This window comes from Melanostigma gelatinosum (genome assembly GCF_949748355.1).
Source record: "Melanostigma gelatinosum genome assembly, chromosome: 23".
In the NCBI taxonomy this organism is placed as follows: domain Eukaryota; kingdom Metazoa; phylum Chordata; class Actinopteri; order Perciformes; family Zoarcidae; genus Melanostigma; species Melanostigma gelatinosum.
The window spans coordinates 13,851,534-13,923,622 of NC_136656.1; the positions used below are offsets into that span (position 1 = coordinate 13,851,534).

A 72,089-nucleotide genomic window follows, 5' to 3' on the forward strand; every position below is an offset into this window, starting at 1 on the left:
AAGGAGGCTGTTGACAGCCTGGTTATCTGCACAGGAGGTAAGTCAGAAAATGCATAAACATCTTATACAACTTTGGCAAAAGCTGAAATGAGATCAGATCCATTTCCATTCAAATACAACAATCCTGAGTCAGGATGTATGCTCATGGGAAATTATTGTTGATATTTCACTTAAAACCTCAAATGTCAACCGGCTGGTGGTGCTCGAGGAAAAGTCAGAGACTTAACAATGTCATTAGGGTTCATCCTTTGAGGACTATGAAAATCTGTTCTAATTTTCAGTCCATACAATAGTTGTTGAGACATTTCAATCTGGTCCAAAATTGGCTAAAAAGACTGTGATTATCATCAAACGTGATAAAAACATGCTGTATATACTGTACACAAGGCAAAGTCATTTTTTATCCTCTGAATTTTCAGAATGTCCTAACTTCAACACCACCGCTCCACCCACAGTGAATACAACGGAGGCTGATTTGGGATGTCAGTATCACCTCAACTCAACGTGTGTGTGTGTGTGTGTGTGTGTGTGTGTGTGTGTGTGTGTGTGTGTGTGTGTGTGTGTGCGTGCGTGCGTACGTGCGTGCGTGTGTGTGTATTGATGTGTAAAGAATGCAATTAGTATACACTTTGTCAAAAAGTATTCTGTTTAATGTTTTTATAGGTACTTTTCGTTTATTCAGGTTTTTGTATATATTTAGCTTTATTGTATGTCATAAATATCATATTGCATTCCATGATTCTGCGATGCTGCTTGTGATATTTGTGTTTACAGCACTCACCAGTGAGCTGTATTGACACTGGAAGTATTACGAGTTACACAGACTGTACCTTTAAATTAAATTGTCAACCCTTCAAATTATTTTACAACACATTAATACTTTTTTTACTATTTTTACCACTGGCCTCCTTCTCCCAAACCCCTTTTGGCTGATCAGGTTTTTGCTTAACGACTTGTTGAGCTGTACCACTGAATATTTATTAATGATTAAACTGGAAGTAACAGCTAAATGAACACGTATTTAACTCTCAGTTTATTTGTTTATCTTCCTTCCCCCTGTCATGCACCAGTGGTCTGTGACCAGTTCGTCAACGATCTGGATGTCAGTAGATACTACCAGCTCGTGCACATTGATGGAACGATAACATGTGTGACCGTGTGCCACAGTCGACATTCACGTCATAAAAGATGCTACAACAGGGGAATCTGCAGAGTGTCCAAAGTCGCTGGACAGCGTTGCCAGTAAGTTGGCTATGTGCTGCTGGTAAACATCTCGTGATGTACTTGCTTTCAACAGTGTGCACGCGTAGACAGTCAGGGCTATTCACACATCAGTCACCTGCTTTTTATGTAAAATCCTATTCCTGTTCCGCTCACCTTTAAAGTTTCGGGCTGAAATTCTTACTAACATCTCCAAACATACAGCGTAATTCTTGTCAATTTACAGTTCAAACTAAATCCTCCAAAAGACCAACAGAGTTGATGTACCGTTACGCATCTGAAGGTTTAATTACCCTCATAACTGAAACTTTAAATGCTTGAAGAGGTAGGGCTTTAAATGATTGAATCTTACTGAAAAGCTGCCAACATTGGGTTTAGCCTATTCTACATCACTAATTCCAGACTTTGATCTGAAGATATGTTGCTTTTTGCTGCCTCATAGTCTCTGTGAGTTAACTGTGTATTCTTTGTCCTGTTTTCAGTTGTCACAATGTGGATGAGACGTGGTACTTGAATGATGACTGCAGCCTCCCCATACACATGACTGCTCTCTATGCAGGGCTAAGTGTGACCCTTGCTTGTATTCTAGTGATAGTGGGAGTCTTGACTGCATTCTTACTGAGGAACAAGCAAAAGCAAAATAGGTGATATTACCAGCTGCTATATCAATACTTTACTTATTATGTATCATATGACATATAACATCAACTTTATCGCTAGACAAGATTGTGATAATGGATCATTTTGCAAAACCCCAGATCATGTTCAATGACAGTGATTTTTTACAAATACAAAAATATTAAGTTATGGTTAAGCTTACTCAACAAAAGCTTTAACGTTAGGTTTGTCTCCAACTGTAACTGATTTATAAAGGGCAGATTGTTATTAGATATTAAGATATTTATAATATTATCGATAAATATTCCATCATACTATGAGGTTAACCATGTTTGGAATGGGAATTCCCTTTAATTTAGCCTTTTAACACCACCAGACAAATGTTTCTTCTGTATTGAGCTGATATGATAGAATCCAATCTGCTGTGTGTGCAGGAGAAGGGACATTAAAGAACAGCTGGTGAATCAGTGGCTGGATGAGGAATTTGAGTGGAAAAGACCCAACACTGACATTCACAATCCTGGTAATGTATTTACTGCACAGACACACACTCTTCTTCTTGTTCTACCAAGATCTTTAAAGTAAAGCAATGAAATGTATCAGGATGCTTTTTAAAAAGTTATTACAAGGAACTTTCATGTTGTGTTGATTTTGCCGGCTCCAGTGGACAAAAGTGGTCGTGTTTTAATGAGCACCATTGCCACATGTTGCAAAGATCTGCGGCAACCAGAATCCCTTTGGAAAACCTTGCATTTTACTGCAGCAAGGTCTGGCAGTCTGCCATTCTCAGTACTGGTTGTGGTCCTCCTGCACCCCCCTTTCCTCCAGCGGGTCGAGCAATATGGCCTTTGTTTAATACATGTATGTGCCTTTAATTGTTTTGTCTGCTGTCGCGGGGAATCAGACCCAGAGGCATTAGGAATGATGAAGAATAACTATATAGTAAAAGGCAATATTCTCGCTGATGGTCTTGTTTTCTTATGTAGGTCATATACGTAGAGTCATCAGTATTACATTGAGAGAACCTGTAAAAAGTTCCTTGTAGTAACCTTACACAGCAAACTGAAAAATGCAGAGGGAGGACTGAAGTTCATTGGGAAAGTTGTCATCCGATGAAGCTGACAAGCTGGTATAAAGGTCTTCCTTTTGTATTTGACCAATTATTAACTGTTGCTATCCGAAAGGCTTTCTCCAGGTTATGATAAAATACAGTGAAGTGGGAGAACATACCAGTCATTTCAGCGTAGGCATAGCATGATATTTTAAATCAGCATTCAAAACTTTTAGCTTATTTGCTGTGGTTTGGTCTCCACCAACCATGAGAAAAATTGCTAAATGCTGTGTCTGCTGTTTGAGGCTGAGCAAGTAGTAGTAGTGTACAGCACTCGGCTGTGTCCGCATATGCATGTCCGCTCACTGCGACGGCTGTATTTCATGGTCAAAGGAGCGTCTGTGAAACAGTGTGTAATCACATTTCATTTGCTATGAATTCGTCACAATAAAAGTCCCGTGTTATTTTGTGATTTAAAACATTTTGTGTGGGGCAAAGACGATGGTGTACTTTTGATTAATTGTCTATATTGTGTCCACAAGCTGGTTGTGGGTGTGGTTGCAGCAATTGTGTATTTGCACTTGTTACATTACTCATGGCCATTTGATCTGCTGTTAATATAAAGACACTATCGTTAGTGCAGCTTTAGGAGAACGCCCAAGGCAAACATGTTGTTTAATCTGCTTTACACATCTGTGTGATGGCCATTCTTGCATTGTTGTACAGGCATAATATGGCCTTCAGTCGTCATGTGATCGTCCAATGACCCCCTTACTGTTGTACACCTTTAGGAGATTTCAACAACCTCGCTTACACACACGAAGAGTCAGTCGGCCACAGAGTGGACCGAGGTGTTTACGGACAACCTGTCACTGGACCATCTTTGGATACCGACGACGGACAGTTGGGCTCAGCGACGAGTATTTACAGGTTGGACACTGAGTACCACCTGTCAGATACACATACAGACACAATAGTCTAACTACTGTAGAAATATGCTAACGGTATTTACAGGCATTAAACGTATAAGTATTATGTGTGTGCTCATTTGCAATAGTGTTGCGTGTGTCATAGAGTAAAGGTTTGAATCTCCGGGTGAGGCACTCACGCGCTTCCCGTACAAAGAAGACGCTCTGACACACAGGTGGTTTAGCTTCAACTCATCACTAGATGTGTTGTGAAGCGGGCTAGGTCGTGAGATATTGTGTAGCAACCTGCAGGAACAGCACCTTCGCTGTCCCTGAGAACGACTGGACTCCCACACACAGTGGCCCCAACCCTGGTGTGTGTGAAGATAACTCGTCCCTGTGCAGGACGAGGTCGACTCCTCATGAGAATGAATAAAGAAACAGTGAACAGATAGAACGGGGCTCACAAAACACTGAGAGGAGAGATGCGTGGACCGAGCCCTGACTTTCTGTCTGTTGCTCGGGATACTTCATCAATTCTTGTGTTTTGTGAAACAATAGATCTGTTTTTTATGCTTTGATGCTTGACTTATTAAATTGTTAATACTTATAGATTGTCTGCCGTCTTCTGTTCATCGAATGTAATTCCAATCAAACGATCTGCGCTTTTGGAGTCAGATTATAAGGTGGGCTTTTTGCCCGAGGGTAAATCCCCAACACTACTGATACATTTCTAATGTTGGACCCCCGCAATCTTCCAACCTGGCTCAACCTCAGACAGATTTCTCATCCAACTAGCCGGTCAGTGTACGTCGAGAAAATCGGAAGATAATCTATTATTAATAACCTTACTCCCATTCATTGACTCAACTTTTGTTCTTTCTGTGAATCCTTAATTGATGTTTGCATTGATTTATTGATTTCTTTCTGTCCCCAGATAAGGATCAGCAGGCCTCAGAGTATAACATCCACGGACGCCTGACCAGTGCAATGAATACTGAGCCTTAACTCTGCATCACTATGGACAAAGCCTCAGCTCTTTTGTCAAACTGACTTTGACACTTGCTTGTGCATCTTTCTGTTTTTAAATATTTAAATATATAAATATTTATACCTGTTGCTTTCAGGAGTTAACAACAGTTTTTCACTTCTTTTTAAATGGCAGCAGTTAATGTTAATAGTCAAAATGCAATACATCTGTTTATGATTCCTTGATTATGATGTGAAAAGAATATCTCTCTTTTTACATAACAGAAATTACTGTAAGGACTGAAATTGCAAATATCCTCATTTAAGTGTTTCTTGCCGTCCTAAAATATTGTCAAGTTATTGTTTTACTGTCGGAATAATGCTCGAGCAGTAGTAACAAGAGGAGGAGTACCATACATGTTGTAATCATCTGTCCTTGGACCCTACTGAACTAGGGATTCGTTTTTATTTATGATATGATTTTGCACTGTCAATGCTGTTTTGTCCCTAATATTTTATGCATGAGGTAAATAAAAAGTTCCTTGTATAAAAAGGCTCCTCGAGTTTCTTCCCATCATTGGTCTTGATAATGATTAATGAAATGTCACATGACAAGATAAATCAGCAATGACTTTTAGTTTCATATAGAACATGAACTGCAGTCTCCTGGGTGCAAGTCCTGAGTTTGTTTGACCCACCCGCCATAAGTGGAATATGGCACCCAACATACTACATCAGGTGCTCTTACCGTCTATGAAATGGATGGGTTTACGCTGGAGTTAGTTCCAAGCCTGGTGCGTCTATTACATATGCCAAAGGGTGCCTCAAAGCATCTGTGTCAAACACTGAGGCTCACTGACCAAGCCTCAGTATTTGACCAGCTGGAAGGGGAGTCAAATCTGAATGGCTTGTTGAATCACGTGCTCTGAAAAAGCTGACTGGGTTGTCTTATTTCACCGTTTGTGGGTTGGTAGGCACTCCAGACACAAACGTATGTGCACAAGCACTGAAAAAGTGAGTTGTCATGATTTGACCCTTTAAGCCAACGTGGACTAAATGTCTTAACCATTCTAGACTATCTGAACAGTGACAGATGAAACGTGCAGTATATAGAGTGTGTACTGTCAGTGTGAAGCCACTGAGGGTCACTGTAGCCTTGTTTCAATGGAGCTTCCCATCACTGCTGCAGTGAGGAAAGGCTTCTCAAAGAGGGCAACTTATAAAACAAAGAATACTTGTCCACCTTTTGGCAATTGCATCATTTTATCTCAAATTATGATGTAACTACATGTGAAATTGATTGACTACAAATTAAGTATAGAATAAAATATAAATTGGAATAGTCTTGCAGAGGCTTGAAACTCACTTTGTGTGAAGTCATCCATCACAGGGAATATGATGTATTTTGTTGAAGTTATGTTATCACAACATGGTGCAAGCCTCGTGTAAAAATATATTTATTATATGAGAGGCCAACAAGTACATGCAATGGTCCTTTAACAACAGGCCACTTACTACATGGTGAAATGCAGTTAGTAAGAGCAGAAGATGACATCAATCAAACAACATGTGGGAAAGTAACGGTAACAGTAAATGCCATTTGTTACTTCCAGCCCTGCACAGCGCTGTAAACGCACTGAGAATGTTTCTATTGTTGCAAAGATGCACTCAGTGAGCCTCGCAGCCAGGCCACAGACGCTGTCTGTCCACATGGCTGAAGAACTACAATAAAGAGACTCTGAAACACTCTGAATGCAGGGGGAGAAGAAGAAGAAAAACAGCACATTTCTCTCTGGTGGTTTGAATGGGTGCTAAAAATGTCTGTGTGACTGAAAGGTGAAGTGGATATATTTAGACGATTCATATATTTTTAATACCACTGTATTATTTTGCTGCTTTATGTTGTTGCTTTTGAAAAGATATTGACAGATCGTACAGAGATTTTAGCCTTATGCTCCATTCAACTTTAAACATGTTTGCATCAGCTACTTTATTACATAAAAGTATTTTACTTCCTATCTCAAATAAATGAGCAGAATTCCTTCCACAGTCTTTAATTTAACAGATCTTTCTGCAGTACACTTCTGAGCCACATGGGGGACACTGAATGTTTGTATTGTTCTGATAATTGTAGCCTACTTCTAACGTTGAATCTAATATGAAAGGCATTCATACAGTATTAAATACATGTCTATGTTTTCATCAATCAGCTTTTCCCATTTAATGTCCTCACATATGTAGGCATTTACTCTTCCCTCCTCGCTGTGTTTTAACCTCTTTAAATGTGCACGTGGCACCTATTTACCTCAATGATGGATGCATTGATTTGAATTGATTTATGACCCCCACCTGAATTTAATAGCTCATATGTGTTTCAGCAAGACTCCTGCTCATGTTTAAAACTGTGTGCACATTGAAAGCATATCCCACATCTCTGTGTTCTCTGAGAGGTCCTAATATTCTGAGAAAAAGTCATATCATGAGAATAAAGTCATAATTCAATGACAATAAATCAATCAACCCGTCTTCTGCTGTGCAGAGTCGAGAAACTGCTTTCATTGGAGTACGGCAACACCACATGGACAAACCACATGCAGAACTGCGGTACTCCACCAGAACCGGGAGCAAATGTCATGGCAATTTATTCAGGTTAATTTATGAAATCGAATAACATTTGCTGATGATTATTTTGGAAGGCGGTGCGTGGTTGCCTGTCAAAGCATAGCAAAAACAATTCATATTTTATGTATCTTAACTAATGCATTGGGGAGAAGGTGAAACAAGTTATCTGGGGTCTGATTTATCAAATTATGGAAGCATTCTGAAAATATTAACGTGTAAAATAGAAAAGAAAGAAATAAAATAGCGATAGGACGAAAAGTGACATAAATCTTAACCCTGGTAATGTGCACAAAGCCAACATTGTGTGTACGGGGAGTCTTAGTAAGCAGAGAGTGATGGACAGAGCAAAAAAAAAGTAATTACACAGCAGATATGGGAGGGAGACAGAGAGAGGAGGAGGGAGGGGGAGATTGATGGGTTGTGGCCAGTCGGTGTTGCTGCAGTAGCAATTAGCTAATAGGTTTGATTCAGCAGCACACACAGCCTGGTTAACGCTATCAGAGATTAGCCTGAGAAAGCTCTTTCACTGCCCTCTGGATGTAGACCTGTTCTGTCTTTATGGATCTCATCTGCACCTGTCTAACCCATTGAGATGTCTCTGGCATACTGGATAAAAACCTCTCTTCATATTCCTATATTCACTGATCCGTCTATGCTATTGACTTTTTATTTCTATTAAAAATAGGTGTCTCTAAGATGCAGCCTTTTGTACTCTGGGACACATCATCAGTGATGTAACCTGAGCTCATCACAGGTTGCAAGTCTTTCAACAACCTCGACAGGCGACCGAGGCAGAGTCATCGCTTTCCGCAGCCTCCTATGTGGATCTAACCCGTTTTCATTCCCTACTTGTCCCACACTGAATGGATGCTTGCTGTCACGTTTTAACACACTGGGTAGCCTCATCGCTCAAACAATGGAGCTCCATAACGGCCACAGTTTAAAACACGTGGTCATCGTTCAAACAAAATAAAAAGTTATGTTTAGGCAACAGGAGTACTTGGTTAGGTTGACGCAACACAACTACTTGCTTAGGTTGAGGCAACAAAACCAGTTGCATCACCATTTTTCAGAAGTGATCCTTGCTCACATAATAAAGATATAGAAGAAATTATTATTATTATTAGAAATGATGTCATATTGCAAACTGCAGTTATTCATTGAAACAGGTCCCAATTTTGATAAGATCCTGCCTGGTTTGACAGCACTACCTAATGGATCATTCCTTCTGATCCACAGCCATCTGGAGTCTCTGTCAGCCGCCTCTTTGCCACCCCCTCGATGTGCAGCTGCCTGACTGCTCTGCAGAGGAGTGGCAAGCAAGGCCTCTGCTTACCGTCTCTGTGAGTATGTAGCAAGCTCTTCATCACTGCCTCTAGCACTGCTCTACAACATCTGGCATTTAACTCTCTTGCCTCTCCCATGGGGCTCCTCGATCTGATCTTCCCAGGGCACAGTAAGCTCAAACATGAACACCTAGTCCTTGCTCCCTGCTTCATACTTACCATCCTGGTGGTCAAGACATTCCTGCTCCCAACTTATCAAATACCTACACTCTAGGTGCCCGTCTTGCGTCAGTTTTGAACATGTCAAGGACGCCGTGTGAGTCGAGTAAAATCCAGTGTCTTTTCAAAATGAACTTCCGTGGTCACATGAAACGTGCAGTTTTTTCTTGTTACATGCATATGAGTCTGAATCAGCAGATGTAAACTGCGAGTATAAGTCTGGCATTGGCCGCATATCTCATGCGCAATCCTACTCCGCTTCTGCTGTCTGTTTTTGCATGGGCTTCGATTGGTTTAAGGAAAAACAAACAAGCCAGATCGTTTTTTCCCCTGTAACTCAATGATAATGGGTGCAGCTAGACCTCTTTTCAAAATAAACTTCCAATGTAGCTTTACTTAGTTTCAGGGTTTACAAATGCAACAAAACTGGTTAGGCTGAGAATAAGATTGTGGTTTGGGTTAAAATAAGTATATTTGTTACTGGCGTTACTTGAGTACATAAGTTACAAAACAAAACAAAGATAAAATAAGTCAAAGTTGACTTGGTTTCAAAAAGGACACAATCAACAGTCTCCTGGGTGAAAGTCACGTGTTTATCTGACCAATCCAACATCCCCACCACCCACCAGACTTTCTTGCTCTGTTTACCACGTCAGATACTCCCGTGGAAACGTGGAAAGATGTATGTTGGAGTTCGTTGAAATTCCGGTGCGTCTCATACAGAAGCTAATAGGTGCCTCGGTGCGGCGGGATCAGACGCCAAAGGGCACTCACCAAGTGCCGGTATTTAATGAGTTAGGAGGGAAAACGGGTTGTGGTGTTACATACCTCATCTGTCTTTTCAGTGGTATTAGTGTCTGGTCTTTAATGTCATGGTAATGTCGCAAAGGGATATATAGTTATAGGACACTAAGGAGCACACTGTCCTTGGTATATTTCACATCACACCGCTGGTAACAGGGTGGTGTAGCGGGGACACATTAACGATGGACATTGTGGGGGCTGACATCAATCATGGCCGATAAAATGAAATGTTCTCATTGCCTTTAAAAGCAGTGCACCCTCGACCGTGGTGCGTCATCAAGGCATAACTAAGGCTCTTGTGTAAGAGCAGACGTATACATGGCATGTTTCTAGAGAGCCCGGGCACTTAGGTGGCGATGATTTTGAAAAAGAATCGAGAAAATGACACAGAGTATAATTAAGTGTGTTACAATTACAAGCTGGATTGCCTCAGACTCTCTGATTATCTCTGCGTTTCAGCTCCTCCATCAGCACATTAAGATTGCATATTTTGATAAACGGTATGGAGGTTTGGGAATGAGGTTGACACACAGTCTGCCTGAGGAGAAGGAGTAGCTACTGTACCAAACCTCCCTATAACTGATTCAACTGTATCATGTATTGAGAGTTACCAATATTGTGCAGAGCTTTATAGCTCATTGTTTTGGGTTTTTTGCCACATACGCATGGTTCAATCAGTCTCAAATCAACCCTGTGTGCAGCAGTACCACTTGCACTCCAGCTACATGAACCTTCTTCAAAACGGAAGTGGCAACAAGGCTGTAAAGCTTAGCACAGATGTACCAACAGGTAAAGAGACACGTTAGATCATGTGAGCGTGCCCCACTAACTAGCTAATGGGTCGCCCGTATCCAGCTGATAACAGCTGATAACGTTGCCCCGACCAAAGGCACGTGGAAGCATAGTGCCCACCCTCCAGTTCCCCCTCAACTAAACACTGTTGCGCTGTTTGTGCTGTTAGCATCGTTAGCTACTAGCTGCCAGCTTAGCCATCTCCAATGCTGAGCAGCTTTAAGTCCTGACGGCACATCTGGGCTAGCCTCATGATTAAGAATGTGGACATCATCTTCCTAATTTAGCTGGTTTGATGACACAAACATTCTGTAAAATCACCACAAAGATGACAACTTTTATGTCAATATTCTTCAAGTGCAAAGAACATTTACAGTAACTGCTCCTACCAACCCCTACCATGGCGTCACTGTCGCTACTTATTGCAAACAAAACAAAATAACCCCAGAAAAAAATATATATTTTCAAAGCTTCGTTTTCATATTTAAGTGAATGTGAGCACTGCCAGGTGATGGGTTTACAGTGTGTCTTCACAGCAATTAAAAGTAAAGACATAAAACAGATGGATCCAGTTTCTACTCCACTATCAACAGCTAGATAAATGTATGGTTCAGATGGATGGATTGTTGCGTGCAGCAGCGTGGATGACAGTGGACAGTGTCTGCAGTTTTTGGGCAGACCATATCGATTATGTAATATACAACCAGTGGCGCTGCAATGACTCCTTCTTAATTCTCTGAGAGCTGTTTGCCATTATGCTGAGACAGACACTGTAATGGAGAGAACGAGGGAGAGAGAGGGATGGGGATGGGGATAAAGAAGAAGAAGAAGAAGAAGAAGAAGAAGAAGAAGAAGAAGAAGAAGAAGAAGAAGAAGAAGAAGAAGAAGAAGAAGAAGAAGAAGAAGAAGAAGAAGAAGAAGAAGAAGAAGAAGAGAAGGACAGAATGAGATTAATTCGACAGGGGAGGAGGAGCCGGCTGCAAATTCATATGTGTGTGTGTGTTCACAATGACACATCTTGGTACTGCTGGCTTCAGTTCTAACAGCCTTAATCAGAGAGGAGCAGCTACTCAGTGAAATCGTACTTTATGTCCATTGGGAAATAGCCACACTGTGCACTTTTTGATGGTTCTTCATTGCCAACTTATGCACACTTGTCGTTGGCCACTTCACAGGGTTGACCGTATGTGGCAGCAATGCATTTAGTCAAGGGTAATAACTCAGTTATTGGCAGATGTCACGTCTAAATCGTTAGACTGCAGGTAGTTGGACTGATTTTTCTGCTAAATGGAAAAAAAAGTAAGTGTTGTATAATAGTGGAAGGTGTTTCTAATGTGTTATGACAATTGTAGAATATAACGGCAAGTATGAAACTATGGAAAGATTCATTTTATTTATTTATTTTACCTTTATTTTACCAGCAAGTCCTATTTAGATTAAGAGACCTTTCAAACAGCCACACAAAACCACAACACATTAAAACATATAAAAACGTACAATAAAACAGAAGAACAGCTGTAACACTGAATTTCAAGAAAAACAACCATAAATCTATCTAAGATATTTTTGTTGATTATTCTGTGCCAAGAATGAGAATGCAGTGTTTTTTTTTACCAGATCTGTCAAAAAGCAACTACTTGGAGGAGGGTAGCTGGTAACTCGAGCTAAGATACAAAAGGGCAGAGGTAGTTTACCTATTGCTTTACATAAACATTCAAAAAAATGTACTGCTGTTGTCTGCCAGTGGTCAATGATGTCCAACCCACCGAATCATATGAGTAAGAGACTTTGCATTTGTAGTGAAACATAGCGATGCATGGTGCACTGAGTCAAGCCTCATTAGATGGAGGAGGCTCCAGCATATATTGGGAAATTGAGAAAGAATAAAACGGGTGTGGAAGATCAGTCATCTGTTGGAGTCGAGAAAACGTTTGTCCTATTTCGCCTTTGTAACATATCCCCTACCCGCATGACAGCATGAGGTGTGTGTGTGTGTGTGTGTGTGTGTGTGTGTGTGTGTGTGTGTGTGTGTGTGTGTGTGTGTTTTAATGTACTCTGAGAAGAGAAGAAAGGTTGGACAGATTTGAGGCACTTAAATTGATTACAATTTCTCTCTCTCTCTCTCTCTCTCTGCTGCAGTACCTCCTCTCCTCCATGTCTTATCTCCCCTCTTCTCCTCATCGACTCTTTCCTTCCCTCTCCTCTTCCCTCCTCCTTTCCAGAGAATGATGCAATACACCAATCTTGTTGAAGGCAAAGGGGAGAACAGCCAGACTCCTTCAAGCTCACAAACGAAAGCGTTATTGTTATGGTGCGCCTCCGCCACGCGGTTACGAGGCTACCCAAAGAACTGATTCGTGTTCGCAAGCATTTCTGTCAAACGTTGATCAATCGAGCTGAAGAATATTTGAAGGGTGATTCCAGTTTGCACTTTTAACTCATAATTATTTCTTAGATTAACAATGGGTCCAGATGACATGTAATTGGAAAGGCGCACTTATAGTGATGAACTCAGAGAATCAGCTAACTTTGCAATTCGCCTCACCTTGGTCAGTACAGAAAGTGATCCGACAAACTAAATCTGCATGTTTTTTGTGAAATATTTGGTTCTGGAAGCTCAGCGACATAATTAATATCGTTGTAGGGCTACTTGGTGACAGCTGGTGAGCTAACCGCTAACTAACAAGTCTCAATAGCTCTGGGAGTGGGGTGAGTGTGGGAGTGGGGTGGGGGTGGGGTGAGTGTGGTGAGTGGGGTGAGTGTGGGAGTGGGGTGAGTGTGGGAGTGGGGTGAGTGTGGTGAGTGGGGTGAGTGTGGTGAGTGGGGTGAGTGTGGGAGTGGGGTGAGTGTGGGAGTGGGGTGAGTGTGGGAGTGGGGTGAGTGTGGTGAGTGGGGTGAGTGTGGGAGTGGGGTGAGTGTGGGAGTGGGGTGAGTGTGGTGAGTGGGGTGAGTGTGGGAGTGGGGTGAGTGTGGGGGTGGGGTGAGTGTGGGAGTGGGGTGAGTGTGGGGGTGGGGTGAGTGTGGGAGTGGGGTGAGTGTGGTGAGTGGGGTGAGTGTGGGAGTGGGGTGAGTGTGGGAGTGGGGTGAGTGTGGGAGTGGGGTGAGTGTGGGAGTGGGGTGAGTGTGGGAGTGGGGTGAGTGTGGGAGTGGGGTGAGTGTGGTGAGTGGGGTGAGTGTGGGAGTGGGGTGAGTGTGGGAGTGGGGTGAGTGTGGTGAGTGGGGTGAGTGTGGGAGTGGGGTGAGTGTGGGGGTGGGGTGAGTGTGGGAGTGGGGTGAGTGTGGGGGTGGGGTGAGTGTGGGAGTGGGGTGAGTGTGGTGAGTGGGGTGAGTGTGGGAGTGGGGTGAGTGTGGTGAGTGGGGTGAGTGTGGGAGTGGGGTGAGTGTGGGGGTGGGGTGAGTGTGGGAGTGGGGTGAGTGTGGGGGTGGGGTGAGTGTGGGAGTGGGGTGAGTGGGGTGAGTGGGGTGAGTGTGGGAGTGGGGTGAGTGTGGGAGTGGGGTGAGTGGGGTGAGTGTGGGAGTGGGGTGAGTGGGGTGAGTGTGGGAGTGGGGTGAGTGGGGTGAGTGTGGGAGTGGGGTGAGTGGGGTGAGTGTGGGAGTGGGGTGAGTGTGGGAGTGGGGTGAGTGGCGTGAGTGTGGGAGTGGGGTGAGTGGGGTGAGTGGGGTGCCCATATTGCATCGTATTGCATGCGCCCAATGCCTGCACGTATGCACTCATCGTAGGTGTGCTATCGTATATTGCTATCTGACCATTTTAACATTCTCTTGCCGCGTGTGCAGAATGCTGCATTTTCATAAGCCTACTGGGCTCTGTAGAAAAGACTGACTTTCTCTTCGGCATGACAGGCAACCGCTAGCATACTGACACAAGGGTCACAGCAACAGCCTTGACAAGGACACATCGATTGATTGACACACATGCAGACCAATCGGTGTTGAAGTCAGACGCGCGGTGCATTGTTCATGTTTTTATAATGGGTAAGGTAAGAAAGAGTGGGACAGAACATGTTTAACGTCAGTTAATTATTGTAAACTGGGAACATTTGGTAATGGCTGTTGAAAACAGGGCATTTTAGTGTTTTATATACATTTGTCGGGACTTGGGACACACAGCTTGAATTCGGGACAATTCCGGACAAACCGAGACACCTCTCTACTGTTCTGGTCACTTTCCCCTGGCTTTTTGTTTACTGAAGTTGTTAAAAATAATAAAACTCTCCACGCTAACAAGTTTTCTAACTTTCCTAGCTGTTGGGAAAAAGTCCCTTTGGGCCAAATAGCGTAACATGTTGGACCCGGAAATTGTAATTCCACCAATTTCACCACTAGGATTGACAATGTGCTGCATTTGTGCAATGTATTATTCATGTATTAAGCTACTGTTTCTGAGTAAATTTAAGAATTAGATTAATTTAAACTGCTGCAGTGTTTCAACTGTTATCCAATACTGTCCATGCAGATGATGAACAAGACATTTAATTTCCTGCACAACTGAAATGACTGTTCCCTACTTTATTTGGGATGCAAATATTTCACCATGATAATTACAAGAGGATTGGCTTTTTATTATTTATTTATTTTTCTCATTATGTGTTGTAACTATTTGTGATTTGACAATGTCTGTGTGTCGGAGTGTGAATTCCGTCCCAAAAAGCCTGAGGGGTTTGCAGAACAGTTGTGGTCTCCAGTGCCAATAAAAGGCAACAGTTGTCCTTTTGGAAGTATGGCCATGGCTGTGTATGAGTGTGTGAGTGTGTGTGTTATTATTCATTACTGTGTACAACCCATTAAATATAACCTGCCTAGCCCTGATAGTCTTTCCCTGAGATAAACCTTATACAGTGCACACTCCCAAGGATATCCAGTAAACTCTACCAAGCCGATGCTTTATATTTGATGTCAGGGCTCAGGGCCATGGTTGGAGTTAGGGTATGTCAACACTACTGAAGCAGTTGGGCTATATTTATTATTGTATCGATATGAGAACTGCAAATGTAATCTCATTGTGCAATGACAATATAGGTAACATCTATGTGACAAGGGTATTATGCAGGGGGGAAGCTCTAAAAAATGACTACTGCGTTGCATTGTGGGAAATGCAGGATGCAGAGTTTTTGGAGTCCGTAAAGGGACTAATAGTCTATCTGCTGCGTCAATCTTGACCATTCTTTTCTGCACCTGTCTTTTGTGAGGTCTCCCAACTGTCACAGTAGAGCCCACAAATCAGTAGCCACACTTTATGTCTGATTTATTGTTATTTATGAATGGGTACAGCTATGATACCGGAAGAAAAAAACACCCAATTCTTAAAAAATGAGAATATTATCTGAATTGACATTACCCTGCCCAAATATACCAAATAGTCTGTGGGCTGGGGAAATCACATTTTCGAATGCCAGAGTTTCCTAACACATGATGTGAACAAATCAAGGCATTGACGATTCTAAAGTGGCATTATCAGAGCCTGTACACCCACATATTAACATTACTGACTGGGTTGTATTGTTTTCATAACCTGCTTGCACATCATAATTGTGATTATTAAGTGAATTCATTAATAGAAAACTGTTTCATGGGGGATAATTGTGGTGGCAGTTGTTATGCATTTGTTTTTTCAGAACTGCACGTGAAACACGCAGCATTTATTTCATTTTGATTTCATTGACTGACCTTTTGAGCTGTTTTGTGGTCTGCCAGCTGACATTTGTACTTCATGCCTTATAACTATTCTACGGGGGACACAATGTGTCTTTCTTTATGTATCACACTCAGTGGATAACAGTGGAGACACTGGCTGTCACGCCCCATAGCTTGGGGTTATTTGGCACCACCGGCATGTTACAGTAGATCCTCGCGTTCTCGCGAGAGGAGCCGTCCCTGCTATGTTTACTAGCAGTATTTATTAGCAGCAGTCTCCCCCTGCCGTCACTGCTTTACGGTCAGACCGAGCGAATGTTCAGTAAACGCTCTGCTGCTGGGAGGAGGTATTACCGACATTTCGTCTTTGACAGCCGGCCGGAGACTCCTCTCCCACGGAAACATTTCCATACGGCTGCAGACCACGGTCCGGTGTCGCTGTTCGCTGCCCAAGCAGAGCAATAAAGGGAAGAAATAATCGAGCAAGCCGTCGGCTCGGGTCCGCTCCCCAGTGGTAGTCAGGTAGGACAGAGACTATACTGCCTGCCCTTCATTGCATTTCAGCTGTCAGTCTGTATTTGCTTTCATCCATGTCTTACACCGCGAGAGCTGCAAACCAATGTAGCTCGTGCAGAAAGGTTTACCTCGTGCATGACTGATGTGATGCCCTTTAATCGTTGCTACATCATCGGTAGCCATGGCTACTAGTCATTTATCCTGCTCCACAGAACCAGTAGCAGGTCCAGTAGCAGGTCCAGTAGCAGGACCATGTCCAGTTCCAGGTCCAGTACCAGGTCCAGTACCAGGTCCAGTACCAGGTCCAGTACCAGGTCCGACTGTGTACGTGCGCTTCTCTCGACATGGGCAGAGCGCCACGCCAAATCCTATTTAATACTGTATACCCCCATTTAAATGCCCCCTTGCTTATCAGCAAATCTACGTAGCTAATGGAATATAGCGGGACATCAACTCCGAATCAACAGGAGTGGTGCGTCCTGTCTGCGCACAGACACACTCTCTTGACGCGGCGCTCTTCATGCTGTACAGCCCACGAGCCTGTAGGAATAGCCGGTGAACGTCTTGCAAAATTGCATTTAGTTACACCTACACGCGCAGGTGTTTCCCGACAAATGGACATTTATTTATTTGTCGATATAATATTTGTTAATAGAGTGGACGAGGCAAGAGAAATCGACGTGCGACGCGCCACAATGGCGAGACGCGTGCGGCTGCTGTGTGTTGTGTTGGTGTCTTCTCTCGTTCACTCTGTCTGTCTCACACGCGCGCACACACGCAGTATCAGATATGCTCATGTTGTGGGTTTGCAGAGGGCTCAGACTGAACCCACCCTAGAGATGCTGTAACCACAGATGTTTATAATACTGGGGCCTTTCTAATACATTTCTTGCAATATTTTGTATTTCTAAAGGGTTCACATTGTCTAACTCAACATCATCTCCCGGTATTTGACATTATAAAATGTGTACGTGTCTTTAATTCAACCAAAGGCAATACTGTTACTTGATAACTGTAATATCTACTGACAGAGGCGTTTGTTGGACAGCCTGTACACATTGCATATAGTGACAGCAATTATCCCATTACCTGTATTCGGTTTGAACTCTCAGACACTCAAACAGCTCAGTTTTCGGTGGCCGATCAGATCTCCACCTGTGCTGCATATTGCATAACAGTCGGGGCTTTCGGGGATGCTGCACATTGGCTGGAGTCGACGGATAGGTGAGCCAAAGATAAGCTAAGTTGATGATGTGCTTGTGTGGTTGAAACAAAGTGGTCCTCCTCTCCTCCCTCTCTGCCGCTGCGGTTCACTGTAGCCTGAAATTTATCGCCTCTGTAAGTCATAACAGTTAATGCAGTCTTGGCAGCTGGCAGTGCACATTTCCTCATCTGCATTCTTCAGTTGAGCGACTGCCAAAGTGTAATCAATGCTGCAGGTTTTACTCATTTATTAAAAGTTGCATCTGCAACTTCTGTACAGGGGATAAGTGAATTCTGACTCAGCGTTTTTTTGCTCTCTGGGGATAGTGCTTGGTTCTGTGTTGCGCTGCTTTGCTAGTTTGACAAGCTTAGATTATTAAAGGATGAGGCTGGTGGGGTTCTAAATATTTCTTATTCCCAAGAAAGCCTAAAAAATGCCAAAAGCCAACAATGCGTTAGTCCGTCTCTCAATACTTTCTGACTTCCCTACCATATATGTGACCCTCAGACCCAAGCCCATTGGTTCCCTACTGAAGATGTTAATCTTAAAGAAGTGTCAGTCATTTCCAAAAACAGATGGCAACTCTAATTTTCAGCAAATTGGACTCAAACAAGAGGAAAAAGTGAATTTTTTGAGGACTATTTTAAGCAGAGGATGAATCCACAATCTATGCTCTAGTGAGTATTTCTGGCAGCAGGATATGTTGTCCATTTGTCAATCATTTTATTTTAGACAGATGGAGAGTAAATGCGTAGTATTGCTGCTTTTATCGATGGGTCATCAAATCTCTCTTATTTTGGTCTGTTCGGATCTACCGTGTTTCGCATCACGTCTCTTCCTTTCTGAAAATGTATTCTTGAACTTATGTGTGTTTTGGAATGAGTCTAAAATTCGAAAACCCGTGGAGACGCAAAAAAACAGATTCACCCCACTCCAGTAACTAGTTTTCTTATCACCCTTTAAAGGGACAGTGTTACGGTTTTGACGCTAGGGGTGAGGTTGCAGATTGCAACCAACAGAATGACCCGGCGCTCACTCCTCCCTTTCCAAGACTGCAGTAATGTGAGCCGCCAAGTGCAAAAACCGTGGTAAAGCCGTTCGCCTCACTCAGAGGCCATACTTACCCCTAGTATAAAAGAAGTGGACGCAGTCGTTGTGACGGCAACCATTGGTTTGTGGACTGCTGTTTTGAAGCCTTGAGTTTGGAGAATTGGCCGTTGACATCTTGGCTTTTTGCAACCAGTTAACGTAAGTAACCATATTTGGACGGCAAAGGAGTGATGTAGAGAAAACGCTAAAGGCTGTCACTAGAGCCAGTGTTTGGTTTGTCCGCTCTGGGCTACTGTAGGAACATGGCGGTGAAACATGGTAGACTTTGTGAATAGAGGACCCGCTCCCCATTTAGATATGATGGGCTAATTCTAAGCTAACGAAAACACATTGATTCTTAGTGTCAGATGATTACACACAAAGGAAAGCATAGTTATGAATATAATATTCCATTTCTGCTAGTAGGTCCCATGAAATGCTACAGCTACATGGACAAGATGTCAAAGTTAAGTCTCAACACTGTTCAGTGTGTGGATGATGTTTATATGGTAGCTGGTGGAAAAACTTGGCATACGAGCATTCGATAGTTTCCACACTGTGCTGCTGCAGGGGCTGTGTTTGATGTGCAGCTTGACTTGTAACCTGCACAGCCTGTGGGCGGGTTAAGTGTCAGGACAGAAAGCAGTGAACAGTTTCATGTTGGAGTGGGTAGAGAAAAGATACGTTTCTACTGTAGCTGTACGTTAACGATCGGCCTTCATCTGGAGCCAGACGGCCTTTAAATCATAAAAAGGGTGTGAAGTTTCTTCCGTCAGCCTGTGATGACAACGCACTTATTTTAGTTTATTCTGATTAAATCCCACAAACACCGTCCTGCTGCCACAAATACTCACCAGAGCACCAAATGTGGATTAATCCGCTGCTGAAAATAGTCCCCAACAAATGCCCTACTTCCTCCTGTTGGAGTAACGTTTGTTAAAAAACTACAGCGACCAGCTGTTTAATGATACTACGGTGTTTTTTATTTTTTTTAATTAAATTATATATTTATGATCTGGCATATATATCTATGAGCCTCAGACAGGGAGGGGAAGTTGTTGAGTATTTCTTTTTTTTCATGGAATTGACATTAAGAAAATGATATTCCAGACATTTGCTTTATGAGAGGTTTGCGCATAAGGAATAAAATAAATAATTAAGTTTAGTCTTGTGAAATAAAGATAAATACTTCCACTTTTATTCTATTAAAATTGGATAAATAACTCACTCAAGAACCAAAATATTGAAAATGAGTAACTTTGGGTTTACTGTGTGTGTGTGTGTGTGTGTGTGTGTGTGTGTGTGTGTGTGTGTGTGTGTGTGTGTGTGTGTGTGTGTGTGTGTGTGTGTGTGTGTGTGTGTGTGTGTGTTGGTAAGTGGCAGGGCTTATAAATTGCCTGATCAATAATGGAAGAAGTTAGCTTAGCTGTCATGGTTTTGGCTCCTGGATTCGTGAAAGATGATTACACTAGAAATGCTCCAGAAAGGAGCCAAGTGTTCTGTTTACTGTCCTCTGACATTTTGCAGACCATTGTACACACTGTTGATAGTTATTGACGAGGACAAATAAAGCTTGGTCTAACGGTCAGTTCCCAAACAGATTTTTAGCTTAGCTTGTTTGCTAATGGGACCATAGCATCACACAGTTAATCAAAAATGCGTTTCTACACAATCAACCCCGACCTCAGTCATAACCGTTGAGTCGTAACTTTGTGGACCAGTTTTCACTCTGAAAGAATAAATAAGGTGAAAGTTAAAATATTTTTTCTCCATTTTGGATTCGGGCTCACAGTCCTGTCATAGTCCAGCACTGTCAAGATGGCTCGGACACAGACACGCAGGTCAAAGTTCACCAAAGTTGAACTTTACGCCAAAAAATTTGATTTCTTTGGTCCCTGTGTGCGGATACAATTTATGACAAGATACCATTGGAATGAATCGAAATCACAGAAAAATGTTTCCATTATCAATGCCAGTGTGACCAGGTCTTTACTGTGAAACGCCCAACAGTTGAGTTAACAGGATTTAGGTTTACACTATTCCTTGAGGCTGCAGCAATTCATTTTTCTCCCCTGGGGGGCAGAACACCTGTAAAACAGGCTGACAAGCCACATTATCGGGTCGTGAAGTTGTTGTAGCTAATGTGTTTGCATTCATAACAATAACTTTGACATAAGATGCATAGTTTAAGATGATGAAGCCGTGTTCCAGTCTGGTGATAAAGATAGGGCCATGTTGCAATGCAGATAATTAAAGCACATAAGGGCGGGCAGTGTGAATAATAATATCTTAAATCTTCTATCACGGCATATGACATTTTATATTGAAATATTGATACCAGGGCTGTGTATTGGCAACAATCTGGCGATACGATACATATCATTATCATGATTGTAAATTCAATATAGTGCGATAATGTAAGCAACGCTGTACATTACAATTTTTTACATTTTAGGAAAACTCACCACCATATGCATAAAATCTGATTTCTCTTAAAAATTTTAAATTTAAAAACTTTTTTGTGCATATCAGTACAGTGTGTTAGATCCTGGGGTACTTCTGGCCCGATACGGGGCTACTTACTGACTCAGCTCTCTATTAAAAGATTGTCGAGCTGGTGTTCTTGCGAGGGAACTCGCCTGGCTCTTCTAACTGCCGTTACTCCCGACATCTACCCTGCTTCCTCCGGTCTGAGTGCACTCGGTCGAGGGGCCACCCTGACCCCGGGCGCTCCCACCAGTCGCGTCGGTTATGGCAGCTTCCCTCTTCTGGATCCGTGCTCTGGATCCGGCTAGGATCTCTTCTTTCTAAAACCGTAAGGGATTGTTAAGTGGATTCGGTCTTCTAGGATAACCTTACAGAACTCAGTTGTTAGACATACAATGGATTTAACTTTTTACTGCCACGAGGAACGTTTACTACCTAAGCAAATAAATACACTTGAGAATTTTACTTTAAATGCAGATTAGATATTTATTGCAGGTTATATTTAGTTAGTTAGCAAGGGTTAAGCTACAGCTCACATAAAATATTACTACACTTGATTCGTTACTTTAATTTTCTTCTTAGATTATACTCATTAGTTTTAGATGCCGAGACGGTTCGGTGGAACTGGATTGTCGATGTGATAAAAAATCCTTTTGGGGTTTTTAGGAGCGAAGGTTCGACCAGACCCCCCAGGCTCCTCCTGCGCGGCAAACAAAGTCCGTTCAGCGATCCTCAAGGCTCAGTACAAAGTCTTTAAGGCGGCTGTGTCCATCCGTTGTCCAGTTGTTAAAGTCAAGCAGCGGGGAGAGGTGATTCTCCGTCTTTCAATTTTTGTCCACGAACGGCGGTCTTCTTTCCGTGAACAGAGACGAAGTCCTCCGACGCTGCTGTCCAACAAGGTCCAGTGTTTCTCCATGGATGGCTCGGTCGGCGTCCCATCGTGAAATCCCGTCTTGCTGTTTGCAAGTTACTTCTTTTATAACACTTTTGGGCTGCCTCTCGCGTCTCTCCCCCCTCTTCCTCAACACGGCCTCCCTCAGCCCGTGATTAACATGACATCATTGATTTGGTGCCTGTGCTTCGAAAAGTACCTACATTTTGTGTGTGTATGCATGAGGAAATCTACCCAACTTCCCTGTCTGGGCGCTTACTTAATCAAGCTCTGCGCGTGTCTGGGTGTTCAACATCTGTTGCACTTCCCCTTTTCCTACACTCACACATTTCTATCACAGATTAGTTATCATAATCACAGTTACAGTTGTTATAATCAGTTACAGTTGTTATAATCAGTTTACTTAGTACACATTTGCTTATAAAATGATTATTGATCTCATCCTTCATCATTATTGTGCCTTGTGTCTTTTCTTCTCAACCACCATTATTTCCCCATCCCTTGAAGCCAACACGCTGCTTACTTCCTCTTTCTCCGTACTTTCTACACTCAGACTGCACTATACTCAGATACACATGTTATTATTATCAGGTTTACATTTGTTAAATCACTCTACATTTGTTATGTAATACACGCTTGCTTTAAAATGATTATTAGATTTCATCCGTTAAACTATAATTATAAGCTCTATGTCCCTTTAGCCTAATTTACATACCGAACATGTATTCCCTCATTTAAAGCAGCTTCCCTGGGATCTCAACTATTTTGACAAGTGGAATCTATGTTTGCATTATATCATAGTCCCTAAATTATTTAGCTGAAAGGTGAACTAAATACCTGTCAAATCAAGGAACTTTATAAAATCAACAATCCTGAAACTGCTTTAACGCTGCCATAAAACAATCCTTCTTATTTGATATTATATATTTAAATGTATATCTTATCCCATATAAACCCAAATAGTACATGATCTATATTCTTTGGCATGTTTATGGGAGACAGAGAGAGGCCTTTGATACAATGACGTGTGTGTTTGATGATTGTACGTCAATTGCATAACAATACCGTTGTGAAACATTTCCTGATTTTTATGATATAATGCAGCCGCGTACAACGCCAGCAACTATGGTCAGTGCTAAAACATGTCATCTTTATGAGTGTCAAAAAGCTGAACATTATGGGCATCGTTAAAGTAGACTTGATGGCACAGTCACTGATCACCTGAGCCGTTCATCTTTCCCATTTTGTTCTTGGAGTTTTGCCTTTTGTCTGTTCCCTGTGATTTGAATGCTGTTTCTATATATAGATGTATAGTTTGTACGACACACTCTTCTTCAGTGGACCTCTAGAATGAAGCTGGCTGATCAACAATCCGTGCTGCGTTCACACGTCTTCTAATAAAACCTGACATTAAACCGACACATTGTCAGTCAGTGTGCTATTTCTAGAAACGGGCTGATTTTCAAATTCATTGATAAATATTTTATGTCTTCCACACACTGACATTGACTTATCTGTCTAGTGTTTGAGACACACAGTCCCCAGTGAAACCAATCCTCCTATGAACTTCATACAGAAATTCCTCGGTCTAATTTGAGGAGTGACACACTTTCTCCCACCCTGGTCCCCTCCACTCAGTGTCTCCCTCTGCCCCCCTCTCTTATTTCCTCACCATCTGGGACTCCTCCCCTTCATCTGCTCCCTCCTCTTTTCTCAAGGATCACCGTCAGACGGTAACACAAATTAAAGTAGGGCTGGTGACATCGGCGCATTTAAAGGAGTCGTTTAAAGGAGAAATACCCTTATTAGCTTTCCTCAGCTATGTCCGAAATCACTCCCTATTAACAACATAGTGCGCTGTATTTAATTTCTGCCATTTTATTTGAGTGTCCGGGTGATATATCCACGATCCTTTTGAAAATTCCACAATGGAATGAAGAAAGTGGTGTACATGGCATGCTCACTACAGAGTACAGAGCTGGAGTCAGGATGGGGTTAGCCTAGCTTAGCATAAAGACTGGAAGCAGTAGGAAACGGCCAATCTGGCTCTAACCAAAGTTCAACAGTACACCTCTAAGGTCCTGTCTAGGTTTTTGCAAAAAAACGTAGGTACCAAAACTCTTTCCATATGGACTCACGGACACTTCGGAGACAATCACACCATCGCCTCATTCCAAGCGTGCCCACAACAACAATGGCAGACTACCGGTTTGTTTACTTACCCTCAAAACATGTGAGTCACATTTCGGTTGCTCCGTACCACCTTGGGCACGCTCAGAATCTTCTTCGCTGGTATTTTGACGTATCAACGTCGTAGCCTTTAGTGTGCACGGACATAGATTGTACCACTGAGGTCATGTGGACAGATTTTATTTTAAAACGGAGGGGAAAAGTATCCGTTTGCACAAATATCTATATGTGTAAACGGGGCCTGAAGCTCATTAATTATTAAGACGTATCTCGTTTGTGCACAAACACAAATGTAAATGCAGCATTTAGTAGTTTTGAGGGGAGGTTATGTGCTTCATGTTGAAGAAACTGTGAGGTGCAATGACATGCAGCCTCCTGAAGTCTTGTCGTCACAGAACACTTTTGTTCGTCATGAAATAGTCCCAGTGTGTATTTCACCCCTAACACCACACATGATCGTCTATTTACACATCCAGCAGACAGAGCAACATTAGCAGTGTCGGCCTGTCTGTCTGTTTCTACTTAAAACAGCCGCCTGCTGGAAATAACGTTGATGAGAGTGGAGTTTGCAGGCTGTTAAACCGCAATAAATGAACTTACAGATGATCTAGAGTAGAGCTGAGAGAAACTGCAGAGCGGGTGATAATCCTCTGTGGGTTCTGCTCACACATACACGTTTGATCCGTTAATTCAAATATTGATTGGGGGTGTTTGTGAACATTAGACAATCCTGTGGAGCTTCATTCCACAGGAGACTTGACTCATACATTGTGATGCAGTGCCAGTTGACTATTGCCAAAGTGTTGTTGATTCAACTTAAAGTTTAATGTCTCATGTTTGTAGAACACATGAATGAAACAGCTGGATATAATCATCCAGACATCCCGAGCTTGAGGAAGTGCTCACTGTTAGACGTCAACGTCTGTATGCTCCCACCTTAAAACTTTTCACTATTTGGCATAAAGGACCTTGTCACGCCAAACAAACTGTGCTGAGCCGCAGGTACGGCATGAAGGTGCTCTAAATAAGAAGAACTTCACTGGCTCATCACCAGGTCCATCCCTCCCTCTCCAGCATCCTTATTCTCTACTTCCCAGCAGCCTCACGCTCCCTCCTCTCTTTTGCCTCCTCCCTGTTGTTCCCGCCACGCAGCTGTCACTGCTATAAATAATTGCGATGCGTATAACCCTCCCCCCCCTCAACCCCCCCATAAACATCTTTCCTTCTTCCATTCCTGCATTCCCTCCCCCTCTCTTACATGTGGCCTCCGTTGATTTCCAGCAACATCGACCCAGTGTCTGTGATGTCACCCATTGGCTTTTAAAGATGATTTAGGAATAATTAATCTTGGAAAAATCCAAGATGGCGATTGAAAAACCGGCGAACTCGAGGCTGACATCACAACGACTACGTCCACTTCTTATATTCAGTCTATGGGTTGTAGCAGCGTGTATGAACTCTGCCATTCATTGTGCGCACGGCCATTAAAAAGGCTGTGTGCACAATGAATCCAACGTAAGTCCTTGCGTAACACAACGGGGCGTGTTTCTGTTCAAATAAATGTTTTGCTACGTTGTGTGGGTGCTGAACTTGCCCCAGTTTTCACTCCTATTAAACAGCAGCATGATTATAAATACAGCCACCAAGGGTTGATGATGCCAATTACTAGAAGTCAGGACTTATGTGATGCAGTGCCAGTTGTGAAAAGCTTTTAATGTGAGCAGCAGTAACAGTGAAACAAATGAGAAAAACAAAACGTAAGGCTGCTGTCTATTCGATGAACAGGAACTCGGGATTTGAAACAAACCTCCAAACCACTAATGTTGTGCTCCGATGCACTCCCCCCCCCTTGTAGTGAAATGCATACGATGGTGCCCACAGCTAAAGTGTGTTGGACTGAAAACCAGTGGCAAAGGGCATCTGAGTCCACATAACCAGTTTGTCCAGTTCTACAGCATACGTGTGTCCTCTAGCAGTGTTTGTGTCACTGTGAGCATTTGCAGCTGCATGGGTAAAGTATAGTGTAGTAGTTGTTCACTGTGTCATGCACATACAGTACTAGTGCATAGACTTACACAAAACCACATTTCCGCCACGCACCAGAAGTGTAATCTGAAAAAGGATGCACACAAGCCTTTTACAGTTCACATTACACGTCTGCAGCGTTCTGCCTCAATACTGGACCAATTTCAGAAACTGTTGTCCCCTCTTACCAAAGTTACTTAAGATGAACTCATGTGTTCATGGTCCTGGCTCAGAGTTAGCTTTAAATGATATACATCAGCTCTGCTGGGTTTGAATCTGACCACCACACACCACCATCCTGCAATCAACTCTCACAAACACACTGTCGGCCCTCGTTTGCTCAACAATGCCCGGAGACAGTTGTCTCCCACCTGTCAGGTTGGAGGCTCCTGTTTATGTTTGGCAATGTATGGTCGTCATCGTGACGGGATTAGCTTGGAGGTGCTGTAAGGGATACGGGGCAGCTGTGTGTGTATCAATACTATTTCTGAACACACTCCCTCTCGGTTGTATAGAGAATCTATTCTGGTGATGTCACCTTTCTCTGTTCCTCACACACATTCAAACAAACACACGGGGTGATAGTATTGTGAATGGACAGAGTAAGTACAGCTAAAGAGGAGGTTGTCTTTGCTGAGTTACACAGGGAAGCTCTCACTGCTCATGTAAAAATGAAATCAGGCCTGGCCACTCCATCATGTTCTCTTACCTAAACAAATGTCTCACAATATTAACATCACTGTGCGTCCACAGCAAACATTATACGGATAATGTATTCACTCCATCATCTAACTAGGCATCTGTGTTGTCAAAGTCTAGCTTGTATAGAGTTAGATGAAGACCAGAACTTATTTTTGAATTTTTTGAATTTTTAGCTGGGATCCAATTTTGTTATTTGGGAGGATACCACCAACTAACTACAGATGGTTATTTTCATATCTCAAGGACAATTGACATTGACAGATTATTGACCCAATACATTCGAATCGGATTCAAGTGTGAGGTCTTCATGATGGTTCAGACTTAGCAACAATGTGGATATTTGTAGAAATGTCGCTGCAGATGAATTGTATCCTCTTGAGTAATTAATGAGGGCATATAGAAACCTCAGTGAGGATTAGCGGAAAGCATAATACTCAACAGCATAGATGTCAGTCCATCATTGACCCCAGGAGGAAACTGGAGCCCACGGCTGTTTCTTTAATTACTTTTTATTAGGTGCAAGGACAGCAGAGCGCTGTAGTCTACTCCTGGGCGCAACAACCCTGTCATCTACACTGATTTGTGCTTCTATCTATGAAGCTATCATTGTAAACTGAATATCCTGCATCACTTTTTATTATGGGACTGGAGGAATCTTCTTTTTGGTTAAAGTTCTTGATAACTTTGTCTGTTTTGAACATTCTATTTGAGAAACTTACCCAATGTGAGGTACTGATTTGACATGTTCCCTTTGACTAAATATGTATGGGATAATGCCCAATTTATTTGCTGGAGTTAAGCGTCCTTTGGCTGGACGGGTTGGCCTCCCCGTCATCCATTATTATCGACTATTGACAGCTCAAAGTGCTTTATTCCTCTTATACCATGGTCACCTGCTAAGGAAAATAAGAATCTCCAACATTATTTACTATTTTCTTACGTTTTGCATTCTAAATTCTAAAGTTTTTCACAAGCCATACTCCATTTACCTGGTAAAACCGCAGGGTTTGTGAATACCTGGAACAATCATACGATCCCATAAGGTTCTTATGCAATGGTAACGTTGTGCACTACTTCAGTAATAAGGACGAACCTTAGATACGACTTATTTGTACTCCATTCAGCTCATAGAACCCTTTGGCTCAGCTACAAGCGAGAAAAGCTAACCTCACGCTAGCTAGCATGAAGCTCACGTTATGCTAGCAAGATTCCATTTGACAGTAAGTTTCACAACAAGACTAGCTAGCTAACCGGTTATCCAGCCATGTGATTGTACCCACATCAATAACAAGAGCTTCGTGAATAATCGAGAGGTCATCTATACTGCAGCCAATCAGAATTGAGTATTTAACCAAAATAGGAATGAACAAAGTTGAAGACAAAGCCAATAAAATAAAACATCTCTCAGCATCGTCAAACTGTAATTTTGATACAGTCTGGTTATTAAGTTTCTTACTAGGAGGAGATTCATATCTGGTAAGGGCCCCGTTAATCCATCAGACGGTATGGCATTTACTAGGGTTTTACTCTGATGCCTTTTTATAGTCCCCTCATGACCACACACCTGTCTCAGCCTTTGTTGTTGAGTACTGAGGGGCTTTTAACACGTCGGCCTGCTGAAAGAAAATAACTTTCCCTCCTTCACAGTGGAAACTTGGTAATAGATATTTCAGCAGTATATGGGTACATGGGATTCATTACTGCATATAGCTGCTTCTCCAAAAGTGGACACAAAGTGGTAAACCCAGCAAGACTCTTATCATATGCTTTTAATGTGACAAACATATTTCTAGACAACATGGGCTCTCCAGTAAATCCTGCAAATACAGTTACGAATTCTTAACCATAAACTTGGAAAGCTGTTCAATCCAAAATGTGAGTAAACCGTTTTTGGAATCTGTGGAGTCGATTTAGAACAGTAAAAGATACGAATCACAACTCTGCAGCTGCTCTTTATTCTCAAATGATATGAGAAAAAAGGGCATTTGTACTAGTGGTGTAACGATATAGCATAGCAAGTGTTTTGAAATACACACTGTGCAATGGAGATGAAAATTACATCACGATATCAAATAATCTGATCATCCAGGGCTATGTGAGCAGAGGGAGCAGAGCAACATTCTCAACATTGGTGTGCTCATTACTCCAAGGTAGCTCCACATTTCACTGAGCAAACTGCATTCAGATACAACATCACAAGGTTTGTTTCAATTTGACGGTTGGAGTGGTTGAGCAGTCGTTGTTTTGTGAAAATTAGAAGTCCTTATAGAAAGCTATAAAGTGGTTCTTCTTAGTGAAGACGTTTAGCTTATGGTGTTGCCCCACCACAGTAAGGACAAGTGGCTTTTACAGTCTTTTATGGAGGACCTTTACAACATTTAAAAATAATTTAGGAACAGAAACCAATTGGAGATTGGTGTGAGTGGAGCTGATTGAAATGACAATGACTCAGTAATCTCAGACTACATTTCAATCAATGCGTTTTTTGCCTCTTTTGCGCTCCACTCGGACTGTTTGCCTGCATGCAACCAAAGCCCGCTCAAACGTGATTGGTCAATACAAGTCGGACTGCAAATACAAAAATAGAACACTTAAATATAACCCAAAATCTGCATTTATATGCCAGTACCTGAACGTAAACAGAAGCACTGGGATTCTACTGTAGCACTGACGTGGTCATCTGTGCTGTAGAGCAGCTGCTGTGTTGTGTTGAATATTTAATGAGTCTCTTCTGGGAAGCCACAGCCCACCTACACAGCTACGCTCACTGATAACCTGCATCAGGGTGTGTTGAGATTTGACTTATATTGAGAGTCTGAGCTGTTGTATTATTATATATATAATACTGTTTTGAGTGTGAACATTCCCTCTTGAACTTAGAAATAGTTGTGTTACAAAATCATCTTAACTCCAGGTCCACCACACATATGGTCTTCATCAGCAGTTGGAGGTAGCTGATTCTTTATCACCTGTACTTGATGGAACTTCTAGGACTTTGTTTCAAGACATGTGAACACCTAGTATCGGGTTTCCTGCAGCGTTTTATCGTGGAGGCCCCACATCACCTGAAATTAAATGTTGCAAGGTCAGAAAAAGAGTCTTTACAAAGTGGGACAAGCTGGTTTGATTCGGAGCAAAGATGATGTGATTCCATGTTGGGTTTAAGAGATCTTGGAGACCTTGATGACTCGTCCTACTTCCTCTGTCCTATCATCTCTTTCCTCATCTGATTTCTACCTCCCTCTGTTCTCCATCACTCTCCTTTACAGTAATCACATTACTCTCTCTCTCTCTTTCTTTGTGTGTCTGTAGAGCTGAGGGGAAATAGAGCAGAACCAGCCTTCCCTGATTGGAGAGGGAATCACAACCACAGCTCCAGCCGCGCAGACTATCTTCGCCTTCGTCATGCAGACCTCCATCCTTCTCCTCCTCTCCCAAATCCTCCTCCTGTCTCTCCTCATCCCCACCTGCTCCTCCCAGAGCGAGGCAGACCTCATCGTTCAGACGCGTATGGGTCGAGTCCGAGGCACCCGCATGCCGGTGCCAGACCGAAGCTTCGTCACCTCCTTCCTGGGCATCCCCTTTGCAGAGCCGCCGGTAGGGAAGCGGCGTTTCCGTCGCGCTGAGCCCAAGCGTCCGTGGACAGGGGTGTACGAGGCCAACTCCTACCCCAACGCCTGCTACCAGGCCGTGGACACGACGTTCCCCGGCTTCCAGGGCAGCGAGATGTGGAACCCCAACAGAGAGATGAGCGAGGACTGCCTGTACCTCAATGTCTGGGTGCCCTCCTCGCCCAGACCACACAATCTCACCGTCATGGTGTGGATCTACGGCGGAGGTATTTGGTCACGACTTATTCAGAATGAGACACAATATAAATTAGGCTAGACATGAGTCATTCTTCCTGTGGAGACATTAGGGCAGCAGTACACCAGGTATTCAAAGAAGTCATTTTCACTCTATGCAGAGTGGAGTCACATGACCTCTTTAGATTGCTGAACTCTTTGGAGTTTGACCCAATGTGGAACCAGACTAGGCTGCTCTCTAGCCACTGTTCATAATGAGATCTGTAGTGTGTGTGTGCACATGAGTGAGTTTGTGCGTATGCATCTCTGTCTGTCCACGTCTAATCTTGCATACTGCTGCAACAAATTGCATGATATTTTGCGTTCTCATTTATGGCTGCATGCTCAAAGACCTCTTGTGGTTGCAAAGTCTCACACCTTCTCAAAAGACCTGCTCACTCACTACTCTTAACCGGCTTCCTGCCGGTAGCAGTTGCTAGCGAGTAACTGGGGGAAAACTGTTTTTGCTCTGTTATATTGTTTTGGACGGTGTGTTTGGCTATCAGCTGATGGAACTACGAGCACACACACAGCTGGCTGGATGGCCGCTGCTCTGTGGCCAGAGATACAGTTATCTGCATCGTCTTGGCCAATGATTTTGCAACTACTGGACAAATCTCTGGTTGTAGAGTAAACATACAGAAAAGTGAGATAATTCAACCCAGACTATGAAAGTGTGCCTTAAACTGATACCCTTTCAACTGTTATCCTTATAGATTTAAAGATATTGGACTCCTCTAGACATTAGACCTCTCATTCTCCTGTGTATTAAATGTGTATTAAAGTTCCTGTCTGTTTGTGGGAGATTGTGATACATTAGGTTAATGTGATATTTAACATTTCCAGGGTTCTACAGTGGTGCCTCTTCTCTGGACGTGTATGATGGCCGCTACCTAGCTCACAGTGAGACGGTTATTGTGGTCTCCATGAACTACCGGATCGGTGCCTTTGGCTTCCTCGCTCTGCATGGTTCCTCTGAGGCTCCCGGCAACGTGGGTCTGCTGGACCAGAGGATGGCGCTGCAGTGGGTCCAAGACAACATCCAGTTATTTGGTGGAAACCCCAAACAGGTTAGTTTCTCATAGTTGTATTTGTCTCTCCTGTTCTGTCTACACAAAGAATCAAGTGCGAGCTTATTTTGACTCCGATCTCTCTGTTTGCCATCTTTGACCAATCAGGTGACTATCTTTGGTGAGAGCGCTGGTGGAGCTTCAGTAGGATTCCACCTCTTGTCTCCGGACAGCCGGCCCATCTTCACCAGGGCCATCCTTCAGAGTGGGGTCCCCAACTGTCCCTGGGCCTCGGTCAGCCCTGCTGAGGGGCGCAGACGGGCCACGTTGTTGGGCGAACTGCTCGGCTGCAACAGAGGCAACGACACTGAGATGGTGGACTGTCTGCGCGGTAAACACCCACAGGAGCTCATCAACCAGGAGTGGCAGGTAATGCAGTCAGTCAACAGTCAGTGAAGTTCACTTCATCCTCTTTTAGGCCTTGATACTCTGGCGTCAACACTCCCTGAGTATAAATGAACTAGAGCACCAAATGTGGATTAATCCGCCGTTGGAAATAGTCCCCACCAAATGCACAATTTCCTCCTGTTAGAGTAATGTTTCTTAAAAACTACAGTTACCTACAGATTTATATCTTCAGTAGTCACAGACAGAATAGGTAAGTCGGACGGACTAATACATTATTGGTTTGGGTCTTTTCAATAATATTTCTATATTGTGATATCGATATATATATATTGTGATATAGATACCAATACCAGCCAGGATTCAAGAACCTTCACCACATACGTCCAAATCAGATATTGCCATAAACCAGTCCTGATCAAGAATCTACTGTCGCTACTGTAGACTGGTGGATAAATAGTTCTGAGCCCCACAACACCTAATTTATTAGGTGTGCAATAAATACATATGTAAGGACATTAACCCGCCCCCAGCCGTCAACGACCCGACGTCAATGTGAAAGCGTGAAAACCCTTTTCATGCTTGTTCCTGCAATGTGTTACTGCTTTCATTCACACACAGCCGCACCGGCATTTTCCTTGAAATGTTACTAGGTCTTGAGGTGGCAAATTGGGGCGGCACAGATTCCCCTGATTATCCATCCCAGCTCCCGTTCACACATTACACCATGCAGATTGATTTATCTGCACCCACGGCACATACCAGATGTGCTGTGGTGCAGCAGGTCCACCAGACTACACCGCATAATGGAAGAGATAAGCAAATTGTCGTGCTGACCTGAATGCAGGAGTTTTTTAAAGGTGTTATTTCACCAAATCTGTCACGGGACCTTTGGTCTTTTATGGGTTTGCATGTCATTTCAAACGGTACATTTGAGCTTGTCATCCTGTCCGGACCAGGTCCTGCCGTGGTCGGCCCTCTTCCGGTTTCCGTTTGTCCCCGTCGTGGACGGCGAGGTTGTACCCGACACTCCCGAGGCCATGCTCAACTCGGGCAATTTCAAAGACACTCAGATCCTGCTCGGGGTCAACCAGGACGAGGGCTCCTACTTCCTGCTGTACGGAGCTCCAGGCTTCAGCAAGGACAACGAAAGCCTGATCTCCAGAGAGGACTTCCTGGAAGGTGAAGCTCACAATGGAAAGAAAGGATAGAGACACAAAGAATACTGCAAAATTATTTTCTACACTGTTAATATGATTGCAGAATTTGACAGCTCTCCATAATCATTCTGTTAACACGACTGATCAGAAAGAATTGTAAAAATCGCCAACAAAATTCCAGCCATGATTCTACAGCCCCAGTTACACTTCTAAAACAATAAAAAAATGAAATGCACCTAAAAACCTAAAACCTCACTGTGCCAGGTGTCAAGCTGAGCGTGCCACACGCTAACGATATTGGCCTGGAAGCGGTGGTGCTGCAGTACACCGACTGGATGGACGAGAACAACGGGGCGAAAAACCGCGACGCCTTGGACGACGTCGTGGGCGACCACAACGTCGTCTGCCCGCTGGCCCACTTCGCTCGCTCCTACGCCCAGCACAGCGCCCTCAAGGCCAACATGGGAGGGGTGGTGAACAGCGCAGCGAACTCACAAGGTAAGACGTGTGTTTGCGTGATTCCTTTTCACACAGCTCTGATGCATCAGCGGAGCTCATGTGTCACTGCAGTTTGCCACTCTTTTCCTCACAAAGCCGGACTAAAGCAGACAGGATTTTTTTTTCTTCTACAATAAGCGCCCACTTATTTGATTAATTAATTTGACACACATGTCCAGTTCCATCTGATCTACAAAAAAGCCTCTTGGACCATATAACTCTGCCGGTGGCGTTGGCTGTGCTCACCGAGTCTGTACGTAGTCACAGATTGCCCTTAGTCTTGGGTCAGTCACAGTGGTCAGGTGTTCTACCATTGTGTATTCTCTGTTTAGGGCAAGATAGCGTTCCAATTTGTTTTTTTTTGTTTTTTGATTGATTCTCGCCAATGTGTAAAGTAGCTTCCTTTTTGTCTTCTCATCGTTTGGTTTGGTCTAATGGGGTTTCTGTTTGAGGCTCGGCTTGTGGTTGAGTCCTAGAACCAGAGAGCATCTCTCTAGAGTCCCTCTATAGTGGAGGGCTTTGTGGTGGAGCGTGTCAGGGTCACTTTCTTCTCAGGTGGTTTTGGAATTTTGATGATTAGAGGGGTATCGTCCTAAGTCTGCTCTGCGTGCTTTATTTGGTGTTTTTCATTGGTTACGAAGAATGGATTTGCAAAAAGTCTGCATGAAGAGATTTGGTGTTTGTCCCGTTTTGTAAAATCTTGGTCGGGGATGGACCACAGACCTAGCAACCATAAAGGTTCTAAAACAGTCCAATATGAAGATCCTATGTTGTTCATGGCTCCCTCACTCTCTCTATCTCCACATTCCTTTCCAGACAATAATGCAGCGAGTTATCCACCAAACAGAACCAGTGCTGTCGACACAATTTAACCGTCTTTTTCTCCTCCCGCTCCTCAAGGAGGGGTCTACCTCTACCTGTTCGACCACCGAGCATCCAACCTGGCCTGGCCGGAGTGGATGGGCGTGATCCACGGCTACGAGATCGAGTTCGTCTTGGGCCTGCCACTGGAGAAGAGATTCAACTACACCTTAGAGGAGGAGAGACTGAGCCAACGCATAATGAGATACTGGGCCAACTTTGCACGAACTGGGTGAGGCGTCACAGACTGCCGTGTACTTGTCAATCACAACGGACAGCAGAGAGAGACAAGTACACCACAGAGGATGGACTGCAATTAGGTTGTTTAGCTGCAGAGTAGATGAGGTGATCAGTAGAAGTTTCTACGGTCTGGTTTCTGCAAAGGAAACCTCAGACATTATGGAAGCAGCCACTCAATTCAAGTAGCCCAGATGATTTATTTCTCAGCCAAATCATCCAGATAGAGGAATCCCACGGTATTTACAGCAGTGATGGGAACGCCATTGGAATTGGTTGGTCGGTTAAACACTTTGGTCCAGATTGAAATATCAAAATAATTATTGGATGGATTTCCATGAAATTTGGCACAGATGTCCATGGCACCCAGATGATGAATTCAAATGACTTCGGTGTTCCCTTCATTTTTCCTCTAGCACCACTAGCTCTCCAACACCATTTGTTTTTATTTTTTATTTTATTTAATTACCAAAAAACCTGAAAAGCTCATGAACTCTCAGCTCAACTTTGGTTTTTGTGCTAATTATCGAACTAAGATGATGAGCACATCTGCCTGTTCAACACGCATGTTAAGATTCTCATTGTGGACATGTCAGCATCTGAAAAAACATAAATCATTTTTGCGTTCAGAAACAGCAGATGTAACAGTTATTGAGCACCTGATCTAGCTTTGATTTTATTGTCATATGAATTGTAACAATAAGAAAGTAGTTGCTGTTGTGAAAGACACACAGCACCACGATGGCTGGGAGAGAGAGATGCTGTGCATTAGCAGAGAAGTAGCAACAAACAAATTAAAGTTTTGCCGACGTCCGCACAAAACCTACACGTACGTCTTGCGTACCCTCGGATGCGGAAGCTATCATTTTGGCTTTACACCTGACCGTACTGTTACTGGGTGTGAATATTTAGTAACAAATAATCTCTAAGAAATAGTTTGTTAGTTTGAATTTATTGATGAGTAAAACTCCACTTAGTAAACACTTACATTAGAACTAGGCTAAGTTTGAACTTCTGAACAGCTGTTGCTGTAATATCAAGGTGATGTGCATCCAGACAGTCAACTAAACTACACAATAAATGAATGAAGTATTTGCCAGTACTGACCTTGCTTGGCTGTTGAATTAACTGCCTTTGTCTTAGCTGAATGACCTAAGGAACTGGAAACTGAGTGTAGATTTCTTTATCCATTTTTAATCCCTCCTTGTTTTGGCTGCGTCTCTTGTCCTCGTCCTTCAGAAATCCCAATGTGAACCATGACGGACTGGTGGACAGCAAGAAGCGCTGGCCTCTGTTCACCGTCAGCGAGCAGAAACACGTAGGACTCAACACTGAACCAATGAAGGTCCACAAAGGTATGAGGAACCAGATGTGCGCTTTCTGGAACCGCTTCCTGCCACGCCTCCTCAACATCACTGGTAAATAGTGCTTCTAAACACTGCTTCTACTCAACACACGACATCTGTACTGAATACAGGTCTTCACTGTTATTACGGTAACACATTATAGGCCTGAATGTGTCACTAAAAGGTGCTTAAGAAATCCCATTGTATTTATTCATTTTCAACATATATGCATAACATGAACAAATCATTTGGACAGAATCCCTTATCTAGTTATTATAGAACAAGAAATGCACAGATTTGGACATTTTATTTGATAAATACAGCATAGTGTACACCTCCACAGGCAGTAGCCTTTATTTAACTTTGGTGTTATGCTATTGACTCATATCTCTTCCCTTCTCCCTGGTATCTGGCCTCAGACCGGTCCATGTAACCTAAGACCCACCCTCTTGGGGTTTGGCAATCAAACTAAACGCAAAAGAAAACCCGTGAAATAAGCAACAAACTGGTAATAAGACCTTAAAAGCCTTTACAGAGTATTTTACCTGTAGGCAAAAGACTACCTTTTTTTCCCTTTTTTCCATTTTTTTCCCTTTTAAGGTATGAACGGAAGGACTGTATCTGGTCCGCGCTGCCTTTATGAAAAGAGTAATGTTTGCCGTCTTGGTTTGGACCAGGCAGCTACTTCAACTTGCATTCTCTCTAATGTCCACCAGGGGGCGACTCCTCTGGTTGTATAGAAGTCTATGAGAAAATGACTCTACTTCTCTCTTGATTTATTACCTCAGTAAACATTGTGATTGACAGGTTGCTACCAGAGACGTATACGGTGTTTCTACGTCAATCTCACGGAGTCCAAACATGGTCACTTTTGTTCACTGGTTGCCAAAAATGAATATGGCGACCAAAAATGCCAAACTCGAGGCTTCAAAACTACAGTTCACAAACCTATGGATAAGGTCACGACGACTACGTCCACTTCTTCTTTACAGTCTATAGTTCGGACGAAGGAGACTCCGTGTTGTTGTATCACGATTATAGGTGTAGCAACGTGATTGGTTGATGCCTTTAATCGCGTTGCAAAAGTAAAAAGTGTTGTTTTACCGCCGCGTAATGTTCACGCTCTTTGTGAAAGTATTCATGACAAAGACAACAGTTGTAAAAAATGTATTGGCCTGCGAATTAATCGCAGGAAAAAGAATGCCACTGGTGTGTAAAGGCCTTTAGGCGCCGAAGCTGAACTGCTAACCACTGATTCTCTGTGTGTCTCTGTGTCTCTCCTCTCAGACAACATAGACGAGGCAGAGCGTCAGTGGAAGGTGGAGTTCCACCGCTGGTCCTCCTACATGATGCACTGGAAGAGTCAGTTTGACCACTACAGCAAGCAGGAGCGCTGCACTGACCTCTAAGAGCCTCAGCAGAGAGAGATGAGAGAATGCCGGGGAGGGGGAGGCAGAGAGAACAAGCTGTGGCCATTTTCCTCCATAGCCCGTCCATGAAGTCTAACTTCATTCAAACTTTTTCTTTTTTTTCTGTTTTTAAGTCCACACACAAACACAGGCACTGTTGATCTTTAGTTGTGTTATTTATACTATTTATTTCTAAGTTGTTGTCTTTCTGAGTTTGTGTGTGTCTGTGGAAATGAAGGGCTATGGAGGGAAGTTGTCATCGATATGGAGGAATATTAGAAATGTCAAAGATGTGTCATTACCTCGGGTGTGTGTGTGTGTGTGTGTGTATGCCTGCGTGCGAGCATATGTGTGTGTGTTTAACTCAAATCTCAACAGGCCCATGACACTGCACCGCTGCTGGTTTACCGTTGACGCACTTGTCTTTGTGATGATCTCATAAATGCTTATTTTGTTTTCTGGACGATTCCTTCTTTCCAGCATATCAGGTTTTTTTTTTGGTTTTTTTTTGGGGGGGGGGGGGGCGGGACTTTTTCTCTCGAGGCATTTGTAGTCTTGTTCTTGTCATGACCACTATTCCCATTACCTGAGGTGTTCTGCTTCACTTTGTCATGTGTATTTCTCGTGTGATAAAGCCATAAGCTGGGTTACATCCAAGTGTTTCTGTGTGGAAAGGCTCCATGGAAACATGAGACTCCCTACATTTCTCTCTTTGCTGGGAAAACCACTTCATGCTAGTTTGTTGTGACACAACGGTTTATGGATGATATCCTTCCATCCATACTTTAGATGGGTTTGACACTCAGCCCAATGGATTGGTGCCTCATTTACAATTCCAAAGTTCACTTTAAATCAGCTTGACAGTTGACAATGCTTGACAAGTTCCTTCCTCAGCATTTTAGTGGCATACCTGTCTTATTTGCATATCAGTAGAGTGGAGGGGGTGAGCAGAGGAACTGAAAATGTCTACTAATATTGTACAAAAACAGTCAAAATGTGATACAAATGTTGCTGCAGATGCATCACAAATGCTCAGGCAGCTCCACCCTCCAGTTAAAGGCAGGCAGTGTAACTTGCATAACAGCGGCCTCTGTGGTCTCAAGGATCGTAACCGGAGTGGTCAGATTGTAAAACCCTCTGAGGCAGATTTGTGATTTGTTATTTTGAGTTATACAAAATATATTGATTAGAATTGAATTAAACCTAGAGCAGTGGTTCCCCAAACTTTTTCAATAATGTACCCCCTTTGGAATTTTTCGTAAGAAAGAAGATGCGACAGTTAATATGAATATTGAATATAAAATGTGGTTTATCATTTACAATTGTTTTTTGTATTAACTTATTATCATAATATAAATTGGTTTTAGGAATTATGCATGATTGATATTCTTTATCATTGATACTTTTTTCGCCGAAGTTATACTTTGCGCGTCCGCGAGCGCACCAGGGTCCGTAAATGTCGTCCTCAGAGGCTGTACGCGGAGGCTGTACGCGGACGTCTGCATTCTACAAGTGCTAGCGCGGACACTAAAAACAGAACTACTACACATCCGTGGTGTCCGCTGCTGTCCGTGTACGCCTCCGTTTGGGAGTCTAACCGAAGCTTTAGAAGATTAATGGATTATCTAAATAGTTGCCAATGTATTGTTTGTATTCATTTTCAACAACACTTTGGGATACCTTGGATTCTAGCAAGCTTCCCTTCAGACTCATTCTTCCGTCAAAAAGTGAACCCTTTAAATGTACAGTACATGTTTTTGTGTGCGTCTTTCAATCCAAATGTTTTTGGTGAGATGTAAGCAGGCCCGTAGCTAACATTGAGGTCACTGATGTCATGTCATCAGTATTGGGGGGGGGGGGGGGGGGTTGGACCCATGATGGCAGCCCCTCTAAAATCTTGGCTCCAGCCATGTTCAGGAACCATTACTGGATAACCGCACTGAATGGTGTGTGTGCGCTGTCTCTTGCGAGGCGTGTGTCATCCACTCGGTGTCGTGTGCAGCTGTGTTTCATGAACATCTCTCCCTCCCTGCTCGTTACTGCCCGCTGCTTCGTCTCTCTGCCGGCTACCTTTCCACTTCTTTTGTCCTTCCATCTCATTCCCTTCTTATTCCACCTCGCATCTTCCCTCTTCCACTTCTTTCATTCAATTTTTTCCACCAACTACTCACCACTCCCATCCTCCAGCTCCTCTGCCCCCCCCCCTTGCATCTGTTCCTCTCCCTCCATCACTGCTCCTGCTGCCCTGCTTTCCGCCCTCTCAGCCTTCCTCCTGTTTCATCTTCATCTCTAATCAACCTCCTGTCTCTCCTATTCTCTTGCTTTCATCCTTCACTCCCTCCTCTCCACCTCCACTCTTCCATCCTTTCTTTATACCCCCCTCTCGTATCTTTCTCCTTCCACCTCATCAAACTTTTTTCCCCTCTCCATCGTCTCTCCCCCCTTCCTCGTCCATCTCCCAGTCGCATCACTCTCCCCCCCCCCATCTCTCTCCGTCCTCCCGCTTTCTCGTTAGTCTAATGGAGGCAGAGTAATTCACTCAGCGGCAGGATAATGTGACAGGGCGCTTGCTCAGCCTCTGGCCTGCCAGCCGAACAGGACACAATGAATGGATGGATGGATGGATGGAGGTGGAAAGGTACAGGGATGAGCCAAGGAGAAAGGAACAGAGGAGGGGAGGAGAGGAGAGGCGGAGATGGGATGGAAAGATGAAAAGACAGTCAGAGAATCACATCATTACATAACTCTCTCAGAAAGCGCTGTGTGAGAGTTTCAGCTTACACATGTGGCACCGATATTAAATTATTGATGTAATTAGAAGTTTAAAAGGTCACACTCGAAATGACATAAATTCCCGTCATTACCAACTGATTTATTAATGAGCTATAACGTAATATCTAGCTGCACATCATTTCATTAAAAGTGATGTTGGAAGATGACTTCATGGCGTAAGTAGTGCGGTTTACTGACGACAACAAATCCACATTCAATGATGTTTTTTAGCCAAAACATTTTTATAGACTTATTTATTCCTAATGTGAAATATTTAGGGTTTTTCGTACCTCGATTACAGTGAAAGCTTTTTATTTAACAGCATTCAAAACAGGAAAAATGGTTCAGCTGTGTTTTTGTTTTTTTGAAAGCCCAGACAGTCCTGATACATGGTATTTTATGTGCATTAGGGAATTATTTCCAAGTTCCATATTTGCACAAAGTATGATCCTGTTTGCACAAGATCCACATGTTGCAAGCATACATTATTATCTTGTAAGAAGAACAAGATGGTGTACTTCATAGGTTATTAGCTGGTTGGCAACACATCTGGATCTTGTGTGCACAAAATAATAACGTGTGTCGTAAACCATCTTGATCCCGCAAGATAATAACCACGCAAAAGTTCCATATGTTGTGTGCACGTTATTGTTTTGTGGGATCAAAAAAAAGAAATCCTCATGCTCTATTGCATTCAAATTAAAAAAAGGTATAATCGTTCAGAACTTTTGGGATTCTCCAAGAAAAATCATTTTCTGAATGGGACTTTTGACTCAGGCTGCCTTCTCACTCCACCTGAGTGTGCATCATTTTTACCTGTGTGTGTGTGTGTGTGTGTGTGTGTGTGTGTGTGTGTGTGTGTGTGTGTGTGTGTGTGTGTGTGTGTGTGTGTGTGTGTGTGTGTGTGTGTGTGTGTGTGTGTGTGTGTGTGTGCTCGCATATGTGTGTAATGTACTTACTGTATCTGCCTGTCTTTGCAATTTTCATTTACTAACACTGGGAGGGAACTGAATCAGCGCTGTGATTGGCTGATGGCTGTCCCAACGAAGCGTCTCTGTTGGCATGACAAACTCCTATTTATGGATCGGAGGAGAGTAGTCTAGCTTTAAAAAGACCTAAATATGAATAAAGGGTTGTACCTGATGTCAAAAATACCAGTGGAGAACGCATGTGTGACTGGATGTGTGAGTGACAGCTCCTCCAGCTCCTCTCATCCAATGGGAGACCCCGCTTAAGCCCTCCTTCCCTTGCCCCCCTATCAGAACCCTGTGCATGTCCTGAAGTCCACCCGTCCCCAGTATACCTATCCAAACTTGGACTGTTATTTTCTGTAAAAATTTGTACTTTTGAACAAAACTATTATCAAAGTCACTTAATATATATCTAATGTGAGGTACGTTTTAATGTTAGCAATAACGTAAATACATCAGTAAAGGAATATATTTGATATTTAAATGCAGTGAAAATATAACGTGATACAACAACAATGATGATGGATAGAGGTTGTGTTTTAAAAGCAATATTATTCTGAGTGTAAACTAAAAATGAGTGCCATAAATCTTTTTTTCTTGTGTTCGTTCTGTTTGTTTGACTTTGTTTTCCGGTCCTCTGCCTCATCGTTGTTTGTTCCGGTCACTAGTACTGTAAGTGTTGAAGGCTTCTGTAGCTTCCCAGTATGTCTCTGTGTATCATGAATGCTGACTTGGTTAAGCTATAGCAACAGAAATAAAGACACCCTGCTGCTTCTGTTCACATTGAGCTTTTATTGAGTCTCAGCATGCACCATCTGTCTGGTCCATACAACACATTATGGGGTCCAGAGTCTGACTCTGCATTGCAGTAGTTCCTACTTCCAGCACTTCTATACAAAGTGATGATTGTTCATTGCTTCAGATGATTGTCTGTGGAAGCTCCACAATGGAAAGGGGAAAAAAGCAGATGAAAAGTTGATGAATGACAACAACAAAAATACTCATGGCAAGTCAGAAAATATGAGATACCGTGTCAACATAATGAGTGATAATGTATAATAATATGAATATATGTATAACTAGTTTTATTGACCACGAGTTTCCAGAGGTAATCTAGGAAGTGGCATTCTTTAATCACTGATAGCGGTCTCATTCCGCCCCCTAGTGTCCTTTCTGTGTACCTACAGAGCAACTGAAGATCATCATACTGAAAGTATTTGTACAGAGTTAAACATTGCACAAACATCTAGTTTGCTCACTGGCACAACTCAAAATAGTCACTGCTTTGGGCCTAAATCCTGAATTGTTCTACAAATCCATGTCAGGTGACGGCTGGCTCACGTTACCGCAGTTTCACAACCAGATAGCAGTACTACGGTGGCCCTCAGGTAACGTAAAAAACGTGAAAGGCTCTCTCTTGAGCCAGTTGTTTGACTCCGTAAAAAATAAATCTATTTATCAATCAAGACAACAGCCACATTTTAGACAGCATCCTCAATATTAGTGGCCAAACAGTGTGAGTGTGATGAAGAACTACAGCACAGCTTTAAAAGTTTGTCTCTTTCATTCAGCTCAATGAAGAACAGAATCCACAGCAGCGTGAGGTGATTCAACTTGTATCGCTTACTGTGATGTGCTGCAACACTTTAGAGGCGCTGCTTTGTTTTTGTCACAAACGCAGCTGTTTGACATGTGTTAGCGCGCACTCTTTACACATTCTGGACTCTGGTGAGCAGAAAGAAGCAGTACTGAGTTTGAACAACAGGACAGCAACTTTATTTCTGTGGACTTTACTCTCAAGGAAAGGGTTAAGTCCGAGGTTAGGACCTCCCACCTCATTAGCATACAGATACATAAATAAATGTAGGTGAACAAAAATGTAGAAATAAAGATATATGTATTTCTGTTCCGTTTGATTATCAACTATTATTTATTTATCTATACATGCATTTATTAATTTCCATATGTATTTTAGCATAATTATACTTTTGTTTTTTATTTCTGTTTTAAACATTTATTTCAGCATTTATTCATTTATTCCTGTATTTATTCATACATTTATTAATGCACGTATTTACCTGTTGGTAACAGTTGATATAGAACCAAACCGGAAACTGCTATTTAAAAACTATTGCCGACGCATGAATTTTTAGGAGAACCGGAAGTCAGCGGACTGCAATTAACTCACGGTTAACCTCTCATGCATAGGGCTAGTTTAATGTTACACTTTTAATCATTTCTATAAGCAGATATAAAAGATGAAATAAGACTTTTCCTTTTTTGTGTTTCAAAATTACACATGATCCCCGCACTTACTAGTCTTTTTAATCGTTTTTTGACAATAAATGTCTGTCTGTCTCTCTTGACCCACAGCTCAGCTTGTGTGAGGAAAAATGACAAAAGGTCCGACAAGAAAACAGTATAATACAAGCGCATGGAACATAATAGCGTTGTATTCGCAAGCTAGCAGGCTATGAATCAGCTTTACAAACAAGGGGCAGGGGTCAACTAGCTGCGTTTAGGAAACGAGCTATAAATAAGACATTTATTTTGAAGGCAGTGACAGGAAGTCCCAGAGTTCAACTTTTTTTTCTGTGCGTTAAATTCCTCAAGTTAGTTTCTTTTGTTTGCATGTCTGGAGCAAGAGCGAGTGGATATCTGGCATTTTAATAGTAAAAGCGTAAAGTAGCTAAGACACAGTGTAAGTAAGTACGCAGACGGAAACGGAAAGTATCTGAAGAGCTCTCGTGGACTTATTGTCCTCTTCTTCTCCCTCTGGTGAGAAAGAGGGCAGAGGGAGTGAAACTCCTGATGGGAAGGAAAGGAAAGGAAGGGGGAAGATAACGAGGAGGAGCTGAGGAAGGAGCGGCGGTTATGTGGCAAAACTCTCAACTACTCTGACAACGAGCTGAAGAGTTGTGTTTTATTTCAGGAGAAAGTGGTAAGTTACTTTATGTTGGACAACTAATGACAGTTTGGTGTGATACTAAAGTTGCAGACTGAGATTTCAGCTCTCACACACACGCTGGCTCGTCTAACTTTGGTTTGAGGCCGTTGACTGAGTTTAAAACTACTGCGGGCACGAGTCCAAGTACCCCAACCTCCACAGTAGCAGGAAGTCTCTCCTGTTCTCGAACTACTTAATTCATTCATGTAACTGTTATGTTCAGGGCTGGACCAAAACAATACTCTGAAGCCTTTATGAATATTCTTTAAGCTGTGTTTTTCTTTTTACAGAATAAGTCAAATATTAAACACAAGCTTTTCTCCTAAAACGTTATCTTTAAATGTCTCTTTACCTCTTTTTTAAATAATGACTCAACCTTGATTTAAATCAGGGACTTCATGATCAAATCATGTGAAAGCAGCATAATAAATGTGAGCAGACATTCAGCTTTCTGTACCTGGAGTTATTCATATTCTGTATATGGATCAGGGCTGCACGATATGAGGAAAATATGCGATAACCTGAGTATCGTGATGAACTCTGCTCTGCCTTTCAGTGTACTGCTAAAACAAATTGCTTTTATTCAACAAATTGAACATTGAAGTTTTCACAAAAGGCACCAAAAAATCTTCTGCCATACTCTCTTCTAACAAACTCAAAAAATCCCTGAGTGTAATATCACTTTCTTTCAAAAGTTGACATCGCAATGGCGACTAAATATATAATCGCATATAAATATATTTTCTTTAACGGTGGCCACAGTCCTGATTTTAGGCATCGTCACAATCTTCCAACGTTTTCCATTGTAAGCGCGGTGAACCACGCTTTATAAATAGAGAGCGCTCCGTCCCGGAGGAGATCTGAATCCGTATTCTTCCGCCTGTGCAGAGATGGAGGGAGAGAAGGAGAGGCAGAGGCAGCAGGGAGAGGAGAAGGAGAGCAACGAGGCCGAGGACGACAGGAGGAGCGACGACGACGACGAAGAGGAGGAGGAGGAAGATTCGGAGGGCGCGGCCCTGGTCTGGCAGGAGAGCTACGGCGAGGACAACCTGGGCCTTCCCATCATGCACTGGGAGGCGCTGAGCCTGCGCATCGCCGAGCTGGAGAAGCAGGAGGAGGAGAACAAGGAGAAGAGGGCAAAGGTCAGTGGTCCGGGAGAGAGGAGCGTGAGGCGTTCATGGGGCACGAGAGGAGATGAAGTGATTTAATGAGACAAATCACAGACGCACAAAATATACACGACAGCTGGGTGAGAGGAAGAGGAAGTGTTGGTGGCGATACAGATGTTAATATTGAGGAAAAAGCAGTTTTCTCACACACTGTAGTGGAGAGTTGTGCAAACTGTCATCTCTGGTGTTATTGGGTTGTTCCTATTTGTTGGTGAGGGGATTTAATCCTCACAAAATCACCCACCATCAAATATATGCTCTTAATCATCATCTTCATGACTTGGACCAAACACTGCAGAGCTGTTAGCCCCTCGGTGTTTTGAGAAATACGGCTCTGTGTCAAAAATGAAGAAACTGATCGGAGGTGAAATTCATAACTATTTCGATCGTGCACCTTTTTACGTTTTTTAAAAGTTTGTCTGCTCATCAGAAACACAGCTACTACCAGCCATTCATTACCACATACTGGTCAATGTGAATTGACAGCTGGAAAAGGCTATTACAGTCCAATCATCAGTCCAGGGGGGGGAAGAAAAGCACATCTCACTCTGCTGCCTGTCTGTTGTTGTTTGTTTGTCTCAGAGTGGAGTTTCTCTGGAGAGAGGCAGAGCTCCGGTCAGCTGGGCGGAGGAGAGAGGGAGGAGAGCGGAGAGCTGGGAGGACGGAGACGACGCCTGCAACAGCCATGTGCTGGCCCTCACCTCACGGTACACACACACACACACACACACACACACACACACGCACCTCATGATGACCTATTAGTCATGTGTGTGATGTCATGTGATTTGTTTGTGCGTCATCTCTTAACACAACACGCCCTAATCTGTCGAGGTTTTGTTGTATTATAGAGGAACCAGTCTGTTGATTACTGCTGTTTTTATCAAGAACTATAGGTTGCTTACAAAATAGATTTTTAGAAAGAAACAATCAAGTATGAGAACCTTTCCACCTGACACCAAGTAATAACAGTAACAGGCTAATGGGTCCGTTTTAGTCGCAGTAACGTCGTAATGGTTGTTACTTTTGAAAAGGTACCCATCACTGTCAGTAAGGGACATGTTCAGTGTCAGCAAAATGTTTTCTGTATCTCGGCTCTTTTGACAATACATTTACTAATGATTTTACTGTAGCATATTGATAACACCAGCTTCATTTAATGCAGCACATCGGAAGAAAAGGATCACAGGTGTACTGCTACATTACCCACGATGCTAACGTGTAACAGGATGCTAACGTGTAACAGCATGCTAACGTGTTACCATGGAAATGTTTTACCACAAACGGCCGCTCCGTTGGTGTGGAAACTTTCTCCTATATTGTGAAAACGTTTGAGGGCAGAAATAAGCCACACAGATGCTGAATCCGTCCGCATTTAGATCGACAAAGATCAGAAGTTTGTCAGAGTTTCCGGTCGGCATTCACTGGTTTATGGGATAAATAATTATGTACACGGTCTTGAAGTGTGGCCTTTTTGTCCAATTTTCCTATTTCTTGTTGCTCAAAACTATAGATATATAAGGCTTTTCTGAAACATACATGGAGTGAATGAATGGAGCTGCAGCTGTTGCACACACATGAGATCATCAATCAGAGGTGTGGTAGAGCCTCGGCTCCAGTCTTTCAGGGCTGCTGTACCTTTTCTAAGCCACCAGGTGTCACTGTGTTCGCTGCATTTGAAGTCCCAGAAGCTTTGAAGCTCTTTGACATTTGTCTGTCCTGCTAATGTGAGGCAGCTGTGACACACCGTTCAATCAGCCATGACCCCTCGTGTAAATCCACCACATGACGTCTGTTTGCGTCCTTCAGCCTGCAGACACAGATGAATCTTCAGCTCTGCTTCATCAACAACAGTGAAAGTGAGGAGGAGGAGGAGGAGGAGGAGGAGGAGGAGAGGAAGGAAAGCAGCAACTCACGGGTAACTAGTGCTAACACAAGTTCTGTTAGATGAGCTGAAACGGAGTAACTGGATGTGACTTCTACCCTGCTGATACAGAGAGGGGCTGTTCAGGTCCAGAATAATCCACAGCCTCCTGCCAAGCCGGAGAAACCCAAATCCAGAGGCTTCAGGAACACTCTGAGGAACCTACGAGACCGACTGAGAACCGACCACAGAACACTGGTGAGGGCTCCACGCTGTTGCACAGATGCAGCCATGTTTTTCTCTTTTCCTCCCAAATACAGTTCATCACAGCTCTCCTCTCTCCTATCCTCTCATGTCATCCTCTCCTGCCCACATCATCTTCTCCTTTCCTTTCCTTTCATCCTCTCCTACCTTCATCTCCTCCTCCTCCTCTCCTCCCCTCATCTTCTTCTCCTCTCACCCTTATCCCTTTCCTTTCATCCTCTCCTACCTTCATCTCCTCCTCCTCCTCCTCTCTCCTCTCCTATCCTCTCATGTCCATCCTCTCGTTCTTCTCCTCTCTCTCTCCTTCTCCTCTCAGGCTGCAGCTCGTAGTGAACCTGTAGTCCAGAGAAGACATGTGGAGCGCAGTGATTTAGAGAACTTCAGTATGAAGGACCTGAATGCTCTGTGTCTGTCTCTCAGCCAGACCATACAAGGTACTCTCCCACACACAGCAAGTACACTCCATGTACATAAAGGTCTGAACCACAGCTCTGACCAACTTGTTGTTTGTTTTGACCCGTCCACGTCAGAGCTGAGCTCAGACCTGGTGGGCCGCCTGCAGGTCCGAGACCAGCTGAGGACGGAGCAGGACGCCATGCTGCTGGAGGTCCAGGACCTGACGTCGCTGTGAAGCCGCTGACCGCTCCGCTGTAGAGCGGTTGTGTCTCGCAGACATTTGATGTTGATTGTTGTGCCTCCACAGACATCTCAGTCAGTCGGTCTGACCAGCCAATCACTGTGAAGAGTGTCCCTCCCTGAAAGGACAAGGACATTCATTTTTACTGTTATTGTCTGTGTTGTGTATTTATAAGGGACATTTAGTCTCACGAAAGGACGGTGTCCACCAGCAGTGGTTTAAAGCTCATGACAGAACGATGTCCGAGCCGCTTGGTACGCTCAACACCTGAACCTGAGTTGAACACAACATCCAGGCAGTGGACTGTTACCTGAGAGGAGCACGCTGCCATTCTTCCTCCTAGAGGATCAGTACCAGTTCCATCTGGGTCATGTTTAATGCAGCTGAGCAGCACCACGTCTTTGGGCTCTTCTGGACACAGAGACATAGCACTGATGCGTGTCTGACGTATTTCTCCACACATCCGATTGTTCATTGAAAGGATCCGTCTGGTGTTGATGAAGGCCGGCTTCATTTTCCTCATCGGCCTCCGTCCTGCTTTCTGACCACTAGTAGCGCTGTGGAGCGACGTTTCCACCAGCTGTCTGTTTCTATCTGTGCTGGTGAGTATGTGATGTTACTATATGTGCTAACATAGCTGCACAATATTCAACCTTTTCAAAGAGAGCGCAGCTCCAGCACACTTAAGGTGGGCTGAACTGTTAAGGTGGACCAGCGCTATTCTCCTTTATGAGAGTCGCTCCTCTTGAGTTTTGCTTGTTCTTTTATTTGTATTATTTCTTTGAACTGATAGCATGGTTCAACGGTTAATTATTAACATCTAAACTGCAAAGAACTATGCTCTGTTTGTACCAGGAACATATTGAATGTTAGAATGTAAGTAACAAAGTTTTGAGAACTGTAATGGTATCTTTAAGTACTAGTATCGGTAAGTGTAAGTACTTGTACTCCACTTGATCCCAGTCTGTAACGTGCGGGTTATCTTTTGTCAACACAACGCTTCAGTACGTTGTGTTTCCCATTTTTCCTCAAAGCTTCAGACTGCAATACAAAGGGACTCCTGTTAAGAAGCTGCTCATTCTGTCTTTGTGTAGTTCTGATTTTTGTATTAATATTATTTTATAGTCATGTTCATCCTTGTGTAGCCTTTCTTACATACAACCAATTAAGCACATTTTTATTTTCTTCACCAAAGTGCTTTTCTTTTATATGTAGGAGAAGACATTTTAATCTTTTTATTCAATTCATTTCTTAAACATGTCGGCACAAGTTCTTGATAATTTGCCTAAAACAAACACAAACGGCAACTTAGCCTTTTGTTCGCTGTTAAACTACCGTCAATACAACTCAACACTTCCTGCTCATGTGTTCATATGTTAAAGCTTCTAACAGTAAGCGTCGACGTCCATCCACAGCAGCTTAACAGAGAATTTCATAAAAAAAGGCAAAGTTTTAATTCTGTTGAATTTACCATTTGAACCGTTATAGTGCAGTTCATTTCAAAACAGTTTTTGTAATTATTTGATACTCTGAATGTACAGCACACATTTAGCATTCATACAAGGTACCTACAGTGTGGATTAAGTGTCCGGTATTGTAACTTCCTGAGGGCCTTGAAAGCACCACCACGCTGTCGGCTCAGTGTGTCCGTCACACAACACTCACCTTTAGTATTTCAGAGACAGAAACCGATCAATCTGCTTCCTGTCTCATTGGAGTCAGTGTTGACATCTTCATCATGATCATAGTTGTTCTGCTGACCATGAAGATGAACTCCTTTATTTCATTCGTGCTCCACAGCCACATGATTAACATGTTAATTAGCTAAGATGGAAGCACAAGAACAGGATCCTGTTTATCTCATTGTTTTATATTAAGAAAACACTAATGTACAGAAATCAGGAAAGCATGAATCATCTAGACTTAGTTTTCTTGTGTTAATCTGTATTGAAAAAAAAAAGTAAATTAACTTGACTATTTGCACACTGCAACATACTGTGTTTTTAATGTTTGTGGTGGTTCAACCATTTTGCGTGTGTGGTGTGTGTGGGGGGGGGGGGGCGGCGATCTGCTGCGTCACCGGCCTATAACTCATTCACACTGATGACTGTACACTGCATGGGTTTCTAAATTAGTCATATTTCTGCTCCTCGGTTTAGGAGTTTTAAAATTGTCTGGACACATTTTACATGTATTTTTACAGCTAGCTTTGGGAGTAGCTATATTTTTCATGTCTACTGTGTATGATATATAAATATACATATATTTGCTTTTGTCATGAATAGGATTGAATAGAGTGGTTGGAAGAGGTTAGGATATTTGTGCTAAGATTGGCTACGGTCTATATAGATTAGGTTTCATTGGGATCAACACGTTGTAGGGCCTGCACGCTCTGTGTGCACCTTCACCCCCATGAACTCCAGGGTAACTACACTGTCTATACGTATACATACATACATACGTATGTATTCCCCTAATTGGGGATTTGGTGTCGCTAAGGCACTACAACAAAACCAGAGAGAGTAATTGAGGATCACAAAATGTATTAATGGTGTCCGTTCATCTGTCTGTGTCTTCTTGATGTGAGTTATTGCAAAACATCCAGTCCAGCTCAACAGGTGAGAAGAGAGGGAGTCTCTCTCTCTCTCACACACACACACACACACACACACACTCAAACATATACACACACACAGGTGAAGCGGGGAAGAAGAATTGGATGACACACAGTGAGGGACAGAGGGAGGGACTGACTTACCATAGAAACCGCCTGGACTGTTCAGAGAAGCGGCAGAAAAGGTGAAAGCTGAAGTGGTCCAACTGTCACCGATCGACCAAACCGATCACTGCTTTGTTTTCTGAGCTATTTAAGAAAAGATAATCACGAAAAAGGTACCGGTATATTTTGAAGCTTCTCACTAAATACAGCTGCACTGCAGTCAAAGCCTTTTGGATGTTTTCCTAATTTCTTGTGATTATTCTGATGGGTGACGGAACAGGAGCCATATGGAGTAGAAGTCATCACCGGCACAGGTAAGCTCTTTGTCGAACAGCAGATTGCAGCGATGCAGGTATTTATGAGTTTGATGCAGTTCCCGTTCCACAAACTCTGAACTCCTAATGCATCGCTCAGGGCTTCACAGGGGTTCTTTTTGTACTAAAGCAGTAAAACATCTTGCACATAAATCTTGAATGTCATTTCCAGATTTGTGACTGACTTTAATTGAATTAAAAACACTCGCCCCAGAACATTTCTTAATGAGATAGAATATGGATTCAGAGGCAGACGATACATCAGGCTGGAGTGGGGTTTTCTCGGAAGCCTGAAGCTGCTCCTGGAAAAGCACCTCTCCAAAAACAATTGCACTCCTGCTGATAAGATCTTTAGCAAAACAGAAATTGTAATATTGATTTTGTTAAAAAAAAAAAAGGTAAGGTACATCCTTAAAATGTCTTCAATTTAGTTTTACAAATACCAGGTCCTACAGAAATCACAGAAATGTTGTAAATTTAACAATAAGGTTCCATCTAATATTTTCCTTTTGGTCGCGATGAACTTGTGCATTTCATCAGCAGCAGCAATGTCGCGCTCACCTATAAAATCCAAGCAAGTCTAACACTAACCGTTACGTAAAACACTTCTAAACTTCCCATTTTCTGTTCTCAAAGGCCCTTCAGAAACGTATGAACTTATCATAAAGAACTGCAGAGAGGAAATCGCTCAACAAAGTCCCAAACTAAACAATCGGCACTAATGTGACATTGTGATTTGAAGTAAATGTGTTTCTACCATTTCAGGTTGATTTTCATTTATTTCTGTGCGGTAGAAACAATCTATTAGCAGTGTACATAAAGTACGCATTAATATATGTTAATCAGTGCATGCACATGCACTTACGCAACTAGCTTTTCTTCAATATCATGTGTGCACAAAACCCAGTTCCCCTGCTCCTGGTCTCCTGGAGAAAGCTTAAACGTGTACAGATGTAACCAGGTTTCTTAACGTGAGCGTGTGCATTACAAAGACCTCCCACTGGGGAAACATCACCGTGACAGCAGAGCGGCAAGGTGAAAGGAGAGGTCATTACACATAGCACTGCAAAGTAATGACATTAGAAGTCAGACAAAAACTTAAATTAGTCTCTATCATTTTAAATAAGTCTGCTATTTGTGAAGTTCACATATGTTCATGTTGTGAGGAAAAACGTTGCTCTTTCTACATCGCCTATCCTGTCATTGCATCTTAACACATTTTCAAATTGTATGAAAATGAATGGAAGCCAACGGAGGCCTGGAATGGAAGAAAGATGTATTCACGTTTCTAAAACACTGCACCATTGTTTGCTAAATGGTTAGCTGTAATGTAATCCATACATTATCAGTTCATAGTTTGTTCATGTGTTCCTAGTTGATGGGCTAACATATACAAAACATCTATTGGCTTCTATTCATTTTTGACACATTATATAATTCTATAACCAGACTCATGGAAGTTGTTTGAGTCACATAATCCCTCACAGTAGTAGTTAAAGACCCTGGTCATTTACACTATGAGGCAAATGATTGTCTGAATGGTTTGCTACATCAATAGGTTATTTTATAAAGTATTCACAGTTGCACACCAGAAATCTACAACGTCGTACTTTATTCTTGTCACAATGGCTAAACGTAAGCAGATTGACGAGACTGTCGCAGGTTGTAATATTATGTTTAGTTACAGGCCTTGGACCTTTTACATCCTATTTGTGTCGTACTGTTAATATGTCATGTTACTGGTTGACACATTACCCTTATTTAGTTGAACTCTGAAGTGAAGTGGTGGTACAACCTGCAGATGGCTCACTTAACACTTCCACAAACACACACAGTTGCACTTGCCTGTGTGCTGATCCTAACATGCAGGGGTCCAGCTGATGGAGAGGCTTTCAACTGAGAGCTCACGCATGGCCTGAGTGAATCCCGTTTAGTTGTGTTGACTTTGATGATGCTGCAGTCCATCTATATGTGACAAAAAAACGAAAGCATTTAGGATTGTGAAGACAGCAGTGACGAGTTATAGTATATAGTCAATGGAGTGAGAGCAAGACTGATATACAGAAGGGTGCATGGAGACACTTCGGGGAAGTTTGGTTACTTATTGCTGAGTTAATGGGGTGAGAAGAGACTGAATCAGCAGCATACCCTTGTACACAGGAAGGCAAACAAGCACTAAGAATCAGCAGCATTCGACAGGAGGTCAAACTGATTGCGTAAACGCCCTAGTAAACAGTGCAAGGATAGGGGGTGGTGGGAAGCACTACTTCTTTGATATGAGCCAAGAAGAACTGTTTTTTAAGAGGATAGAGGTTATACTTTGAGCTAAATACTAACATCAGCATGCCAACATGCTCACAGTGTTGACATGCTGATGTTTACGAGGTAATATTTACCATGTGTGCAATCTTAGTCGTAATTTTTCCATCATTATTATACTTACTACTCATTATATTAATCATTTCTGTCAGAATTGTGATTTTGGGCTGTGCAAAATAAATTGAATTGAACTTGATAGCTTGTTATTCTACGGAACATGACTTCCTCCTTTACTCCAACCATAACTGTAGCCATGAGTGTAATCGTAGGGTCACTGATCAACTGCCGTATTTGACACAAGATTGTATCATCAGCATAAAAATGGACATTGGAGTTCTCAGAATTTATTGACAATTTCTAGACTTGATTTGAAAGAGCCAGTAAAATGGACTACTACTGATTGTGCAGTTAAAATGATAAAGTCTATCAGATAAAGTGTGTATAGATGGATGACTCATTTGTTTCTTTATCTTTAGGTGAACACCCACTCATGGATCTGACCATCTGAAAATCTACTGTACGGGACCATACAAACCTACATTAAATGGCACAAAGTACAAGGATGACAGAGAGGAAGCTTGACAGAACCACAAACGTACAAGCCTTGTTCAACGTCTCCTTCACATGAAAATCACTTCATCCCTCACAATGTCATTCAGAAGTGGAGTTCCTCCCAACATCAGTGTCTCGGTACTCCATGACTTACTCAGCTCCTCCTCTCCCTCCACCACTACTCCATCTCCATCTTGCAGCATAGACGAATCCTACAAGTACATCTTCCTCCCCATCTGTTACTCTTTCACATTCCTCTTCAGCATCTGCCTGAACTCTGTCATCCTCTACCGTTCCTTTCGCCAAACCAAGCGCTGGAATGCCTCACTGATCTACATGGTGAACCTGGCGTCTACAGACTTCATGTACGGCATGTCACTGCCATTCCTTGTGGCTAGCTACATCATGCGCGACCGCTGGGTCTTCGGGGACTTCATGTGCCGCTTGGTCCGTTTTCTCTTCTACTTCAACCTCTACTGTTCCATCTTCTTCCTCACTTGTATCTCTGTCCACAGGTACCTCGGTATCTGCCACCCGATGAGAGTCATCACTCTAGAGACTAAGAAGGCTGTCAAGAGCATTTGTGTCCTGGTTTGGATTGTAGTGTTTGCTTTGACCTGCCCCATCTTCCGGTTTGCTCAGACTGGTCATGTGACAAGATCGGGAGGGCTTGGTGACAACGCAAGCAGTATTGACAACCTAAGCCATGGGGTGTCATCGATAAATGGTAATGCCAGCTATGGTAACATGGGAGGGGTCATTGAGGAGTACCAGAACTGTTGGGACGATGCCATAGATAAGGAGTTTTCTGATTACGTACCCTATGGCATCATACTCCATTTGCTGGGTTTTTTTGTGCCTTTTTCCATTATTGCTTGGTGTTACTCTCACGTTGTTCTGACCATATTTAGGACTCTGCATTCTCAGCCCTCATCCCGCAGAGGTCTGAGCGAGGGGGGACGTGAAAGAATAGCAAGTAATGAGAGAAGTAGTCCTGCAATAGTTGCAAGTGGTCCAAGAGGAAGCAATGGACTGTCGAGGACATTAAGAAGAGATGAAGGGACTTCCATTTTCCTTGGTGCCCACTCCCCTTATGCCAATCGCAGACGTAAATCTATCAAGACCATCATCACCATCACCCTTCTCTTTGCCCTGTGTTTCTTCCCCTTTCATGTTACTAGAACCATCTTCCTCCTGCTAAAAGTGACCAAGGGAGTCCCCTGTCACACTATGACCATGGTGTCCATGTGCTATAAGATCACGAGGCCTTTGGCGTCATTCAACGCATGGCTCAACGCCCTCCTTTACTTCCTGACTAAAGACAAGGGGGGAGCTCACTGCTGCCAGGCGGTAAGCACCTCCACCCAACAACATGGTGGGCTTCTATTGCCACTGAGGATGATGGGAAAAGGAGAGGACGCAGAGGAGGGAAGGCTGGAAGACAGAATTGACAATAAGGAGAATAAAGCGTTTAACAGTCCGTCATACATGAACAGAGCAAAGGTCAGATATATAGTTGAATGAATGTTTCCATGAGCAATGAAAGAAATCATTTGTTGACTTTGTTGAGTAGGTTGACTTTTACTGGAAAACAAAATATATATTATATCATATGATCACTGTAGCAAAAGCAATGATTAAGGAAGACCCAAGCTAGAATTCTAATATGCCTTTTATTTCTAATTGTATGTGCCTTATTACTGGTCTGCTACCAGTCCTATGAAAGTGACCCACTGAGTACGTGCAACGTGAATGCAAATGTGACAGCTCGTTCTGGTGATAATCTGTTGTTTTGTTTTAAGGGGTGTATATTTATAATGTATTGCAGATTAAACCAAGCAGAAATGTTTCTATCTGTTCCGAATGGCTACATCCGAAAAGCCCATGGTCATAGAAAGGGACACTTTCAGACAGTCTCTCCATGAAGGCATACTTCTATACCTTTTCACACCTTGCCAATGGCAGTTGTAAAGTGGGTGCGTAAATTGGCTTGCAGGTTTTAGGAAGTTAAAAATATTGTTGCGCTCGGCAAGTGTTTGATGAGGGGGTTCAGATGCTTATCTGACAAACTGTGTTTGGCAAGCTATACTGTTGTTGTGGTGTGACATTCCATATGTAAGTGTTTTGTGAATATTCTGTTGACAGTGTGCTGGTTACTTTTGAATTGGAAATAAATACACTTCATTTGGAGAACCAGAAATCGCAAAATAAAATGCATTTTAATCTGTGACCCTAAATCGATCTGACCCTCCACTTATATGATACAGGTATGTGAAAAATTAAAGCAAGTCACTCAAATTATGATTCATGCATGCCATTTTAGTGAATCTGAGCAGAGATTTCCTCAATTACGTTTCTTTGACTTGTATGACCGGATGATGGTGATATGGACATTTGAACCACATATGAATTGCACGGCAGATCACCTCACTATGAATGCCTTCAAATAAAGACTGTCGGGAAAGTGTGCACCGTTATCCTCATCTTGATCCTCTCTATGAGGACAGGCTTTCACCTCGTCTTCAAATGTGGCCTCTCAGAACAACTTCAAACACTTTTCGTCTTTGGACAGGTTTAGACGACCCTTTGTCTGAACTAATGTGTTTGAAGCATACTGAATCCTTAACAGGTGCTAAATTCGAAATTCAGAGTATATCTCTGATTGAGGGATTGCCTCCACATGAATCTCAACTTGGCGACGGCTGAGCCGGCAGCTAACAGCTAACAGTGCAAACAATGGCAAAGGTGCTGACAGAGCCAACAGTGTTAACCTGAGGGGGAACCAGAGGCTCAGCTCGACCACGCTACGTAAAACACATACACATAGAGTGACTTCATTCTCTGCTCAGGTAGCCACTACTCCTCTGTATCTTTACTTTGCAAATAGTTGTTTGCTACTACATTAACACTCTGAATTTAAAATGTAGCACCTTAAAGTCTCCTGTCACGTTTTTCGTCACCTTTTGCAACACAACTAGAAAGTTGTTTTGCAACACTGCTGCTAGAATCCAAACCCCATCCAAAATGTTTGATCCCATCACGCCATCTGTGATGTAGTTCCACTGCCAGTGTCAGAGCAGATGCTAAAATACTCACCCTGGCTAGCACCTGACTGCCTCTCAGATACCATTACACCATACAAACCTGTAGATACTCTTTGTTGTCTGGATTAGATTTCAAAAGGCATGAAAAGTCACCGCATTTCAGAACCTTTTCCGTCCACAGTCCTTAGCTCTGAAAAAGTCTTCCCAGCTACAGCAGAAGTAGCTTCTTCCTTTAGGGCCAAACTAAAAAACAACAACATGGAGCCCACAGCATCCTATGTGGCTGCTTCATGAAATGTGTGTCACCCTCATCCTGCACTGATCTACATTGGTTCAGTTGTTTTATCATCAACATTATTACTATATCTGTTATTACTGTACTGTACTCTTGTTCTACCTGTGCCTATTTACTCTTAATGATCTATTTATGCAGCTTACAGTGTTAGTACTTGTGATTCTTTCTTTTTTTGTAAATATGATTCACCTTAGTGTGATAATGCACTTAAATAAATCTTGACTTGACTTAAACTGAAGTGTTGGACGAATGGAAATTTGACCTGTTGGTTGCACTAGATGAAGGAAAGCAGCAAACAGTAAGTCTCCAAACTACTTGATCTGGAAGTTGGTACACCAGAGTGCCCAGAGGGAACCTACATGAACATGGGAAGTGCACCATAGTGAGTCTAGATCCTGGTGTTTCTGTGAGATGACTCTGCTAACCACAGATCCACTGTGCTGCCCTGAGAAACATGTCATTGTTGGAATGCTGTTCAGCATTCCAACTATTGTTCTTCGAATCTTTATTCAACTTCTTCTATTTCTTCCATCGCACCTCTTCTTCTCCTTCATATTTTAAGCTACAGAAACCGTTCAACTATTAAAATGTTCAGCTCTTTCACCAGAGGTCTGCCATGACTTTTCATATTTCTAACCTTTAAACTTTTTGAATTATTAAGCTTTTTATTTTCAATGGGATCTCTATGGAGAATATTTTCAAATGGCTTCAGGCACACAGGTGTTCGCGATTGAGCCAATTAGTGATGTTGATAAACACACAGACTCACAGACACACACGCACATACACTCCTCTCCCTCTCTCTCTGTGTCTCTCATACAGTCATTCAGGTCTTAGGGATCTTTAGAGGTCTTTCCACCCTCCTCCAGCCCCCCCCCCCCCCCACACACACACACACACACACGCCATTTTAAAATAAAAGCCCCACAGAATGAATCCTAACTGAAATGCTTGTGATGAAGCCTGTCATTTAATAACCTCTGTTTATGTGTGTCAAACATGATGATTATGTCTCCTCTCCCCCTCCCTCCCCCACCCAGCCCCACCCTTTCAAAATAAAAGCCCCATGGATTAACTGTATGGAAACATTAAGCTCAAAATTAGGCTTTTATGTTGAAATAATGAATGCTCTTACCAATACTGCGACAACTACTACTGCTGCTAATATTTCTGGTATTACTACTACTACTGCTGCTACTACTTCCACTACAACTTTTGCTACTATTACTAGTGCTATTACTGTTACCATCAATATTATTACGACCACTACTACTATTACTTATACTACAACTGCTACTACTGCTAGTCATGCTACTACCAGTACTAATACTACTACAGCTATTAGTATGACTGCTACTAGTACTACTACTACTGCTACTTCAAATACTGCCATTACTTTTACTACTACTACTGTTGTATTAAATACTACAACCACTACTACAGCTATTACTACTACTACTGATACTAGGCTACTACTTCTTCTAAATACTAATACTTCTTCTAAATACTAATACTTCTACTACTAATGATACTTCTACTACAACTACGACTTCTACTACTACTATTACAAATATCACTACTGCTACTACTACTACTTATTCTAATGCTACTAATACTTATACTACCACTTCTACTACTGTTACTACAAATATCACTACTTCTGAAATTTGTTTAAGCTACAGAAATTGTTCAAATATCAAAATGCTCAGCTCTTTCAGGAGAGGGGTGCTTTGACTTTTCATATTTGTAATCTTTAAACTTTTTGAATGAAGCTTTTTGCAATTTTCTTTTGAATGGGATCTCTATGGAGGAAATGTTCAAATCCTGTTATACTTCAACTTTCAAAGCCTTCTTCTTCCTCATACTTTCAGCTACAGACACCATAGTTAGACATTTCAACTAGAAGGTTTTTCAGCAGTGCAGTTTAAATGCTTTCGGGCTTCAACATTTTTCAGACAGATAGTCTCCCATTTCTTAATTTTCAGCAATTTTTTCACAATTAATTTCAGCTTTCAGCATTCCAACGCATTTTCAGCAGGAAATGCATTTTCTAGTTCTTACTCTTGCTCTAACTCTCTTGTTCTACCCCTTTGCCATCACAACAACTAGCGTGTGAACCACATGTGACCTGATGCCTCAAACGAAACATTACATTTGTTGTTGCTTGATGGGGTTTAGAAAGCAGAGGTACATAGTATCTATTATTATAATGCTGAAGGGCCTGTGTCCACACCTTTTTTCCAATTGTTCGCAATGAGGAGAGCGCATGAGGCCACCTAGAGAAAAGGCGCTGCACCCAGCAGCTTTTTTTCTGAGCGCTCCGCCGTTTGCAGACTCTCTTGAGGGTTTCAGTTGAAAATCTCTCAACTTTCCAGAAAAGCGCTGGTGGCGTCACAAAAGGAGGACAATCCTAAACTGTCCTAAACTTTATATTTCTGACACACACTATCATAACAAAGACCAAAACGGCGATATGTGGGAGCAGATCGGCCGGGCAGACGCTGAATGTTACTGGTGAGTGTTCTGACGTTATGGCTGTCAGATTGAGTGGTGACAAGCTCATCCATACAAAGTGAAGCAGACATCCTCCATTTGATTCTCATGGTGGAAAAACGATGTAAAACCAAAACGTAGTAGCCCAAATAGATAATAAAAAGCAGAGGAGTGATGCTCGTCTGCCATACAACGGTGGTAAGAGTGGTGATATGTTGTCAAGATATTGTTGCACATAAAAACATTGCTTGGAGCGCTTTTTCGTTAAAACGCCCGGAGCCCTACGGCCACTTTTCCTAAAGGGGCTAGATTTGAGTTCAGAGCATTTATATTGCCTCCACAAGGATCCCAACATGGAGCCGGCTGAGCTGGCGGCTAGCGGCTAATGGTGCTAACAGTGCAAACAATGGTTACAGTGCTGACAAAGCTAACAGTGTTTACCCGGGGCGACCCGCACCGACCCGGCTATGTAAACAAATCACAGAGAAGCTTGGATTCCAACAAAATCAAAGGGAGAGTGACTTCATTACTCCACTGTATCTTTACATAGCAAATGGTTGCTTGCTGCTACATTATTGCTCTGGATGAGCAAATAAAAAGTCCTTCAAGAGCATTTTAACTTGTTCTCTGTACACATGTCCAGCTGTTACAAGAATGCTTATATGCATGTACATTCTGCAGTAAAACTGCTCAAGATTATTATTCTGTCACTGGAACTATTAGATCATTGATGAATTATGAATGTTTCTTATCTTGGCACTATCTGGTGGTTGCATCAAAAAACAGAAATGGACAGATTCAGAGAGAAGCCGAGCATTACATTTGACACAGCACCAAAGAAGCAAACTAAACTACTAAACCAGAAGACACTCTGCAGTTGTGTTGTGTTAACTAAATAGTCATGGTTTTCTGAATCCATGAAATATGATTCTACAAACTTGTCCACGGGCAACCACTGAACTCTTTTTCATTGTATACAGGACCAAGATATTGGTAATAGATGGTAGTTTGTTCTTATCGCTGCAGTTCCAATGAAGCAGCTTGTCCTACCAATGCAAGATATGAATCTACAGTAAGAGATGTGCTTATTACTAGGTGATATCATTGTATGTTTAAAGTTAAGAGTATAGTTCGAGCTTTAAGTTCAGTTTCTGGTTAAAAAAATTGTCGTGATTGTTGAATCGGCCCACTCTACCGAGTTTGAGTCGACTGATTCGTCTGGAATCGTGACATGAAACAGCGGTTCCTCCATCAAAAAGTAATCAACAAATATGCAAAGTGGGGAGACTAACAATTAACCAATCAGCACCAGACTAACGCCTTTAAAACATGTCAAGCATTGTCAGCTGTGGGCCGGAGAGGAGTGATAATAACAACGATGGAAAACACCTGTTGACTTAAAACGATTCAGATTTAGTATCAAGCTCCATTTTACCATTATTCATTTTTCACTCGTGGTTCTGGCGCCCCCTGATGGTGAAGGTATGTATGTGAAGGGAGGGCCTTTTCCCAGTTTAACTTACTGACAGAACAGAACACAGTACAAAACACAATAAACCAACTGGATTTCAACTTTTACAATGAAAAAAAAAAAAGAATTACAACATGGTTTTGCATATTTCTTAAGAAATTTGACTTCTTTGACTGAAATTCAACATTTTACTTTTGGGTTTGTTTCATAATTTATCTTAATAGAGGTCATATGCTTCAATTCAAGATGTAGTATTTGTTACGCATTTGTTTCAATGGAATGAAAACCTTAAGATTAACATTTTTCCCATGCACAGGGTGATTCAAATACTTTTATTTTTGGTGTACTGGTACTTCATACAGTTACCACACTTTTTTTCACTTAGAATCCAGGCTGTAGCAACCATTGCGGACACTGCAGGTCCTGCTCCAAGTATTTTGGCCAATGAGGGCGGAATAGTGGTGTGACATATTTGATTATGACACTATGACACTGCAATTTACTGTTAACACATAGATACCAAGGAGAGGTTTAATCTCTTCTGATATGTACTTAAAACTTCATGTTTGATGACTTTTCGTTCAATCTAAACTATGCACACACTTGCAGTTACAGTATTATTATGTATAAAGTTTTGCTTGACAAGCACACACACACGCACACACACACACACACACACACACACACACACATACACGCACACAGTCCCTGCAGGGGGAGACACTGCCCTCCTCTTCTCAGACCGGTTAGATATTCAAAACACAACCGCCTTGCACAATCTCCCGTGCTGCACCGCGGCCGAGAAAAGCCTGTGACGGCTATTTTAATTTAACATAAAAATTAAATAAAAATCACAGGAGCGATATTATTCAAAAGTAACGACAGGGGTCGATTGTGCTGGTCGGTAGGCACATTTTGGTACGGGTGAAATATTGCTGCGCGGGCGTTTGAATTTCTATTTATTTTCTGTGTGTGTGACGGCGGTGTGGGTTAGAGGAGCAGAGCCGTTGGCGCCACTTTCAAATCCTCCACTGACACAGAACGAGAGTCCGGCTTCAAATACATTGACACTCCAGTTTATTGCTCTTTCTCATAATTACTGTAAGGCGAGGAATATCTTAACACCATTTCGCTTTTGGACAGGTTTTTTTCCTCGGAAGGTAAGTAAATCAGTCATAAAATATTTCGTTTTTTTATTTTATTTTATGTGAGATACTTAGTTTTTTGTGTTTTTATTGATATGTATGATTAAGTCAGAGACTTTTGGGGGTTCTTTTAGTTCTATCGAACGGCTTCAGAGTGCATTATGAGTTACAGTAGAGCAAAGTACAAGTACGTGGTGTAACCTCCTGCTTAGTGGGCTGTAATGAGCTGCTGCTTAAGACAAAGGCTGTGTCGCAGTACAGGCAGCTTTACGTGGCTCTATTGTCGGACAGCTGCTTCTTTATCCTTTTACACAATGAGGTTGGTCGATTTAAAAAAAGAAGAAGAGCTAAGATTTTTCCATATATGTGCTAACATTAGGACGGGAGGAATAGTTTTATATTTCTGTACGAAAGAGTTTTATGAGATAAGTGAGTTAAGTAGAAGAAGCGGACACTCCCCCATCACAGCCCCCTCCCTAAAACACCTCAGCCCACTCTCACCAAATACGCTGCGAAATGACACTTTTAACCGGATAAAAAAAAATACAAAAAACAGCGACTGATACATCTGCTTTAGAGTGAATGATGGTGCAAAACTAGTTTAATCCAGTTCGGGTTTGAAAGGAAAAAGAAGCTCGAACGAACTCGTCGGCGCAGTCTGAAAACTGACTCAGCAGTTTACCGTCTGTCAGGCTCCAGTAGCGTTACAGTGTTAGCTCACGATGCTACAGGTGCAGTTAGCTGAAGATAAGTCCGCGAGTGTGTCCTGCAGACCATACTATACTGATACTAACACTACAGGCTCTTTCTTAAATGAGTTAAACAAAAGTAGACCCACGCTTAGTCACAGCAAACATGCTAGAATAGGTGAGCCATTATAAATGACGTGGCTTAATGTAAGTAACGGTCTGCGTCATTGTCCCTGCAAAATAGTCATACATATTACTAATACTCCCACTGTACAATACTTTAGTAAAGACATCACATATGCAGTCCCACTGGACCAATACATCTCGACCCTACATTTAACTGTATCATGTCTCCTGTCTGTCCTGAAATTGTTTAAATGATGAGTTTTGAATTGACAGAGCCCATCTCATTTGAAGCTACTGTATCTCTGAGAATGTGCACGATTCATAAAACAGGTGTTCACATAAAAGTAAAGCGGAATATCTTTACACGGGCTACACCTATTGATTATCTTTATTATCAGATATTATATTGATTATTATCGTTTAACAGAATAAAATCCACAGTCCTTGTTGAATTTAGGGGACGTTTTCTGTACTTTATCAAAATTGCCATCCATCTGTTTCCTGTTGACTTACTAACTAGATGTCTATTTGTTTCAGTTCTGCATCATATTTAAAGAAGTGATAAAGTAGGCTGTAAAATTAAACAAAAGGATTCTCCTAAGCCTTTTACTTAATTTCAGAACTGTCTGCACTGAATATCAGTGTTGAGAGGGAAATGTAGTATTCAAATAGTTACATTAACTATTATTTATTAAATGTGCCGACAGTTCACCCACATGTCGGGATGTTACATGTAAGGACTGTAACCCTTTCATTTAAAAGGAATAAATCTACAGAGCAGTTTAGAGCAGAAGATACTTTTCATTATCAATTTATTTGTCAGTTATTTTTGGATTAGTCATAATAATGCCACAAAAAAGAGAATAAATTCCCATCCCAGTTTCCCTGAGGCTAAAGGTGACGTGTGCAGATTGCTTGTTATGTCCGACCAAAGGTCAAAAACCCAAACATATTCAGTTTACAATGATATGAAACGTGGAAAAAAGCTGCAAATCCTCACTTTTCAACCAGATCTTGTAATATGTTTGCTTGATAAATTACTTAAAACAATTTATAGAATAAAAAAAATGGTTAACCTATTCATTTAAAAAAAATAATAATTTGAATCGGCCCTGAGCAGTTTGAAGATAAATGCTCCACAAAACTCGAGCTGGGTATTGATATTAAAATTCTTTGTGTCGGTGTCAGATTTTTGATACAGATGTCCACTATCACGCCTTTGTCAATGACTCACTTTGTTCAGTGAACACCTGCTTTTTCTACCAAAACGTCTTGACAAAATAGGCCCAACTTGGAGAACTTTACCAAAATAAAACTACACATTAAATCAACAACATTTTGACTAAAATCAGGAAATATTTGATACAAAAAAATTGAAGTATAGTGAGAATGTGACCGTGGGTATTCAGTTCCAACTTTTAACTGAGGTCAGAGTGTGATTAGAACACGTTTAAAACGTTTGGCCGCTTTTAACAAACCGGCGTAGTAGAGGCCAGTTTTATTGCCACGCCTTACTTTATTATCACCCTGCAATGATGGGACGGGGTTAGCCTGGAGCCTCGTGATCTTTATCACACACTGTGTGTAAATCATTTCGAGTGCATGGACGTCTTTAGGGGCTTCTCTGTGCTGTTAAACCGAGTAAAGATGCACAATTCAGTCCATTTTGTGTCTGGTTGACAATTGTTTTTTTCAAAGTCAGAATTTAATCAACACACTGAGAGTGTGGTCTTTTTAAAAATGTTTTCTCTCTGTGTGTGTGTGTGTGTGTGTGTGTGTGTGTGTGTGTGTGTGTGTGTGTGTGTGTGTGTGTGTGTGTGTGTGTGTGTGTGTGTGTGTGTGTGTGTGTGTGTGTGTGCATGCGTAACAGCATAGGGGTGGGCAGGGCCTCCGTGTCCTAGTAAAGCAGTGTACTTTGAGAACAGCACTTTCAGCAGTCTGAGCCTCCTTCCCACTGACTCCCATCTCATGACCCAGTGACACGAGAAGATCCAGGAGAGCCCGGCCTTCTGTGCAATTAACAGCATATTTGTGCATTAATGTGAGTCCACCTGCCCCTCCGCTCAGCCCCTTTTCCTGCTGCGTCTCGGTGTGTAAAAGTCGGCCTGTTTGGGCTCACTTCCCTCGAGCCTCTGCTGTGGTTTATGGGTTTTTAGTCTGTAACTTTACCCACGAGGAGCAGACTTCTCAAACCGTGAAAGCGCAGAGAGCTTCCTCTCAGAGCCACACTTTCTTCATTTAATTCTCCTCCCTCTCCTCCCACCTCAGTCTCTCTCTCTCTCTTTCTCTCTCCCCTCTGACAGCAGAGCTGCTTGGCAGGCTAACAGCTCAGCGCTCGGCTGCGGTGCAGCGGCCCCCCTCTCGCCCTCCCAAACAAATACATTTTTTACTCGCCAACGGTGGCTCCGTCGGACCCCGCCTTTTGCACCTGTCCCCTACACACCCGCGGGGACCACCCCGTTTTTTCCCAGATTTTTCGGCAGCCCAGAAAATGTTGAACGTATTGTAGAAAGTGATGGCCGGGGAAAAAGGCTGCAGCCCGTATGTTTTTATGCCTACTGAGCCTCCTCGCTGTCTCAGTGTGCGTAGCTGGGGCTCCAGCGAGGCAGCAGGCAGCACTGAGGAGGACCGGAGACACACACTCTCACATAGCTAGGAGGTCGACATGTGAAGGGCCAGGAAGGAAGGATGAAGGGAGGAGGAGGAGGAGGAGGAGGGGGGGGGGGAAGCCTCAGTTTTTGGGGGGCCAATTTTTGGGACCAGAACACCAAACCCCCACTCCCTCCCCCCTGACACCCCCCTTCTTACTAGGAACAGAAGCAGCCGCAACCAGAAACCACTTAACAGGCCTTTTTTTCCTTCTGTCACGATAGTAGACTGGGCTCTATGCGGTCCCATTGATATGCGTTTGTATTAGAGTGTGTGTGTGTGTTGTGGTGGCGTTTTTTTTTTTGGCCTGCCGCTTTTCCTGTTTTTATTTGAATATCTGACCTGTAGCCTCAATGTAGTGTGTGTGTGTGTGTGTGTGTGCGTGTGTGCGTGTGTGTTGTTTCCTATTTAGTCTGAATTCATCTCTGTTATCACTGAGGTGTCTGGTTCGTGTCACTGGCCTTTTGGTAAGAGCATCCACCCAAAGTGAGGGTAGAAAGCTGGGCTTGTGTTGAGATCACTGGTGTTCTTAGTCACTGGGTTTATGATGTCAGCAGCAGACGGTAAGTGAATCTTTTTCTTCTCTCTGAAGCCTTTAAAATGGCCTCGTTGCTGTGAGTACCAGGCCACTCAGCTTCTCTCAGCTCTGCGTTGCCTCTTTCTCGGTCCTTTCCCTCCACTACCGTTTTAGTTGTGTTCTCGTTGCCTTCTCTCCCTCACACCCTCTGTCGTCTCTCTCTCTCTCTGTTTTTTTTTCCTTGAGCGAGGCTGAAAGTTTGGGTCTGGACCTAACGCGTGTCTGTTCGCCGCTCTGCTGACATCACCTCTTGTTTTTGAGTCCAATCAGCTTCCATCAGCAGAGCTCTGTCTGATTGACTGTGAGGCTCACAGGCCTGGAGGCTCAGCTGCTTTTTTACACTTCACCACATCTATGTTTGTCTTAAATGTCGACCCCTCACCTTTTAAATTCTGCATCTGATTTTTTTTAAGTGTATTTGATTTTCTAATATTTAATTTGTAGCTGAGCATTGGATTTATTTGATCACTTAACTCCAACTTTTCTGAAAGTCAAACTGTCACTGGGGTGTGGTGCTCACAGGCCATGATTCCTTCCTCTCCAGCATTAGTTATATATCTACTGTAAACTCTATCCATTGTATTTTGGTGTGGAAACAATTGTCAATGATTGATTTGTCAATTTAAATCAGAAACAATCTGACAATTGATTCATTTTTAGGCAAAAAATTATTTGGTTCTAAATGTGAGCATTGAACTGTTTTACATCATAAAGTGAATATGTTTGGGTTTTGGAACACTTGGAATCACTTTGGGCATTCTTCATTCTTTTTTTGACATTTTAGAGACCAAACAATAACTGAATTAATCAAAAAAAGAAAATGTGCAGATGAATTGATAATAAAAACAATAGTTGCAGCCCAATAGATCACAACTCAACATGCTATTTACAGTGTAGTTTAATGTTGAAATGAACAATTCATGAATAGGTTATCGAATAATAGAAAATGTTAAATTTTTGTATTGAAATCATTCATCAAGTGAAAATATCAAGCGTATGTTTGGGTTTGGACTGTCGGGTAAAACACACATCTGATGCTCTGAAAACTGTGATGAGCATTTTACTATTTGCTGACACTTAATGAATTGAAGCTTTATCAATATGTTTTGTTACAGCGATGTGTGAGACATAAAATTGTCATTCATACAAATAAAATAAAGAAACCATCATATTGTTTTATCCCTTTAAAATCAGATTTGGGAGGATGTACTGGATTTTTATAATATTTTGTCATTATTGAAATGTGACTTGATTTGTCACGTATTCAAAAACAGACTATCCACTAACAATTTCTCAATTGATTTCCCATAAAATGTACTATATCACAATATATGCCGATATTGCCAGAAAACATCTCAATAAATGATAAGATGCTGACAGAGGTCCTCCTCCCCTAACTGCCAACTGTACAGTTCAACAGCTGTATTGCTTGTATTTAATCGTTTACACCCTTTAAGCCTCAATGTTAACTCAGTCACCTTCTAACTGTGTTGAGAACATGGTTCCTATTAGAACCTCTCCATTCTGCTCTGTGGCTCAGGTTATGTGGCTTTAATGTGGCTGCTCACTTTGCTCAGAAATCAAATTCATGTATTGGCTTTTCTTGTGTTTTGTTCATTCTGATCATTTTAGTTTGCTCTGTGTGATGTTGTTTCTGCCTTTTCTCGGTTTCATATCATGTTAATAGGATATATTAGATCAATTTAAATCAGCAGTTTAAAGAGCTCACTTTGGTGGTCATTTGACATCTTAAAGAATAAATGATGAATCAGCTCATAACACAGTAATGACTATAGAATAACAGACGTGGCTCTCTGTGATGCCATTGTGTTCAGCAGTATGACTACAAGTACACTAATAAGTACTTAAACTATGTGACATGACCTGCTGCCCCCCCCCCCCCCCCCCCCCCCCCCCCCATAGGGTTCTATGTGTGACCTTCAGCAGCTGAGATCATCACAGCTACACTCCTTCAGGTCCTTCTTATTCTCTTCATTTTGGATAATTTAAATATCAATCTATCCAGGCTGATATGTATTCAGTTTAACAGCTGATCTCTTTAGGTTTCTGACACTGAAGGCCGATTGAAAAAAGCAAAGAAATTGTTCAAGAAAAGAATATTGCGGCCAATTTCACTAAGTTTCTCGAATTTACACTTTAAGAAATTAGCAGCAGTATCTTGAAATCATGGCTATTACACTGTGAAATAATCACATCGTTTAGTCAATAAAATGACTAAGGTGAGATGTATTTTTCCAGTGTGGAGCTATAACATAGAGGTACAGATAGAGACAGACTGTTTATATCTAGTGTGGTTCATCACAGGCACAACGTAGTGACAAGTTATTTAAGTTGTACAGCTTTCTGTGGCACTTCAATAGTTTAGTGTTCAGTGTAAATAAGAATGCTTTTAGAAAAGTACAACAGCAGGAAGTTTGTAATATGTGAAATGGGCCTGAAAAATAATTGAGCAGGTTAATCTCCTGCAAAAATATTTGTTGGCTCATTAAACACAAATGCAGTGAGGAAAAAATGATTTGACAATTGTAATTCTTGTAGTTGTGAACATCGACAGGAACTCTTAAAGCAGATCAGCAGTGTGTCTCATCTACTCTTCACTTCCACTCCTCTTGTTTTTTTTTTCTTCCTCCATTTTGTCCTCTTCACCCATTTTGTTTATTATTCTCTTTATAAATGATACAGAATATTCAAAAAGCACCGTGTTGATCTCCAGGATAATTTGATTAATTCTGTCATTTACCACAGACTGTTACTCTGAAGCAAGCTGACAAGAGATCCTCTTTTTGAAGAAATTTGAAGCTAATATGCATGTATTATAAATTTATTAAATTAAGATATTACCGTGTTTTTATGAAAATTAGACAGATTCCTAATTAGTAGGTACCTAACTTAACATTAAAAATGTGTGAAAAAGTAATTCCAGATGTGTGTCCCTGTATGTCTTTGTGTGTTAAACTGATGTGTTGCAGCCGGAGCAGTAAACCTGACTGAGTCCTGGTCTCTGACTCCTGGTCTCCGTGTCCGGGGTGCGCTCTAGCAGCACATCATGTTTTGCAGATTTTGTGCTGAATCACTCCAAATCATGCTGTGCTGCCACCGTGAGCTCTGGGACTCCCAACAACTCACCGGGAACAGCTCCCAGTCCTCCCACTGCCGGCACTGCTGCTGGACTCTGGATGTTTGCTTTGTCGTGGAAAAACATATTAATAAAGTATTTACTCTGGTATTGTATTCGCCCCAATAACAATAATTTTTTTTTAACAATACCAATCAGGTATTCTGAGCTGTATTGCTCTCGTTTACACCCTTTAGAGCCTCAATGTTAAATGAAATAGTTCATGATTCCTTAAAAGTCCAAAGCAAAACATTGCATAATAAATACTTCACCGTAAAAGTTGCAGCTGCATGAGTGAATGTAACAGTCGGAACATGGAACATTGTGTGTCAGTTTGAGCATGAAAACGGGTGAACCTGTGATCTCCATTCACCACACTGAGGCTAACAATTAGAGTCTGACCACAAACATGCAGGTCACCTCCATGAAGACATCATCTGTGTGAATATTGCTGAACCAGTTCACTGTTATTAGAAACATAACCTAAAGTCAACGTGTATCTGAGTGGCCGACTTGTTTTAAGGGAACGATGCAGATTAAATGAGATAATTGGCTGAATGACTTGTGGTTGACTGGTTGTGAAAAAGTAATGTGGTATAAATGTGTTATATATAAACTGAGCACAGTTCAGGGGACATTTCAATGACATCTTCTGGAACATTCAGAAAAAATTGATGAATTGCATAAAAATAGTTTTTTGTAGTTTTCCGTTTTTCTCATTCATTTTCCCTGCTTTTCATCGGTGGAGTGCATCTGCTCTACTGTGGTGATATACAGTATATATACACACACATATATATATATATATATATATATATATATATATATATATATATATATATATATATATATATACATATATATATAGACGTAACAGTGCTTTTTAAAGAAATGTCAAAGTGTGTCGGATCCTGTAAATGTTTCATCAGTTACCACTTCATCTACCAGATGATGAATTATCCAGATTCAACACTGAAGAGCGGTGGACCCTTCTGGTCATTCAAAGTGAAAGTGTTCTTTGTGTGTGATCATTACCGGGCCGACACCACGACTAGATGGCTACATCTCCTCGAGTCGTCTCGTCACACAACAGCACGGGAGTCTGAAAGCGTTTCGTTGAACAGCATGTTTGCGTGTGTGGGGCTGTAGCAGCACATCATTACTGGTAGTTGTCTCTGCATTACCAGTATGATGAAGTGCTGCTCCCGTCAGACACACGCTCCTCTTCATCACCAACAGATACAGAAATGGATTTGTACCTCGTAACCCATGGCGACACGTCTGCACTGTGTCATTTATTAAATATGCTGACAGATATGGACTGTTAATAAAAGCCCAATGTTTGAAAATGAAACTGTCTGCTCCACTTGTTACTGCTGAACTCTAACTGTCCCTCACACAGAGCCAGAGGAGACTTTGACTTCTGTTGGGATGGATGACCAATACTATTGTCTGTACATTCTCATTTAAACTGATATGTCTAAAATAACATGTGTCATTTTATTAAAATCTCAGCAGAGCCATGCTAGGCTTTTAAAAATGATTTATTTAGAATCAAGGTCTACTTACTTTACCAGGGCTTTCCACCACATCCCAGGGTCTTCATCATGTAATTGAGCTCTACAGTAGAATACATGAAGCAAACTCCAGCTCCTCTCATGTTATTGAAGGATTCATCAGAAAAGCTTTTATCAAAAATATTACCTAAATAACTGAGTAACACTACTAAACAGTTTAACATTACAGTCATATACTGTTTCTGCGAACACGTTACAAAAAGTATTTCTGTAACTGCTGCGCTTAATTAAAATGAATGAAATGATTGTATACCAATAGCGTACATGGCCTACATGCTCGTTTAAAATGCTCTGATGTGTGTAATTATGTAAATTTATTAATTTAAAAGAGGAAGTGCTCTCTCATATATAGATAGAGA

General features: G+C 42.2%; 4 protein-coding genes across 6 annotated transcripts in view; 3 read left to right on the forward strand and 1 right to left on the reverse strand.

The window, feature by feature from the left end:
• The first annotated feature begins 16,534 nt into the window (after positions 1-16,534).
• On the forward strand, positions 16,535-38,457 carry ache (acetylcholinesterase (Yt blood group)). Its single transcript, XM_079295219.1, has 9 exons — positions 16,535-16,646; positions 30,542-31,067; positions 31,921-32,144; positions 32,253-32,513; positions 33,449-33,671; positions 33,914-34,147; positions 35,048-35,240; positions 36,485-36,663; positions 37,879-38,457. The coding sequence occupies exons 2-9, from the start codon at positions 30,635-30,637 to the stop codon at positions 37,998-38,000; spliced, it is 1,869 nt and encodes a 622-aa protein (XP_079151345.1). The 5' UTR covers positions 16,535-16,646; positions 30,542-30,634; the 3' UTR covers positions 38,001-38,457.
• A 5,950-nt stretch (positions 38,458-44,407) lies between these two features.
• LOC306796359 (schwannomin-interacting protein 1) lies at positions 44,408-50,516 on the forward strand. 2 transcript variants are annotated; one of them, XM_079295239.1, is made up of 7 exons: positions 44,408-44,684; positions 45,579-45,832; positions 46,442-46,566; positions 47,669-47,777; positions 47,856-47,981; positions 48,304-48,421; positions 48,518-50,516. In XM_079295239.1, the coding sequence occupies exons 2-7, from the start codon at positions 45,581-45,583 to the stop codon at positions 48,616-48,618; spliced, it is 831 nt and encodes a 276-aa protein (XP_079151365.1). In that variant the 5' UTR covers positions 44,408-44,684; positions 45,579-45,580; the 3' UTR covers positions 48,619-50,516. The 2 variants fall into 2 exon arrangements, with proteins under 2 accessions (XP_079151365.1, XP_079151366.1); XM_079295240.1 differs by lacking the exon at positions 44,408-44,684 and having other exon boundaries at positions 44,701-45,832.
• Positions 50,517-53,503: 2,987 nt separating this feature from the next.
• LOC306796941 (BPTF-associated chromatin complex component 1) overlaps positions 53,504-72,089 on the reverse strand; it is a 25,047-nt gene continuing 6,461 nt past the window's right edge. The window contains exon 6 of one of the 2 annotated variants that reach the window (XR_013773081.1): positions 53,504-53,622. The gene's annotated coding sequence lies outside the window, so the exon portion shown is untranslated. Of the gene's footprint in view, positions 53,623-71,802; positions 71,839-72,089 lie in introns of those variants that run through there. The other variant, XR_013773082.1, reaches the window with a different exon arrangement.
• LOC306796705 (P2Y purinoceptor 3) lies at positions 54,625-56,052 on the forward strand (the record flags this gene model as incomplete). The annotated part of the gene is made up of 1 exon (XM_079295772.1): positions 54,625-56,052. The coding sequence occupies one exon, from the start codon at positions 54,625-54,627 to the stop codon at positions 56,050-56,052; it is 1,428 nt and encodes a 475-aa protein (XP_079151898.1).

Coding starts and splice junctions, on each gene's coding strand:
- ache (XM_079295219.1), top strand. CDS start 30,635: ATGCAGACCTCCATCCTTCTCCTCCTCTCCCAAATCCTCCTCCTGTCT. Junction 31,068..31,920: donor GGTGTGGATCTACGGCGGAG/GTATTTGGTCAC, acceptor TAACATTTCCAG/GGTTCTACAGTGGTGCCTCT. Junction 33,672..33,913: donor CAGAGAGGACTTCCTGGAAG/GTGAAGCTCACA, acceptor TCACTGTGCCAG/GTGTCAAGCTGAGCGTGCCA.
- LOC306796359 (XM_079295239.1), top strand. CDS start 45,581: ATGGAGGGAGAGAAGGAGAGGCAGAGGCAGCAGGGAGAGGAGAAGGAG. Junction 45,833..46,441: donor ACAAGGAGAAGAGGGCAAAG/GTCAGTGGTCCG, acceptor TGTTTGTCTCAG/AGTGGAGTTTCTCTGGAGAG. Junction 48,422..48,517: donor TCTCAGCCAGACCATACAAG/GTACTCTCCCAC, acceptor CGTCCACGTCAG/AGCTGAGCTCAGACCTGGTG.